We start from the raw sequence: 72,089 nt of genomic DNA, 5'->3' as shown, positions 1-72,089 counted from the left end.
TTTAAGGTTAATATTCTTATGTGTGAATTTGATCCTGTCATTATGATGTTAGCTGGTTATTTTGCCCATTAATTGATGCAGTTTCTTAATAGCATCAATGGTCTTTACAATTTGGCATGTTTTTGCAGTGGCTGGTACCGATTGTTCCTTTCCATGTTTAGTGCTTCCTTCAGGAGCTCTTGTAAGGCAGGCCTGGTGATGACAAAATCTCTCAGCATTTGCTTGTCTGTAAAGGATTTTATTTCTCCTTCACTTATAAAGCTTAGTTTGGCTGGATATGAAATTCAGGGTTGAAAATTCTTTTCTTTAAGAATGTTGAATATTGATCCCCACTTTCTTCTGCTTCTAAGGCTTCTGCCGAGAGATCCACTGTTAGTCTGATAGGCTTTCCTTTGTGGGTGACCCTACCTTTCTCTCTGGCTGCTCTTAACATTTTTTCCTTAATTTCAACCTTGGTAAATCTGACAATTATGTGCTTTGGATTGCTCTTCTCAAGGAGTATCTTTGTGGTATTCTCTGCAGTTCCTGAATTTGTATGTTGGCCTGTCTTGCTAGATTGGGGAAGTTCTCCTGCATAGTATCCTGCAGAGTGTTTTCCAACTTGGTTCTATTCTCCCCATCACTTTCAGGTACACCAATCAAACATAGATTTGGTCTTCTTACATCATCCGTACTTCTTCTAGGCTTTGTTCATTTCTTTTTACTCTAAACTTCTTTCTTTATTTCATTAATTTGATCTTCAGTCACTGATATCCTTTCTTCCACTTGATCAAATCGGCTATTGAAGCTTGTGCATGCATCACAAAGTTCTAGTGCCATGGTTTTCAGCTCCATCAGGTCATTTTAGGTCTTCTCTACACTGTTTATTCTAGTTAGCCATTCGTCTGACCTTTTTTCAAGATTTTTAGCTTCCTCACGATGGGTTAGAACATGCTCCTTTGGCTTGGAGAAGTTTGTTATTACCAACCTTCTGAAGCCTACCTCTGTGAACTTGTCAAAGTCAGTCTCCTTCCAGCTTTGTTCCATTGTTGCTGAGGAGCGGTGATCCTTCAGAGGAGAAGAGGTGCTCTGGTTTTTAGAATTTTCCACTTTTCTGCTCTGGTTTCTCCCCACCTTTGTGGTTTTATCTACCTTTGGTCTTTGATTTTGGTCACCTACAGATGGGGTTTTGGTGTGGATGTCCTTTTTGTTGATGTTGATGCTATTCCTTTCTATTTGTTAGTTTTCCTTCTAACAGTCAGGTCCCTCAGCTGCAGGTCTGTTGGAGTTTGCTGGAGGTCCACTTCAGACCGCGTTTGCCTGGGTATCACCAGCAGAGGCTGCAGAACAGCAAATATTGCAGAACAGCAAATATTGCTGCCTTATCTTTCCTCTGTAAGCTTTGTCCCAGAGGGGCACCCACCTGTATGAGGTGTCTGTCAGCCCCTACTGGGAGTTGTCTCCCAGTTAGCCTACACGGAGATCAGGGACCCACTTGAGGAGGCAGTCCGTCCATTCTCAGAGCTCAAACACCGTGCTGGGAGAACCACTGCTCTCTTCAGAGCTGTCAGGCAGGGACATGTAAGTCTGCAGAAGTTCCTGCTGCCTTTTGTTCAGCTCTGCCCTGCCAACAGAGGTGGAGTCTATTAGAGGCAGAAGGCCTTTCTGAGCTGTTGGGGGTTCCTCCCAGTTTGAGCTTCCTGGCTGCTTTGTTTATCTACTGAAGCCTCAGCAGTGGTGGACACCCCTCCCCCCACCAGACTGCTGCCTCGCAGGTCTATCTCAGACTGCTGTGCTAGCAGTGAGCAAGGCTCTGTGGGCATGGGACCTACTGAAGCAGGCATGGGAGAGAATCTCCTGGCCTGCTGGTTGCTAAGATTATGGGAAAAGTGCAGTATTTGGGCGAGAGTGTCCTGTTTTTTCCAGGTACGGTTTGTCATGGCTTCCCTTCACTAGGAAAGGGAAATCCCCCAACCCCCTGCACCTCCTGGGTGAGGTGACACCCCACTGTGCTTTGGCTCACCCTCTGTGGGCTGGACCCACTGTCCAACCAGTCCCAATAATATGAACCAAATACCTCAGCTGGAAATGCAAAAATCACCCATCTTCTGCATTGATCATGCTGGGAGCTGCAGACCAGAGCTATTCCTATTCAGCCATCTTGGAACAGATCCCGTTATTCCAACTTTCAATTGTGTGTTTCTGGTATATACAAATTCAATTAATTGTTGTACATTGATCTTTCATATTGTGATATTGCTAAACTTACTCAATAGTTATAGTAGCTTTTGGGTGGATCCCTCTACATTTTCTTTATATTATCTGTAAATTATATTATCTATAATTATCTATAAATCATATTATATGTAAATATTTATTTCAGATTTAATTCTGTCTTTCGTAGCTGAATACCTCTTATATCCTTTACGTTCCTTACTGCATTGGCTAGAAATTCCACTATGGACATCCTTTTCTTCTTCCTGATTGTTGGAGGGAAGCATTCAGTCTTTTAATGTTAAGTGTGCTGTTAGTTGTAGGTTTCTGTGTAGATGCCTTTTGTCAGGATTAGGAAGTCTTTTTTTTCACTACTTTTCTTGGAGATTTTATCAGGAATGAATGGTAAGTTTTGTCAAATGATTTTTCTAGTGAGATAATAACATTGTTTTGGAAATCCAGGATTCCTTGCAATTCCATTTTAATTTTAGAATCAGCTTTTCCATTTCAGTAAAAGAGGTCATTCTGATTTTGATAGGGATTCTATTCTCTGTGTAGATCACTTTGGGTAGTATTGCCATCTTAACATTAGTCTTCCAGGTGAACATGGATGTCATTCCATTTATTTAGGTCCTCTTAATTTCTTTCAGCAATATTTTATAGTTTTCTGTGTACAAATCTCTTCTTTATTTAATTTGTTCATTCTTTTGGATACTGATATAGTTCGGCTATTTGTTCCCTTCAAATTTTATGTTGAAATTTGATCCTTGGTATTGGAGTTAGGGCCCCATAGGAGATGTTTGGGTCATAGGGGCCGGTCTCTCATGAATGGCTTGGTGCTGTTCCTGAGGTAGTGAGTGAGTTTTTGTTCTATCTGTTCCCACGAGAACTGATTGTTAAAAAGAGCCTGTCACCTCCCTGCCTTCTTTTGCTTCCTTCCTTTTGTTATGTGATACCTGCTACTCCTTCACCTTCCACCCTGAACAGAAGCAGGTGTTGTTGCCACTCTTCTTGTATAGCCTACAGATATGTGAGGCAAATAAACTTCTTTTCTCTATATAAATTACCCAGCCTCAGATATTTCTTTATGGCAACATGAATGGACTAACTCAGATGTTATTGTTTTGTCAAATGCATTTTCTATACTAATTGAGATGATCATGTGGTTTTTTCTTTCTTCATTTATGTGGTATATCACATTGATTGATTTTCATTTTTAACCACTCTTGAAATCCTGAGATAAATCCCGCTTGATCATTGTATATGTTCCTTTTAGTATGCTGTTGTGTTGAGGTTGCTAGCATTTTGTTGAATTTTTTATCATCTATATTAATAATGGATATTGGTGTGTAATTCTCTTTTCTTGTGATGTCTTTATCTGACTTTCAGGTTTAAGTAGTGATGGCCTCATAAGATGAGTTAGGGAATATTCCCTTTTATTTTCTGGAAGAGTTTGAAAATGATTGGTATTAATTCAAAGAATAATATTGGGTATATTTGGTGGAATTTGCCATTGAAACCTTCAGGCCCTGGGCTTTTCTTTGATAGGAGGATTCTTGTTACTGTTCAATTTCTTTCTTTCTGATAGGTCTATCTAGATTTTCTGTTTCTTCTTGAATGCATTTTGGCCGTTTTTGTGTTTCTAAGAATTTGTGCATTTCACCTAGGTTATCTCACTTATTGCCATACAATTGTTCATAGTATTCACTTATTGTCTTTTTTATTTCTGTACAGTCAGTAGTAATGGGCCCATTTCCACTAAAATCATCTGATTTTAGTTATTTGCATCTGCTGTCATTTTTTTTTTTTTTTTTTTTGAGATGGAATCTCACTCTGTCACCCAGGCTGGAGTGCAGTGGCATGATCTCGGCTCAATGCAACCTCCACCTCCCAGGTTCAAGCGATTCTCCTGCCTCAGCCTCATGAGTAGCTGGGATTACAGGTGCGTGCCACCATGCCCACCTAATTTTTGTATTTCAGTAGAGACAGGGTTTCACCATTTTGGTCAGGCTGGTCTCGAACTCCTGACCTCTTGATCCACCTGCCTCAGCCTCCCAAAGTGCTGGAATTACAGATGTGAGCCACTGTGCCTGGCTTTGTCATTTTTTTCCTAATTAGTCCAGCGTATTTTTTGGTAACTTTGTTTGTATCTGTGCTTATGTAATAAGTATTTAACTTAAGAATAAACTATTAGTTTCATTGATTTTTCCTATTGGTTTCCTATTCTCTGTATTATGTCTGCTTTAAAATGCAGAATGTTCCTGTTTTCTATATTATGTCTGCTTTAATTCTTCCTTCTGTTAGCTTTGGGTTTAGTTTGCTTTTCTTTTTCTAGTTCCTATAGTTTTAAAATTACACTGTGGATTTGAGATCTTCTTTTTTTTTTTTTTTTTTCTTTTAAGAGACGGAGTCTTGCTCTGTTGCTGGAGTGCAGTGGCGTGATAATCTCAGCTCACTGCAACCTCTACCTCCTGGGTTCAAGCAATTCTCCTGCCTCAGCCTCCCGAGTAACTGGGACTACAGGTGCATGCCGCCACGTCTAGCTAATTTCTTTTGTATTTTAGTAGAGATGTGGTTTCACCATGTTGCCCAGGCTGGTCTCGAACTCCTGAGCTCAGGCAATCCACCCGCCTCGGCCTCCCAAAGTGCTAGGATTACAGGCATGAGCCAACATGCCCAGCTGAGATCTTCTTTTTACATGGAGGCATTTATAGCTATAATTTTCTCTATATGCACTGTTTTCTATGCATCTCACAAAGTTTGGTATATTGTATTTTCATATTCATTGATCTCAAAGTACTTTTTAATTTCCCGTATATTTTTTCTTTGACACATTGTTTAAAATGTGTTGTTTAATTTTCACATATTTGTAAATATTCTAGTTTTCTGTCAGTTATTGATTTCTAGTTTCATTTTAGTATGATTGGAGAAGATACTTACACAATTTCAATCTTTTTATGTGATTGAAAAGATTTATGTGGAGACTTGTTTTGTGGCTTAACATATGGTTTATCTTAGAGAATGTCTTTTGTGCACTTGAGGAAAATGTGAAGTTTTCTGATGTTAGAGTGTTGTATAATAATTATGAATGTTAGGTCTAGTTGGTTTATAGTATGGTTCAAGTCACCACCTATTTCCTTAGTGATCTTCTACCTCGATGTTTTATTCTGTATTAAAAGTGGATTAATACTGAAGTATCCAACTATTATTGTAGAGCTGCCTCCTTCTTTGAATTCTGCCAGTTGTTGCATTTTGCTGTATCATTTACTGAGAGAGGGGTATTGAAGTACCCAACTACAATTGTGTATTTGTCTGCTTCTTTTTTTTTAGTGTTTTCTTTATGTATTTTGAAATTGTACATAAAGGTGCTTGAATATTTAGATTTATTATTTATTCTTAGATAACTGACTTGTTATCATATGATGTTTCTCTTTCTTTGATAATATTCCTTGTTCTAAATTCTACTTTGCCCAGTATTAGTATAAGTCTTTCAGCTACTTGGCCCAATATTAGTATTAATCTTTCAGCTTTGTTTCGATTCATGTTTGCATGGTATGAATTGGTATGTATTTTTTCATTCTCTTCCTGGTAATGTATGTTTTTAAGAAGGTAGGTACTTATGTCTTAGTTTTTATCTCATTTAATAATCTCTATATTTACCTGATATATTTAGACTGTTTACATTTAATGTAATTATAGATATGGCTGAATTAAAATTTACCATCTTGTTAATTGTTTTCTCTTTATTGCCTCTGTTTTGTTTCTTTTTTCTCTCTTTTTATGACTTTTTTTGGTATATTTATTTTTTATTACAACAGCAAGCTCATCCTTAATTTCTGACTTATTTTTGTTAATTTTGTATCTTTAGGATTCCTTTTTATCTTCACTGTTGCCTTACTATTCATGCCAGGTTTAAAAAATTTTTCGGTGGTTGCCTCATACTTTATAATATTTATTTTTAACTAATCAGATTATATCTTTAAATACTAACATATTGCCTCATATGTTGTGTAAGGAACTTAACAACAGTATTCTATTTCCTCTTTCCATCCTTAATAATATTTCGTCATGCATTTTACTTTTACCTACTTGAAATATACACATACAATACCCTTGCTACTATTTTTGTTTCATACATCCAGTTTTTTAAAGCAATTTAAAATAAGGGGAAAAGTCATATTTATTTATATTTATTTATTTTCCTGTACTTTTCATTTTTTAATGTAGATCCAAATTTCTACCTGCTATCATACTCCTCAAAAATTTATTTCAACGTTTCTTATAGTACATGTCTGCTGATAATAGATTTCTCAATTTTTTTACATGAGAAAGTACATCTTCTTCAGTTTTAAAGATATTTTTGCTGGGTATAGACTCTTGGTTTAGTAGTTTTATTTCTTTCAGCACTTTGATGGCATCACTCCATTGTCTTTTGGCTTGTGTGGTTTCTTCAATGCACAATATATTACTTTATTTTTAGTAATAGTAGTAAATAATAATGAGGATAATTCATTTTATATACAATTCTAAAAGCATCCAAATATTACTTATTTTATATATTTAAGTTTTGGTTTTTAACTCATATAATTCTTGAAGGAGTGTATATACATACATACATATATATACACATTTTAAAAAGAAGAGAGAGATAAATAAATGTTGTCAATACAGTAAAAAGATCTTCTGTAAACATTATACATTGTCCCATTATTTAAAAAATAAGAGATTGTTGATGTTCTCAGTAAAAGTATTTTTTGTAAAATCTTTATGGGGATGAAATCAAACTACAGTAAAATGCAAATTTAAAGGGAATTGAAGAAAAATAAAGTGATATAAAGTTTGCCTTTTAAAAAAATTATATAGGGAAATGGAAAAGTGTGGAAAATGGTAATGAGAATAATTTTAAAACTGATTATGATAATATTATGAACATGGAATACCAACTTCAAGCATTTGTTATTTGCTTACTGTGCTGAGAACTTTACAATATTATTTCAGTTAAGTTATTTCAGTCTTTATAACAATATTGTGAGGGAGACTGTATTAATCTAAATGTCCATAAATTAGAGACTGCTTGAACAATGTTAGAATATTCATACTATAAAATACTCTGCTATAGTTAAAAAGAACAAAATATAACTACATGGAAAGTTATTTAATTTATACTGTTGATAAAGACAGCAAGGTACAGAGGGAACGTAACACTTATGTAAAACACATAACACATATACCCCAAATAATATACTTTTTCTGTGGAAATATAAAAGTGAAAAATTATCTGATACATTGCACACTAATCTAATTTGTAAATAAAGTTAGAATAGTATTTTAAATTCAAACTCATATGAGTTAACCAGGAAGAGGAAGATGTTATTAAGAGGCCTGTTCTGTCCCAGTTATTGGGCTAGGGGTCTCCTTGATATTATTTTATATATTTCTCACAATATTCTATGAAGCATATATTATTACCATGCTTTTATAGAAGAGAAACTAGAGTAAGAGCACTTAATCAGTGGAGTAGAAACTCGTCATAGTTGGCTAAGTATATAATTTTCCCTCGAGAGCCTAATTTCTCTCTACTTAGTCTACGTGAGCCCTTTTAGAGGTAGATACTGCTTTTGTAATGTACATTTGGTTATGTAATTTACTAAACACACCTAGCCTTAGTTTTCTCATGTGCAATACCACAGGGTTAACTAGTTACGTTATATGATTACTATAACTCTGAAATTCTGAAGCAAATTTTGGTATAATCAAACTAAATAGACATAACGTATTGATCTCAGGTTATTTGTTGCTTCTTTTATTTCAATTGATATTTCTATTGCATCAATCTCTGGGCACATTCAAATCAAAGATATTCAGATTTCATTTTTCTTTGAGGATTACAGAGAATGACGCAGAAATGCTTTTATTCTCAAAAGTGTTAAATACTACTTGTATAAAGCTTGTTTTATTTATTGATACCAACTCCACAAGTATGTATGACGGGGTCATTTAGCAAAGTGTAAGCAGAGTTTGAATATGGCTTACTTGAAACTACATTTCCATTGTGAGGAAACTGGACCTTCCTATATGATGGCTCTATCACAACTGATACACACACAAATACACACACACACACACACACACATACACAAATTCTAAACCTTGTTTCTACCACATGGCTATGCTTGGGTTCTATGAAAAGTGGCCATGTCATATGTGGCATCCACATTTTGGCTTAAGTTTGTACCAGTTTATTTCATTGTAAACCAAATATTTCTGAGAACGAAGATCTGTACTGGGCCTATATTAGTAGAACAAAGAGTAAAGGAAACAAGAAAGTTTTGAGTAGACGGTACTAGAAGAACAAAATGCTAGTGATGTGTACAAGTATGAAGTAGTCAAGAAACTGTCAGAAGTCAAGTTTGTAGGTTACAAGTATGTGCTCATGTGTGTATATTGTGCATGTTGCACACATACAAATACAAAACCAAGGAATGCGAAGGGGAGTGAGGAGGGAAATTAGCAGTGAGTGATGAGATTATCTCTTAGGCCGGGGACCAGGTAATGTAAGCCTAAGGCATTAACTTTGTTATATTCATATGATGTGTTGGTTCTCTTTAATTCTCAACTGCACTTTTCTTAAACGGATACAATTTAAATTATCATGAGCGTTCAGGTACTCCAGTTTATCATCTTATGTCAATGCTATCCATCTTATGTGTATAGTGCTGTGCTTTGTCACTTGGCCATTATCCTACCCATTAGTTTCCTTGAACATATTCTTTTCTATAATAATGAGTCAGTGTCAAGACATGTTGTGGCAAGATCTTGATATATTTTTAACTGGAGCACTCTGTTAAAAAATGAGTCAATGATGAAGGATTATCTTGTACTAAAGAAAAAAAAGCAGAAATGTAATGAATCTGGACTTTGACATGTCGTATATCTTATGCAGGGACACCCAAGAATTGTTGGAGAATGTTGGAAATATGCCAGAAATCATCGTGGTGGGATGGTGGCCAGGTTGACAGAGATGCATTGTCATTTTACTTTTGGAAAATCCTGCGAGGCTCGCTATGGAGTCTGGCAATAGCAATTACAATTACTGTGCTTCATTTTATTCACTTGGGCAAAATAATGTCATTCCACTTAAAACATACAAAATCACAAACTAATAATAAAGCTCTCTTAGCCCTTAGAGTGAGGAGTTAACCTGGATAATAAAGTGATGTAAGGCTTAATAAACCTTGTTTCTGGCCAAATCCCAGGGAGAATGAATTTCATGTGACTCAGCTCTATGGAATCAATAATAACTGACTCCTGTTTGGCACTAGTTGAATATGAGGTGCAGACAAGTACTCGTTCAGGTATGTGGATTACCCAGGCTTTCTTTCCCTGCTACCCTCACAATACTTACTTTTGGTTTTTTCTTGGCGTCAGATGACTCTCCTTTCGGAGGTGAGCCTTGACTGCTCTGATGTGTGAATATACCTCCTTAACAAGGAAGTCTCACTTATAGATATAAACTAAGCACAATGAAATATTTTAGATATTTATATGACAAATAGCAATAAATCTTGGGCTAATATTTATAAACAGCCAATAACAAGCTTTTTAGTAAATTCTCCACCGACATTGTATTTAGAGATCTTTTATAAAAGAAAATTGTGGAGCAGCTCTGCTTAAGGCTATCACTTGAAACATGTCATGCCTGTAATCCCAGCACTTTGGGAGGCCGAGGCGGGTGGATCATGAGGTCAGGAGTTCAAGACCAGCCTGGGCAACATGGTGAAACCCCGTCTCTACTAAAAATACAAAAATTAGCCGGGCTTGGTGGCGGGTACCTGTGATCTCAGCTACTCGGGAGGCTGAGGCAGAGAATTGCTTGAACCCGGGAGGCGGAGGTTGCAGTGAGCTGAGATTGCACCTCTGCACTCCAGCCTGGGCAACAGAGTGAGACTCTGTCTCAAAAAAACAAAAAACAAAACAAAATAAAACAATCATGTAAAAAGCCTTTACATTAGTAGGATATTATAGACCTGGAAAATTCATATAGTAGAATTTTGAGGAAAGAACATTGAGACAAAGATTCCACAGAAGACAGCAGTTGCCTAACTAAATTCACCACTTTTTTCAGTCTTGTGAACCCAGTGGTGGCAGGAGGGCAGGTACTTTCTTGTGAGTATCCTGGCATAAACCAGAACTGAGAATATGAACTTATGTAAATAAAACTCTTTAGAGGATGATGTATAAAATTATGCTGATATATTCATGTACAATAAAATGTATGAGAGTTCACCAGTATATTTCCTGTATCATTTGGGAAGCTAGCTTGCCAGAGGGTTATTTAAGTAAGTCTAAAATAAGCATAGGGATAATTAGTTACATGATCCAAATGTGTAATGGCCTCATGCTGTAATATTTGAAGCAGATGAGATTCTTGATTTAGCTTGACAGGTATGCATTCCTCTGGCCAGTGCTGGGCAACTCCTTCACTTTGGAGGCTGACCTGTTGGCACTCTCATTGCCCACTGATTCTTTGGTTGATCAATGTGATACATTATTTTATTAGATATGTTCTGTTTTACATAAATAAGTATATTTACTACATAAATAATGACAACTGTTGCAATGTAATATAATCTAAGAACCAGTTTAACTGCTTACAATTTATAAATATTTCTAGTGCTGGTGGGCATATAGTGAGAGTCTCCAAAGGGGGGCGCTATGTTCACTTTTCTAGGCTGAACTCCAGGAATATGATAAAACTAGGTAATTCTGCAGATTGTGAGAATAGAAGGGTCATGTGATCTACTTCCTATATGAAACAGTGCAAAACAGTAAACAAGGGACTTTTTCATTACCCATAACTGGGGAATAATATAATATTTACAGAATGTGAGAGAGCATGTGAGTGAGCTAGTCAGGGCCCTAGAAAGTATCAGGTTGGACTATTTAATTGAAGGCTCGTTGCTATGGTCTTACTGTTTGTGTCCCCTCAAATTCCTAGGTTAAAATTCCAACCCCCAAGGTGATAGTGTTAGGAGATGGGGCCTTTGGAAAGCCACTAGGAATGGATTAGCGTCCTTGTAAAAGAGGCCAGAGAGAGAGACCCTTTGCCCCTTCCAACATGTGAGAACACAGTGAGAAGGTCCCACCTATGAACCAAAAAGTGGGCCCTCACCAGACACTGAATCTGCCAGTACCTTCGTCTTGGACTGCCTAGCCACCAGAACTGTGAGAAATAAGTTCCTGTTACTTATCAGCTACCCAGTCTATGTTATATTGGTAAAACATTCATAATGAACTAAGACACTGCTTGATATTATCAGTATAGAGGAGCTAAGAAGTAGAGATGTGTTTACAACCCAAAAAGGCTGTCATGAACAGAAACCAACTCCTTCTCTTGAGGTCACGGTTAATTAAAGCCTGGATACCTAAACTGTCCAGCCCATGGAGAAGGCAGGGAAAAGAAAGAAATCTTATCTGGCTGAGTTCGAACTTGAAATGGCTAAGAAAAATACTAGAGTATCCAGTTTATCTGATGTTAACTAGATTGTTTTTTCTGCCACTAGTCAGAAAAGAATCTCAAAGTAAAGATGAAATTATTTTAAAAATCAAGTTATATTTTTGCCAGTCAGAATTTATGGCTTGAAAATCAACATTTGCTTTTTGTTTGCATATACATAGTTTTGGAGTTTATACTGGGATATGTTTATACTGAGATATGCATTTAGAACATTATTAAAATATGGATTATTGAGGGTTTTTGTGGCATAGAAACTTGAGTATCTATAATTCAAATTTATAAAAGAACTGTTCACAAATATTTCAATATTATTGGTTTAATAAAAGATATACTGTCTTGATACAATTTTATGATGAGATTTATAATCAAGAGTTAATGTTATCAACTTTGCTGTTAGATTTCTTTAAAAATTCTGTTTATTAAGTGTGTAATGTTTTAATGATACCATGTGGAGAAGAGGAATTGGGACATTCCTGACCAAAATTTGAGCTATAGTGGCCTCAAGATAGCTTTAACTTCTTTATTTCTCTTATACTGCAATTTATACTAATTACAGCAATTCATTTTAGCTAACACATGTGGAAACAAATAAAAATGTGGAACCATACATAATGAAATCTAAACTGATCATAAAATTTTAAAATACATTTTAACATGAGAGGTTCCATGCAGCTGCATATTTAGAATTTACTTCTTCTTATTTAGTGCTCCAAATATTTCTATAGGTTTTTTTTTATTCCATGAACAATGTGAATGCCATAGCCCAAACAATTCTAAGCAATAAATAAAATAGGAAAATTCATTATCATATAAACTTATTAGAAACAGTATTGAGTTTCAAATCATTGGAAATAGTAATAACCAAATTAGATGTTATCAAGACTTTACTAATACAAAATGTATGTTTCAGCATTCTATTACTTGAATATTTGAGCAATTAGATGCCACCGGCAATGTTAGATTTGATTAGGGGTTTTCGGCATACTGCTTAACAAGCTTAGCTATGAATATTAGCTAACTATCTTTTAGATCTAGTAAAAAACAAAGTCAGAGTGTTACAAATGGGTTGGATTCCTTTTTATCATATTTGATTTTAAGAGACCAGAAATCACAGGATAATGAAAGTACAAATAGTGCCAGAAATGGACAATTTAGCTTAATCCGATAAGTAAGTGAAATATACGCTTATTTGCTTCCTACCTCGCGTCAGGTACCATTCTGAGAAAATACCATTATCAAGCCACTATTGGCTCTCACAATTAATTAACAGTCTATTTGGAAGGCAAACATAAGAAAAAGAATATAGCCTGCAATTTAATACAATACATACTATGAAAGAGGTGAAGTAAAAGGAGCAGTAAGGCAGAGAGGCCTAGCTGACCACTCATATAGAGTTATTGGTGAAGATGTGTTCCCAGAAAAGGACCATATCTTCCAGACCTTGTTATATCAATGTGCCTTCCCAACTCTTTCCCCTTCCCCTGCCCCAAAAAGGAAAGTGGCACCTCAAGATAGAAGGAGTTTGGGTTCCTAAATCATTACTGATCAGGAACGTTATAATTGGACTGATGTGTCCACATATCAGCCCACTGACATTTGGGGATAATTTATTGCAGCAGCAAATGCTCCTGTAACTAATCTACTGATCTACCAATCTGCCCAAAGGAAATAGGAAATGCTTAAAATGGACTCCTTAATTGTATATATGAGTTTTTTTTTTTCAGGTGGTATATATAGAAGAGATGGGGGTGGGGTTTGGTGGATCAATTACACACAGGAAATAACAAGAGCAAAGGCATAGAGAAATGAAAAACTTTATATGCAATGTTTCCTATCATTCAGTATTTTTGTCATGTCAGGTAAGTGGAGGAGAGAGGTATGGAGAGGGGTGGGGAAGTAAGTATACAGAGCCATATTATAGAAATCCTTATACTCCCATGCATAGACTTAGGACTTAATCCTTATGCTGCTCAATTCTAACGTACCTTTCACAGGGCCAGAGGGCTGTCTTAAACATGCTGACTGTCATTTTATCAAGGAAGAAGAAGAAATAAAGAATATTCAGGTTGATTATGGATCTTGAAAGGAATATTGTCCATTAATAATAGTCAATAAGGAAAATGGTAAAATGTATGACCAGTGACCAGGATCAGTATTCTAAAGGGACTCTGAGTTTTAACTAAGATTGTGAATCAAAATGTTGTTATAATGCCTATATGTAGTTTTATTAAACTGGACTAAATATGGCATGGGAATAGAAATGCTGAAAAAGAAAACTAATTAAAATTGTTATGATATAGAATAACTTCACATAATATAGAATAAGTTTAGAACAGAGGGTATCCTGTGGTACTGTACCTCATATATAAATATATATATAGTATATTCTATATTATAAAATGCAGAAAAATTATATCAAATGAAAACTAAATTTTTGCTCACGTGTCTAATGCAGATTGGGTGGTGTTACAGGTTGTATTGTGTCTTCCAAAAAATAGATATTGATGTCCTAACACCTAGTACCTCAGAATATAACCTTACTTAGAAACAGAGTCTGTGCAGATCCAGGCATGTTAAGATGGGATCATTAGCATGGGCCCTAATACAATATGATAGGTGTTCTTATAAAAAGGGATAAATGTGGACATAGAAACAGATACACCCAGAGCAAAGACCATGTGAAGAGACACAGGGAGAAGATGGCTATTTGCAAGGCAAGGAATGCCTGAAGCTACCAGAACCTGCGAGAGAGACTTGGAACAAATACTTCCCTAGAGTCTTCAGAGAGATCAGGGCTCTGCTGACATCTCGATTTTAGAGTTTTGGCCTCCATAATTGTGAGGTAATAAATTTTTGTTGTTTAGGTCACCTAGTTTATGGTGCTTTGTTACAGGAGCCCTAGGAAACTAGTAATACAAGAGGACATTTTCCTTTTTGTAATTTTACCATCTGGAAGATGCCTCTAAAGAAGGCTTAACAGAAAGAAGCATCGAGATTGTACACTGTTTCTTATCCATCTTGGTGGGAAGTGACACACATTACTTCCATTTAAAGTTCGTTAACTAGAAATAGACACATGACCTCAATATAATAGCAAAATAGCCTGAGACAGGTAGAAAAGTGTTGATAATATTTGGTGTACAAGCACTGTTTTCATCACAACTGCCACTGAAGTACACACATCTGGCCTCTTAATTCAGTTTCTGCCTTTTAATAACAGTGGGAAAATTGTTCATATCTCAAATCTTAATTTCTAGATACATTAAATAAGGGTAATCATGCCTAATGGATATGCAGCACTTAGTAGAATACCTGACACAGAGAAAATGTTCAATGAACTATTACTGTTTTGTGAATTAGTAGTATGTAGAGTGAATTCTGCAGAAGAATATGGAGACTAATACATGGGTCCTAATGATACTTCATTTTAACATATTGAATATTTTTTGAAATGTTTCAGTTCTTGCATATTACCAAAACATTGCAGCATTTCAAAAGAACTGAACAATTTTGGGAGCACCTACCTGACCACTCTACCTCTTTCCTTTCCTTAACTCTTTTCACCATCCATTTATGAAATGATGTAATATTACATAGGACAACTTGCTAATAATTAATCACCAACAAAAACAAATTTAGGCAGAAACTTAAGCATATGGAGAGAACATACAGGCAAATAATGATTTAGCTTGGATAAAAGACATTTTACTTGACATCTTCTTTAGATTGAAGGCTTCTTATATTGTCCAGACATATTTTTGAGATAAAGATAAAATAAGTTTTCAGATTCTATTTGTCTACTCATTATAAATAATATTTTAGAAATTTATGTTTCCATACACTTTGTACTTAAAACAAAGCCAATGCTCAATTAGTTTATGGCACTGAAAAGGAGACACTGTTCTACAAGCTCTGTTCATTTACCATATATTCATTTGTATATTTAAATAATTTTAAATATAAGAATGGTGCCAGAAAGCAGCTATAATGGGTAGCATTTGGTATTTTTTAACTCATTCTCAATTACCCCTGTCTTAATAAAATTTACACATAATAAACTGAGTGGTGCGACCTATACTAATGAAGCCAGATAAATAAGATGTTAATCAGTATGGAAAGAACACAACAAAAGGGATTCCATTTGCAAAGTATTATAATTTGCAAAAGATTCTAAGACTAGATGAAAATTTAGTATAAATAATTTCAAAAGAGAGTGAAAAAGAGACAGAGAAAATTAAAAGTGTGCATGATTGTTTGGCAGTTAAAAAACACAGTCACAACAATAGTGATTTCTTAAAATTACAATAGAAGTAGGGTTTTTTTTGTTAAGTTAAGGAAAAGTTTCATTCCCTATGCTGTCATTGAAAGTGGACAGGACACAAGTCTTTGCCACTCCAGTCTTTGCCATCTGTTCATACAGATGTTCTCTGTATGAACATCACAGAGAATAGTAATGGAAATAAAATGATTAAGGATAAAGACCTATTAAAGAATACAGCAAATGAATATTTGATATTACAGTGTAATTAATTAATGTAACCTCAGAAAGTCCTTGATTCTACACTGTACTACCTATTATGAGTTGATAAAGGAAGATCAGTGGTAGGTATGACAAACTATGGTCTAAGTCATCTGTTGTCTTAGTCCATTTTTTGTTTCCATAATTGAATACCACAGACTGGGTAATTTATTTTTTTTAAAAAAGGAGAGAGAGAAATGTATTTCTTACAGTTCTAGAGGCTGGAATGTCGAAGATCAAAGGGCTGGATCTCATGAAGGCCTTCTTATTGCTTCATAACATGGTGGAAAGCACCACAGGATGAGAATGGCACATGAGAGAAAGCCAAACTGGCTTTTATAACAGACCCACTATACCCGCTAGTTCTATAACTAACCTAGTCCTGTGATAACTCATTAACCCATTAATTATGAATGGATTAATCCATTAATGAGGGCTCTGCCCTCAGGCCCAATCATCTGTTAAAGGCCTGATTTCTTAATACTCTTACACTGGGGATGAAGTTGCAACATGAGTTTCAGAGTGGACAAACATTTAAACCATAGCACATGTAGACTGTAATTTATTACACTGTAGCTACAGTAAGTCTCCTCTGCTTATGAGCCTCTCCAGTTGTCTCCTACCATTGCAGAAAACAGCTTGTAACTCAGTGCACCTTCTATGGCTCAATTTTGACAGTTAGAGCTTTCTACTCCCTCTGAGAATATTCGGTGGTGTTGTTCATTCCTGCTCCTCTCCATAGCAGACCCAGACTTCAAGTAGAAGATAGCAGAAGTCATAATTCATGAGACTGCAATTTGACTATTTCCTACATGCCTGGAGTTTTGCCCTAAAAGAAGATTAACAGCAACAGGCCACAGAAAATGTCACATCTTAAAGCCATGATCATGTTGCCCTAACAGAGGCCAGCGTTTCAGAATAACCAGATATATCAGAGAAAGTTAAAACATAAATAATTACTAGATTAAGACTGGAGCGTTGTGCCTTTTAAGTGATATGTAGTAGTGATCTGAATCATGAAGTCATTCCAGTTTTGTTTTGTTTCATTTGTTTTTGTAAATCAGGAATTTGACAAGCTTAATTAAAGAATGGTAATTATTTCCTTTTTAATTTTCATGGATTCTCAACTATACAGCAAGAGTAAAACATGATTTTCAAGTGGACCTTTTTGAAGCTTTAAAACGTTATTTAAGGCATAATATTGGAACTACCCACGTTACTTCAAGTCACTATCCTTTCCAAGTCATTTTTACTTCCACAGAAATATTCTGCAACCTTGGGTAAAAGAGTATTGCTAATAGCTAGTATTTATAGGGTGCTTACTACATGCTAGGTGCTGATCTAAGCCTTTTACATCTATTAACTAATTGATTTTCTCAGTAATGCTATGAAAGTAAGTACTGTTCTTATCCCCATTTTATCAGTGTGAAAACTGAGGCAAAGAAATAGTAAATAAATTCCCCTGGGTCATACAGATAGTGCGCTAGAAACTTAGACACATTTTAAGCAGGGTGGTTCCAGAGTCATCCTCTCAATAACTACCTTATGCTGGCCAACTGTAGAAGTGTCCTCCTGCCATATCTACCTTGGAACTTTTCACAGGTAAGAAATAACAAAATAGAGGGAGCCTTATACAGTTAGTGCTTCCTAAATTTTGTATACATCAGGATTATCTAGAGACTTGCTAAAATTGTTTCCTGAGGCCCACCCCCAGAGATTCAGATTTAGCAGGTTGGGATCTACACAGTTGTATTATAACAAGTTCCCAGGTAATGCTGGAGCTGCTGGTCTATAAATTACACTTTGAGTGCCACTGCATTAGGCTATATTTAATTAAGCTATCATCTATTTCCTATTTACAAAACATCCTAACTGTATATCTTTAAGAACCTAAAGATATGGCTGTTTGTTTGTTTGTTTGCTTTTACCAGTTCTAAAGTTAGTAAGGACCTAAAAGCAGGGCCCTGTATGGAAATCAAAGTTTGTTCACTTACACCCAGTGATGGTACTTTAGAATTTTTTTTAGTTATGGGAAAATCATTCCTATGAATATGTGGCAGCAAGAAATATTTAGGTTAGAGTTCAGTAGAAGGTTTTTAAGAAAAAATTTTCATGACATGAGTAGAAATTATGAGAGAAATTAAAGTTGATTCACTTTTTGGCCCACAAATGCTGAACCTTCTATTTAGCTTAATCCAACATTTGGATTAAGAATAAACTTGAATCAATTTTTTGTTGAATCATTTTCTGTTTGCTTTCTGATGTGTGTGGTTCATTATGCAAAAATTATCAGCCACCTGAGCTAGTAATGGAAGCCAACAAGAAGATTGGCGAAACATCTGCCGGAAGAGTAGAGTAGTGCTTTAAGAGGAATTATTGTTTCTTATTTTAATATTGTCATTTTCTCCATAGCATTTTTGCCCAATACATTGCTTTTTAAATATTCTCTTAAAGTATTGAGTTAGCAATGAACCAGTTAAAGAAAAAAAAAATACTTTCACTGTCTCACTCCACTCAGGCCTAAATAATATTTTTCACCCCTTTGGAAAGAGACATTTTAATATGTCACATTTCAGTTCCAGCTCAATAAACAACCATTTATTTACAATTTTAGAGCAATCTTCAGCCTAGTCAGGTAAGAATTATTTCAAAAGAATAAAAACATTTTCATTTCCCATCACTGCCAAAAAAGAAAAGAACATGAGTTATGAGTCTTGCTATGTTGTCTTAAGTTGATTACTATGGAATGATTAAAAAACTAGCTGTGCTGTCAGTGCAGAGGAGTACATTATAAGTGTAATAACAGCTTAGGGATACAATCCATCAATGCCGCACTTGGAGGAAGAAAAAAAGTTGATCTATTTCTTTGGTCATCATTTTCAGCATATTAGATGACAAATAATTGTACATTCATCAATAACAATAGATTAAAGTTGAAATGATTTATTGCTATTACACTGCTGTTATGATGGAGCACCGGGTCAGTCAAGCATCAGCAGGGTCTGTATTTAATTTTCACGGGTCTCTTAACAGAAATAATAGACAGAGAGTAAACCACCTGAAACAAGGTAGATCAAAGTTGCTGACAAGTGATTTGTAGGTTGGTTCTTCATGAGTGGTGGAAGAGAGGCAATAGGACCTCTTTGGCGGGCTTGTTGAACCACTAAATCAAGGAGACCTTGCTGGCACTCAGGCTGACATCCAGCCAGGCAGCACATGGAAATATGAAAACTATGCAAGTATGAAGTTAGTTTAATATTACCCGAAGGTAATGGAACATGGTACACATTCCTGGGACCAAACTGTGATTTCAATCTTCTGCAAATCTCCAGCAGGCTAATGAGAGTCTGCTTTTCAGCAAGTAGTAGTTTAATTATTCTCACATCCACTGACTGTCAATAGATTGGTATGATCCGTGGAAAAATATGTAATATGTTTATCTTAGTATATTATATTTCTTCCTGCTTAAGCAAGGTGAGAATTATTTATAGTCAACTTGTTTGAACATTTAAATTTCAATTCAACAATAATTGATTAAGTACTAAATTGACTAGGTTTTCTGAAAGTTCTGTCTGTGGACTGTCTATATCAGATTTTTTTAACCGGGATTTTTGCAGAAACATATGTAACTTGTTTGGCTTGAGATTTCTTGGGGCTTTTTGAAGCTAGAAATTTATATTTCTACAAAACTTCTTGGGTGATTCTGATGAAATCTAAACTTTAAGAATCCATGTGTTAGGCTCAGATACTATGGGAAACAAAAACAACTACACTGTGTCAGCGAGTTTCAGGAATGTCTACCCATCTTGAGGTTTGGCTATTTTCCTAACAAATGTAGTTTACAAGATTCAAATGTACAAGGAGCTTCATTAAGCCTTACCTTGGGCTTCTGAGGCTTTTTAAAAATTATTTTACATTTTAAAGAGATTATTTAGATTTCCCGCATGAAACACAATAACATTAATCACCTAAACACTTTTATAATAGGTATGTATTTTGTTACAGCCTCCTCTCAAAGTATTCTGGTTAGTCTATAAAATAATATTGTGCATTATGTCATCCAAAATGCATTATTGTATTGATTTATATTTACTAATTTATGTGAGTTTTAAAATGTTTTATTTTAGCATACTATTAAATATATCATTTATAATAATTATAAAGGTGTTTAACGAAAACCAATAAATAGCATAATTCATTAAAGGGAAATGTCTGATGATTTGAATTTTGAAATAACTGTCTCTAGTTAGGGTATCCAGCTATTTTAAAAATAATAGGTACCAGTTTTGGAATTCAAGAATAAGTGATTTTTCTTCAATTAAAAGTAATGGGAAATTTGTCCTTCTGGTAAATTACCCTCTGAGGAATATTTTCAGTAAAAACTTGTCCATAAAAAGCAAGAGATGCTTGTTTGTAAGGTATCTACCTAATTTATAAGTATAGTAGCTTGACTTTGCCAAACTAAACAAAGAGTCTCAAAATAATTTGGTCTTGTAATTAATTTTACAGAAATGACTGTGACAGAGTGGGAGGAAATAAAATAATAAATCAATATTCGGTCTATTACTGCTTCAGTAGAAGTCAGATTATAGTATTGCCAATACCCACTGCTGCATTGACAGAGAATTCTCATCTTGTAGGCAGCTATGGTGATTGGTAATACCTGCCCAGAATTCTGTGTTGAGAAGCTGCCACAGAAGTAGACCCAGAAACAAATAGCGTATTTGGCAGATGAAGTAGGAAAGGGAAGGGAGGTAAGCAAATAAGGGCTCAGTTAATGTGAAGTTATTGCTCTGGGCAATTGGGGCTCAATCCCACTAGAGACCCCTTAAAACACTCTAAGGAATACAACTCAGACAAGTTGCTGTGAGAGGTGTAGAGTCTGGGTAGTAATACCAGCCCTCATTTCTCAGTGTGGAAGGGTGGTCTCTCTGGCATGCTCTTGGGATTGCCACACCTTGGCACTATGGCCTACTCTGTGCCCTGGTCAAACAATCTTCTTAGAAGCAGTTGCTTGACACAGAAACCTCTGACAAATACTGGAACTGACCACAGAAGTGCCATCTAACCTCTGAAATGGGCCAGGGAAATATGGGCAAGGCACAAACACTATGCAGTGCTCCAAAAAGATTCGTAAGTCAAATCTGGACTTAATGAGTGAAAGTCTGTCAACAGATATTGTAGGTGTGTTTGGCAGCATTTGCCATTCCTTAGTTTATTATAAACCCCATGAATATAATTTAGGAAAACTAAACCTTTTCAGATTTCTGTGGTATATTTGTTTCCCCTGCATGGTTGATAGACGTAAAAAGAAGTACAGAAGCGCCATTGCATTACCATAATGTCTTTAATTAGCAGTATCACTGGAAACATGTAGAGATGACTTGCACAGTAGAGAAATAAAGCCAACGATGTTCCAATTGTTTGATGATGCTATTTGGGATGGTGAAGGCTGAGTTCTCAGATTTAATTTGGTAAATGTAATTTTGTCTAAGGTGGTTGTCACAATACTGCATATATTAGAAATCATGTCATTACATTCCCTAAATTAGGCCTTTTTAAAGAGATGTATTTAATACTCTTAGCTGTGAAGGCAACAATGTCTAACAAGAAATCTGTCTACTGATGTTTGTAATTTGTAACAGTATCCCTGTACAGAGCAGTGTACTAACAATCCCAGTTAGTATTAATTACTCCTTTCAGTTTAAGAAGAAAATGAGAAGTGCTTAATAATCATTCTCAAGTTTATTAGGAGCTAAATTCCATTGGAGGTGAGAGGCAGTTTTGCAGTAAGAATGCCAGAGGAACACATTCACTGGCCCAGAGCATTGCTGAAATTAAAATCATTAGATAACAAGCAACGTATGTGGACTTAGCCAACTAGATGACTAACTGGCTGAAATCAGCTTAAAAAAAAAAAAAATTCCACACCTGTCAATAGTTATCACCACTAAAATAGTACATATAGTGAAGAAAAAAAGCTTTAACTTTCTGTCCAGTCAAATCTAAGTGTATCACACTCAATTTTCCTTCCTTAGTAATCTACATAATTTCCCACCTTGCTCATGATGAATGTCTTGCCAGCTCCTACTCAGTTCCTCCACTTTACACGACCTAATTAAAGAAAACATTTCATGATTGCCTATTTTTTCTCATGCATGACAACCTATTATTTTTCCTACCACCTGATTAGGGCTTTATTATCCTTGGATTTAGATTGATTTGCTGAGCACTTTAATAAAACACTACTTAGTTTGATTTAAAGGACTACAGGTTTCCTTCATTCATACAATTATTTATATAACCATCGTACATTCTAAATACAGTCCCTCCGAAAAGCAGTTTTAGATTGCCACCAAACAAGCTTATAAAATAAGAATCACAGGTGACTTTCCTGTTGAATATGGGAATGTGAGTTCCATTGTGGGCAGTCATGAGAGGACATTTTGCAATATAATTTGTCAAGAGTGATAAATCTATTTCATCATATCTGTCAGGGATGGCTCCTGTGTATTAAAACTACTATAAAGTTTGCTCAAGATAAACTAAAAGTTTCATATGATTAAATAATCATAAATTTATGATGACAAATTACATTTACTGTGTTATCTATAACCCGAGCCAAAATTAGATAGGGTTCAAATGAATGATGATGCATTTTGATTTCCTATCTAGTGAATTTTTATTAAATAAATGAGATGTGCAACAGTTATAAAACTGTCTTTTATTTTGGACCTTTTACTAGAAAGTTGTATCTTGTCAAAAATAAAGGAGCACACATATACACATTGAATTACTAATTAAATGAGTTGGCCAGTAGAAAAGTAAAGAAAGTTATTTAAATATTAACTGGAGAACACGTGATGCTTGGTAGACGCTGAGCCATCACAGATGAGAAGAAATTCCAGTCCTAAGAAAGAAGCATAAGTCTCACCCTTCAGTGGTGAGAGACAGGTGGTGTTCAGTGGTAGATAGCCCAGTGAGCCCCACTGGAGTCCAGGGATTAAAGAAATATCGACAGAAGGTTCAGTTATACATAATCTAATCAGACATTCATTATTTATTTATTTATTAAGTGCATGCTATGTGCAAGGTTTAGAACAAAATTCTTTCCATGATTTTAAAGAATCTCAAGGGATTTGAAAGCTCACTGGGGTGACTGAGTTCATCTGTTAAAAAGAATTTAAAGGGTCCAAGCTTGGAATATGCCTATTGGTTTTCAGGCACCTCAATAATACCAACTCTTTGACTTTAGGATTCTTATCTGAGGGAAATCAAAGAATGTGGATGTAAAGTGGCATTTGGTCAAATGGGAATTTCTGTGAATTTCAACATCACTCAAAAACACACACACACACACGTTGTCCATAATCTTGTTAGAATTGAGAGTTGTTCCAATGTGGTAGCATTTGTTCATCACATCAGGACATTTCTTAAAGTTTACTTATTTTGATTGACAAAAATGGTGTATATATTTATGAAATAAAACATGTTTTGAAATATGTATAGAAATGGCTTACATCAAACTAATTAACATGTGCATTATCTCACATACATCATTTTTTTGTGGTGAGAACAAAATGTCCTCAGTGATTTTCAATACTAAATATATTATAATTAACTAACATCTCTTGAATTTTATTCCTCCTATTGAACTGAAATTTTGTATATGTTAACCAATGTCCCCTGACACACCATCAGTCCCTGGAAACCACTACTCTACTCTATGCTTCTTTCAGTTGGACTTTTTTAGATTCCACATATAAGTGAGATAATGGGATAGGTATCATTCTGTGACTGGCTTAATTCACTTAACATAATGTCCTCCAGGTTCATTTATGCTGTCACAAATGACAAGATTTCCTTCATTTTAAGGCTGACTAGTATTCCATTGTGAATATACGCCACATTTTCTTTATCCATTTATCCATTGATAGCCACTTAGGTTGATTGCATATCTTGGCTATTATAAATAACGCTGCAATGAATGTGGGAGTGCAGATATCTCTTTGACATTGTGATTTCATATTCTTTGGTTATGTGATTGCAGTGGGATTGCTGGGTCATTAGGCAGTGCTATTTTTAATTTTATGAGGAAACTCCACATTGTTTCCATAATGGCTGTACTAATTTACATTGCTGCCAGGAGTGTACATCCTTGCCAACACTTGTTAGCTTTCATCCTTTATATTTTTATTTTTATTTCTTTTTTTAATTTTACTTCAAGTTCTAGAATACATGTATAGAATGTGCAGGTTTGTTACATAGGTATACACATGCCATGATGGTTTGTTGCACCCATCAACCCATCATCTACATTAGGTATTTCTACTAGTACTATCCCTCACCTAGCCCCTTACCCCCTGACGGGCCCCAGTGTGTGATGTTCCCTTCTCTGTGTTCATGTGTTCTCATTGTTCAACTTATGAATGAGAACATGAGGTGTTTGGTTTTCTGTTCCTGTGTAAGTTTGCTGAGAATGATGGCTTCCAGCTTCATCTATGTCCCTGCAAAGGACATGAACTCATCCTTTTTTATTGCTGCATAGTATTCCATGGTGTACATGTGCCACATTTTCTTTATCCATTCTATCATTGATGGGCATTTGGGTTGGTTCCAAGTCTTTGCTATTGATACCAGTGCTGCAATAAACATATGTGTGCATGTGTCTTTATGGCAGAATGATTTATAATCCTCTGGGTATATACCCAGCAATGGGATTGCTGGGTCAAATGGTATTTCTGGTTCTAGATCCTTGAGGAATTGCCACACTGTCTTCCAAAATGGTTGAACTAATTTATACTCCCACCAAAAGTATAAAAGCATTCCCGTTTCTCCACATCCTCTCCAGCATCTGTTGTTTCCTGACTTTTTAATGATAGCCATTCTAACTGGCATGAGATGGTATCTCATTGTGGTTTTGATTTACATTTCTCTAATAACCAGTGATGATGAGCTTCTTTTCATATGTTTGCTAGTGCATAAATGTCTTTTTTTGAGAAGTGTCTGTTCATATCCTTCACCCACTTTTGGATGGGGTTGTTTGTATTTTTCTTGTAAATTTGTTTAAGTTCTTTGTACATTCTGGATATTAGCTCTTTGTCAGCTGGATAAATTGCAAAAATTTTCTCCCATTCTGTAGGTTGCCTTTTCACTCTGATGATAGTTTCTTTTGATGTGCAGAAGTGCTTTAGTTTAATTAGATCCTATTTGTCAATTTTGGCTATTGTCGTCATTGCTTTTCGTGTTTTAGTTGTGAAGACTTTGCCCATGCCTATGTCCTGAATGGTATTGCCTAGGTTTTCTTCTAGGGTTTTTATGGTTTTAGGTCTTAGTTTAAGTCTTTAACCCATCTTGAGTTAATTTTTGTATACGGTGTAAGGAAGGGGTCAAGTTTCTGTTTTCCGCATATGGCTAGCCATTTTTCCCAACACCATTTATTAAATAGGGAGTCCTTTCCCCATTGCTTGTTTTTGTCGGGTTTGTCACAGATCAGATGGTCATAGATGTGTGGCATTATTTCTGAGGCCTCTGTTCTGTTCCATTGGTCTAGATATCTGCTTTGGTACCAGTATCAAGCTGTTTTGGTTACTGTAGCCTTGTAGTATAGTTTGAAGTCAGGTAGCGTGATGCCTCCAGCTTTGTTCTTTTTGCTTAGGATTGTCTTGGCTATACAGGCTCTTCTTTGGTTCCACATGAAATTTAAAGTAGTTTTTCCTAATTCTGTGAAGAAAGTCAGTGGTAGCTTGATGGGGATAGCATTGAATCTGCAAATAACTTTGGGCAGTGTTGCCATTTTCATGATATTCATTCTTCCTATACATGAGCATGGAATGTTTTTCCATTTGTACCCTCTCTTATTTCCTTGAGCAGTGGTTTATGGTTCTCCTTGAAGAGGTCCTTCACTTCCCTTGTAAGTTGCATTCCTAGGTATTTTATTCTCTTTGTAGCAATTGTGAATGGGAGTTCACTCATGATTTCACTCTCTATTTGTCTGTTACTGGTGTATAGGAATGCTTCTGATATTTGCACATTGATTTTGAATCCTGAGACTGTTGGAGTTGCTTATCAGCTTCAGGAGATTTGGGGCTGAGATGATGGGGTTTTCTAAATATACAATCATGTCAATCCAAGCAGAGACACTTTGACTTCCTCCCTTCCTATTTGAATACCCTTTATTTCTTTCTCTTGCCTGAATGCCCTGGCCAGAACTTCCAGTAATGTGTTGAATATGAGTGGTGAAAGAGGGCATCCTTGTCTTGTGCTGGTTTTCAAAGACAATGCTTCCAGCTTTTGCCCATTTTGTATGATATTGGCTGTGTGTTTGTCATACGTAGCTCTTATTATTTTGAGATACGGTCCACCAATACCTAGTTTATTGAGAGGTTTTAACATGAAGGGCTGTTGAATTTTGTTGAAGGCCTTTTCTGCATCTGTTGAGATAATCGTGTGGTTTTTGTCGTTGGTCCTGTTTATGTGATGGATTATGTTTATTGATTTGCATATGTTGAACCAGACTTACATCCCAGGGATGAAGCTGACTTGATCGTGGTGGTTAAGCTTTTTGATGTGCTGCTGGATTCTGTTTGTCAGTATTTTATTGGGGATTTTTGGATTGATGTTCATAAGGGATATTGACCTGAAATTTTCTTTTTTGTTGTGTGTCTGCCAGGTTTTGGTATCAGGATGATGCTGGCCTCATAAAATGTGTTAGGGAGGAGTTCCTCTTTTTCTGTCATTTGTAATAGTTTAAGAAGGAATGGTACCAGCTCCTCTTTATACCTCTTGAAGAATTCAGCTATGAATCTATCTGCTCCTAGGCTTTTTTTGGTTGGTAGGCTATCAATTACTGCCTCAATTTCAGAACTTGTTATTGCTCTATTCAGGGATTTGACTTCTTCCTGGTTTAGTCTTGGCAGGGTGTATGTGTCTAGGAATTTATCCATTTCTTCTAGATTTTCTAGTTTATTTGCATAGAGGTGTTTATAGTATTCTCTGATGGCAATTTGTATTTCTGTGGGATCAGTCGTGATATCCCCTTTATCGTTTTTAATTGTGTCTATTTGATTCTTCTTTCTTTTCTTCTTTATTAGTCTTACTAGTGGTTTATCTGTTTTGTTAATTTTTTCTAAAACCAGCTCCTGGATTCATTTTTGAAGGGTTTTTCGTATGTCTATCTCCTTCAGTTTCACTCTGATCTTAGTTATTTCTTGTCTTCTGCTAGTTTTTGGATTTGTTTGCTCTTGCTTCTCTAGTTCTTTTAATTGTGATGTTAGGGTGTCATTTTTAGATCTTTCCTACTTTCTCCTGTGGGAATTTAGTGCTATAAATTTCCCTCTAAACACTGCTTTAGCTGTGTCACAGAGATTCTGGTATATTTTGTCTTTGTTCTCTTTGGTTTTAAAGAACTAATTTATTTCTACCTTCATTTCGTTATTTACCTCCTCAAGTGCATATACCTTATTTAGTAGATGGCCACTCAACCTTGAAGGTGTTGTTATTGAGCTGGTACCTTAGCTCACCTCCCAACAAGCAATTTCCCCATTATATCAGGGCAGCTGTGTACACAGAACAATAAATTTCATGATTATTATGTTATAATATACTTTTGTGGTTATAGGAGTCCTACAGTGATATATATGACACCATGACAATGGATTGGGCCCTTGAATGGTGCTGGCAGAGACATTTGAGCAAGGAAGATTGAACCTTAAACAGGCCACTCTGTATTATATTACTCTCTGTTCTATCAGGCAGCTGCTTCTGGTTATGAAATACATACTCAGGAGAGAGGGAAATAACTACAGGGTGTGTCTGAGAACCCTATAAATCAGTAAGATATGAACTCCATCCAACACTCATGTAGACTGCCGTAACAGGAAGACTCTAACAGTGTTTCAGTCCCTCTTGTATTAATTTCATCTCAGATCCCACATCTAACAGTCCTTAAAAGACTAGATATCCCCTTTTCTATAGTGCATGGCTACACTTGTAAATAGGCTCAGATTCCTTGGGAAAGTGTCAAAGTGCTGTACTTACCCTATATCCTGCATTTGCTTTGCAGAATCACCTCAGTGGGAATCCGAACTTCTTTTTAATTAGTGAGCTCAGAATCTGAGACCTGTCTTAAATTTGGAAACTTGATAAAGTGAGACTTCTCTTTATCAGCTCTTCTATTATTATTATTAAGCAAATTCTGGTTAACTGTCCATCTATCTTTCCCTTCATAACACGATGATATATTAGTAATTATCATAGATCTCTGTAGGTCAAACTCTGCTGATTGCTTTATGCAATTGTTGTCTTCTAAGATTTTTTATCTACCTCTGATTGTTGTTTAAATTTTTCTATCTGATCTCCACTCTTCTGAAATTCTATATTCCAATTTGATGGTGACATTTTCTGCTATCATCTCTGGACTGGGGATAAATGATAGCCATCATCAAATTTCTCAAACATGTCAGTGTTTCTCCTCATACATACAATTTTTTGGTGCCCAAAATAAGGCAGTGTTCTCTGGATCCCTGGGAAGAAATAGTAAGGTTGTGAATTATCAGGGCCTTACTTAATAAGTGGCTTTTCATCTTTCACCTCTTGGCTCACAAATTGCATATTTGCTGCCTCACAGCAGTCTTCTCTGACAAACTGTATATGAAGAATGCTTTTCTATTGCTTCTTTATTATATTGACCTATTTATTCTTTCAACATGGCTAATGAGACTCAGGAAATTATATTTTGTTGATTATTTGAATACTTAGCCACTAGATTGTGAACATTTCAGTGACAGGAACAGTTCCTATCTTCTATTCTGCCACATCTTTGGCTCTTAGAAACTCAAAAACATTCTTATTGCAGAAAAAATGTTTTGTTTTTCCATTTAATGGTCTCTAGAAAGCTGTTACACCTTCTTATGTGTAGCAAGTGCTTTGATAGTAGTAGGTATGAAAATGTCTGGGAGGGGCTTAGTAAATGATACCAATTCTTCTGAATCACAGATTATTACCCAACAAAACATCACATTTATGTATAGTAATAAAAGGTATTTTTAAGAGTGGAGAAATTCTACAAGAATTTTGGGAACATTTAACAAAGCAAAATATACATTTTGGGTGTACCAGAAGGAGCAGAGAAAGATAAATGGGCACAAATAAATATTTTTTAAACAAATAATGGCAGAAAACTTTTCATCTCTGGAGAGAGGGAAATGAACATTCAGATCCATAAAGAAAAAAGAACCCCAAATGAATTAAATATAAAGAGATCTTTATCAAGACATAATCAATTTCTCAAAATTCAATAGAGAATTTTGTAATAAGAAAGGAAAAGCAACTTGTCACATACAAAGAAATTTTTATAAGACTATCAGTAAATTTCTCAGCAGGAACCTTGTAGGCCAGGAGACAGTAGGATAATATGTTCAAAGTACTGAAAGATAAAAAAAAACTGCCAACCAAGAATATTATACCTGGCAAGGTTGTCCTACAGAAATTAAGAAAAGATAAGGGCTTCCCCAGACATACAACAGCTGTGGGAGTTCATTGCCACTAGTCCTGCCTTACAAGAAATGCTAAAGAAATTTCTTCAATTGAAATAAAAAGATGCTAAGAACATGAAAACCTGACCCAAAGTATAAAATTCAGTGTGCAGGTAAAAATATAGAGAAATTCAGAATATTCTAATTTTTAATTCTAACAAGACAGTTAAAAGGTAAAAGTATATGAATAAAGTGAAGCTACATGATTTGGTAATGAACACTCAAAATTTGATAATGGATGTAAGTTGTGGCATTAGTAACATAAAATGTGGGGAGAAGGGAAGTTGAAATGTAGTTTTTAAAAATTTGGTTGAAGTTAAGTTGTTATCAGCTAAAAAATAGACTGTTATAAATATAGGATACTCTATGTAAGCCTCACAGTAACCACAAAGAAAAAACCTGTAATAGATACACAAAAGATAAAGAAAAAGGAATTAAAGCATATGACTACAAAAATTATCAAAACACAAAGGAAGAAAACAAGACAGGAAGAGTTAAAGGACATATGAAACAGGTAACAACAAAATAACTGTAGTAAGTCCTTATCTATCAATAATTACTTTAAATGTAAATAAATTATATTCTCCAATCAAACAACACAGAGTGGCTGAATAGATAAAGAAACAATTTCTAACTATATGCTGCCTCAAGGAACTTTCTTTAGCTTTAAGGACACACATAGGCAGAATGTGAATTGTGATGATTGGAAAGGATACTTGATATAATTTCAGTCTTCTTAGATTTGCTAAGACTTGTTTTGTAGCCTAACATATAATCTATTCTGAAGAATGTGGTTGAGAAAAAAGTATATTCTGTTGCTGTTTGATGGAATGTTCTAGATCCTTTTAGTGTATAGCATTGTTCAAATGACAAATATGTGGATATACACAACATGCTCTTGAAAAACCAATGTGTCAAAGAAAAAATCAAAAAAGAAATTTTAAAAAATAGTGTCAGTTAAACAAAAATGGAAATACAGCATACCAAAATTTATGGGATGCAGCAAAAGCAGTTCTAGAAAAGAAGTTTATATCAACAAGTGCCTATCAAAAAAGAAGAAAGATCTTAAATAACTTAATGTTATACCACAATGAACTAGAAAAGTAACAAACTAAGTCTATTGTTAATAGAAGAAAGAAATTAGTAAGTATCAGAGCATAGACAATGAAATAGAGACTAGAAAACCAAGAGAAAATATCAACAAAATAAAGAATTGTGTTTTTTTGACAAGATAAACAAAAATCAACAAACTTTAGCTAGACTAAGAAAAACAGAGAAGAAAGACTCAAAGAAAGAAAATCAGGAATAAAAGGGGAAACATTACAACTGATACCACAGAAATACAAATAATTATGTAAGACTACTATAAATAATTTTTTACCAACAAATTGGATAACCTAGAAGAAATGAATAAATTCCTAGAAACATAAAACTTACCAAGACCAAATTATGAAGAAATAAAAAATCTGGACAGGCCAATAATGAGTAAGGAGATTGCATCAGTTTAAAACAGTTTCTTATTAAAGAAAAGCCCAGATCTATGGCTTCACTGCTGTATTCCTACAAACATTTAAGAGGAACAAATAAATATTAATCCTTTAAAAAGTTTTTTTTTAAATATTAAAGAGGAGAGCATACTTCCAAATCCATTTAATGCAGATAGTATTATCCTGATACCAAAGTCAAACAAGAAAACTACAAGAAAAGAGCATCACAAGCCAATATCCCTGAAAAACATAGATGTAAAAATCTGCAGCAAAATACTAACAAATAAAATTCAACAGCACATGAAAAGGACCATTCAACATCATGAAGTGGAATTTAGTCCTGGTATGCAATGACAGTTCAATGTATGCAAATTAATAAATGTGATACACCATGTTAAAGAATGAAAAACAAAAACCATGTGCTCATCTCAACAGATGCAGAAAAAGCACTGGGCAAAATTAAACATCCTTTAATGATAAAAAACTCTCAGCAAATTAGGTATAGAAGAAATGTAGTTCAACACCATAAAGCCATATATAACAATCCTTCAGCTAACTTGATACTCAGTAAAACAAATTGAAAGCTTTTTCTCTAAGATCAGGAACAAGACAAGTTTGTCTACTTTCACAACTTCTATTAAATATAGTACTAGACGTCTTAGCCAGAACAATTAGGCAAAACAAAACAAAACAAAAAAAAAAGAAATGAAAGGCATTTAAATTGGAAAAGAAGTTAAATTATCCCTGTTTGCAAAGAAATAATTTTATATGTAGAAAACCCAAAAGACTCCACCAAAAAAAAAAAAAAAACTATTAGAACTAATAAATTCAGTAAAGGTTCAGAATACAAAACTAACATACAAAAATCAGTAGCATTCTTATACACTAACCATGACAAATCCGAAAAGGAAATTAAAAAAAAAAAAAACTCACTTACAATTGCTATTTAAAAAGCAGCCAAAAAACTTAGGAATCAATTTAACAAAAGGGGTGAAAGATCTGTACAATGAAATTTATAAAATATTGATAAAAGAAATTGAAGGCACAAATAAATGGAAAGATATCCTGTGTTCATGGATTTAAAAAATCAATATTGTTAAAATGTCCATACTACCCAAGTGATCTACAGATTCAATGTAATCCCTATCAAAATGCCAATGACATTTTTTACTGAAATAGAAAAATAAAATCCTGCAAGTTGTATGGTATTATGAAAGAATTCAAATAGCCAAAGCAATATTGGGGTATGGGGGATGGTCATGGAAACAAAGCTAGAGGTATTACACTATCTAACTTCAAAATCTTCTACAAAGTAATTGTAATCAAACACCATAATAGTGGACTAAAAACAGGCACATAAACCAATGGAACAGAATGGAGAGCCTGAAATATATCCACATTTATGGTCAATTGATTTTTCACAAAGCTGCCAAGAGCATGCAATGGGGAAAAGAGTTTCTTCAATAAATGTATTGGAAATACTGGATGTCCATATACAGAAAAATTAGATTTTTATTTCATACCAAATAAAAATATCACCTCAATATTGATTAAAGATTTAAACATAAGACCTGAACTATAAAAGTACTAGAAGAAAACATAAGGGAAAAGCCCCATGACATGGATCTGGGAAATTACTTTTTGAATATGACCTCAAAAGCACAACAACAGCAAAAATAGGCAAGAAGAATTATAACAAACTATAAAGCTTCTGCACAGCAAAGGAAATCATCAACAGAGCGAAGAGACAGTCTATTAAATGTGGAAAAATATTTGTAAAAAATGCATCTGATAAGAGGTTAATATCCAATATATACATTAAACAACTCGATAGCAAGGAAACAAATAATCCTATTGAAAAATGAGCAAAGGACTGGAATAGAGATACAAAATGGCCAACAGGTATATGAAAAAATGTGCATATTACTAATCATCAGGGAAATGCAAATAAAAACCACAGTGAAATATCACTTTATACCTTTTAAAATGGCTATTATAAAAAAGACAAAAGCTAATAATTTTCGTTGAGGATGTGGAGAAAAGGGAACTCATGCCCATGTTGGCAAGAATGTAAACTAGCATAGCCATTATGGAAAACAATATGTAAGTTCCTCAAAAAATTAAAAATAAAGCTGTCATATGATCCAGCAATCCCACTACTGGGTACATATCCACAGTATATGAAATCACTATGTCAAAGAGATAACTACACTCCTATGTTCATTGAAACATTATTCACCATAGCCCTGATATACAAGCAACCTAATTGTCCAACAATAGATGAATGAATAAAGAAAACGTGGTATATATACACAATGGAATACTAGTCAGCCTTAAAATGAAGGAAATCTTGTCATTTGGATGAACCTAGAGGTCATTATGTTAAGTAAAATAAGCCAGGCACAGAAAGATAAACACTACCTTATCTCATGTATATGGGGTATCTAAAAAATCCATCTGAGAGAAGCCGAGTAGAATGGTGGTTGCCAGGACACAGGGTAGAGGAAAGTGAGGGATTTGGGGAAATGTTGGCTAAAGGGTACAAGGTTTTAGTTAGGATGAATACATTCTAGAAGTCTATTGAACTACATTGTCACTATTGTTAATAATATTGTATTACTATTGATTAAAGATTAAATCTCAAATGTTCTTACCACAAAAAATGTCATGTGTGTGATGTGCTGAATATGTTAATTAGCCCAATTTAATCCTTTCACATGAATATTTATATCAAAACATCACCTTGAGCATTACATATATACAATGTTATTTGTCAGTTATACCTTAATACAGCTGAAAAAAAAATGTTTAAAATGTTCTGTCTTCGAACATTATAGAAATGCTTGCAAAGTTACAGATAAATAAAATTTATTATTTAATAAAATAAAATCAATTTTATTTCTCATTTATATTTGAGTTTTTATTGTTACTAAATTGAACACATTTTATGATGTTAAAAAGCAGGGGCTGAATTGACTATCTTTTATTCTAAATACTTCTATGGTACATATCATGGTATACAATTAAAGAAAACATCCACATCTAAATTTTGTGAAGGAATCAAATAGCAATATTTGATGACATCAAATATTTTATGTGTTGGCCTTAGACAGCATTAAAAATTTGTGTTTCTTTTAAAATTTGTTTATCGACTATATGGTCTCTTTTTTGTTAATTGCTTTAATCCTTTCAGATGAATATTTCATATCATACTTATATTATGATGCATATATATCATATATGCAAACATTTATATAATGTTTGCAAGATAGAACATTAAAGAAAACTTTTTCCAGCTTTATTAAGGTATAATTGACAAATAAAATTGTATATATGTAATGCTCAAAGTGACGTTTTGACATAAATATTCATGTAAAAGGATTCAATAGTCTTTTCTCAATTCAAACTTACAAAAAATGTATGCTCTTAAAGGGGGATGAGGAAAGAAGAAGAGATCATAACCCAATAAAAGTTCTGAAGTGAGAATTCTGACATTGTATGCTATTCAGAAAACTTGTATTGATCCACTTGACACACTCAAGTTCATCCTAGAAATTCAATTCTTACACAAGAAAGCCCATTGTCTAGGAGACATCCCAATGGAATAGGAACTTTTAGAAAAGATTTAACAAAATGCTTTCTTTTCCTATAGCAGAAATAACAATCTCCCTAGAGGAATAAGCTTGTTGTAATTTAGAACTATTTTTAAATCTTATCCAATATTCAAATAGTTTTCATCTTTCCCCCTCCCTGCCTAGGAATTCCATTGCTAAGAAGGTGAGTCAATACATATATATATTCCTCACTTTGAATGGAAAATGTTAAATTACTAATTTTCAATAAATATTTTATGTTTTATAATCCTTTGATGAACACCTTCCCCCTTTACCATATGAAGGCATGCTTTGTGAAAGGTAAGTGAATTACAACATAAACTTCTATTTAAGTTAGCTTCAAAATGAAGAATCTGGAAATTCACAGCATGTTTTAAACTGGCCCACATGAGATCTTTCTACTCATATACTTAGGTAGATTAATCAGAAATTTTTATTGCTTTCTTAAATTCCAGAAACCATAAACAAACAAATTCTACGAAAGCCAAGTTTTATAGCCCTGAACAAGATAAGGAGTTATAGTATTTATAGTATCACAGCAGAAAGTTCTGTTAGTATGGAAATTACACTTATTATTTTTAATCATAGTTCACTTGTTAACACTAGAGATTAAGCAAAATAAATGGTTTTAAAAAAATAAGCCTACAGATTTTTTTTTGTAATTCAATCTCATATTTGTTTAATTCTTGGGAAAGTTGCTTTGTATAGATCTATGTTACTGCACTCAGCAGAACCTTTGACATTTGTGTTACTATAAAAAAGATGTATATTATTTTTACTTTGGATATTCTAGAACTGGGATACAGCAAGATTTCATATATTCATTTTACTTTCAAGGTATTAGATGAGGTGTGTTACAACAGATGAGTAGGAGATCACTGGGCAATAGGCAGTCAATAGAAGAGCCTCGGGTAGCTCGTAAAGTAGGTACAAGGGCTTTGTTGCTGAATGGCACGACTTTGGTCTGTTTAAATTAATCCAATTGCCTCAGTTTGTAAATTTAATTTCCACATTCTGGAAACCTTGTTTACAGTTTTTGTTAATAGAAGATGCTTACTGCAAACTTCCAGAACTCAAAGAATAGAGTGATCTTGCAGGGCATGGTGGCTCACACCTGTAATCCCAGCACTTCAGGAGGCCGAGGCAGGAGGATCACTGGAGGCCAGGAGTGTGAGACCAGGCTGGTCAACATTGTGAGACCTTCTCTCTACCAAAAAAATAAATAATGATAATAATAAATTAATTAATTTAATTTAAACATTGTTTTAAAAAAGAAGAGAGTGTTAAAACCCCATCGTCTCAGCCCAAAAACACCTTAAGCTGATAAACAACTTCAGCAAAGACTCAGGATAAAAAAATCAATGGACAAAAATCACAAGCATTCCTATACACCAATAATAGACAGCAGAGAGCCAAATCATGAGTGAATTCTCATTCACAATTGCTACAAAGAAAATAAAATACCTAGTAATAAAACTTACAAGGGACATGAAGGACCTCTTCAATGAGAACTACAAAACACTGCTCAAGGAAATAAAAGAGAACACAAACAAATGGAAAAAAATTCCATGCTCATGGATGCAAAGAATCAATATTGTAAAAATGGCCATACTGCCCAAAGTAATTTATATATTCAATGCTATTCCCATCAAGCTGTCATTGCCTTTCTTCACAGAACTGGAAAAAAACGACTTTAAATTTCATATGAAACTAAAAAAGAGCCTGTATAGCCAAGACAATCCTAAGCAAAAACAACAAAGCTGGAGGCATCATGCTACCTGACTTCAAACTATATTACAAGGCTACAGTAACCAAAACAGCATAGTACTGGTACCAAAACAGATATATAGACCAATGGAACAGAACAAGGGCGTCAGAAATAACACCACACATCTACAACTATCTGATCTTCAACAAACCTGACAAAAGCAAGCAATAGGGAAAGGATTCCCTATTTAATAAATGTCGCTGGGGAAACTGGCTAGCCATATGCAGAAAACAGAAACTGGACCCCTTCCTTACACCTTATACAAAAATTAATTCAAGATGGATTAAAGACTTAAACGTAAAATCTAAAGCCATAAAAACTTTGAGAAAACCTAGGCAGTATCATTCAGGACATAGGCATGAGCAAAGACTTCATGACCAAAACATCAAAAGCAATAGCAACAAAAGCCAAAATTGACCAATGGGATCTAATTAAACTAAAGAGCTGCTCAGCAAAAGAAAGTATCACCAGATTAAACAGGCAACCTACAGAATGGAAGAAAATTTTTGCAATCTACCCATCTGACAAAGATCTCGTATCCAGAATCTACAAGGAACTTAAACAAATTTACAAGAAAAATACAACCCCATCAAAAAGTGGGCAAAGAATATGAACAGACACTTCTCAAAAGAAGACATTTATGCAGGCAACAAACGTGGAAAAAAAAGCTCATCATCACTGGTCATTAGAGAATGCAAATCAAAACCACAATGAGATACCATCTCATGCCAGTTAGAATGGTGATCATTAAAAAGTCTGGAAACAACAGATGCTGAAGAGGTTGTGGAGAAATAGGAATGCTTTTACACTGTTGGTGGAGTGTAAATTAGTTCAACCACTGTGGAAGATAGTGTGGCGATTCCTCAACGATCTAGAACCAGAAATACCATTTGACCCAGCAATCCCATTACTGGGTGTATATCCAAAGGATTATAAGTCATTCTACTATAAAGACACATGTACATGTATGTTTATTGCAGCACTATTTACAATAGCAAAGACTTGGAATCAACCTAAATGCCCATCAATGATAGACTGGATAAAGAAAACGTGGCACATATACACCATGCACTACTCTGCAGCCATAAAAAAGGATGAGTTCATGTACTTTACAGGGACATGGATGAAGCTGGAAACCATCATCCTCAGCAAACTAACACAGGAACAGAAAACCAAACACCTCATGTTCTCACTCATAAGTGGGAGTTGAACAATGAGAACACATGGACACAGGAAGGGGAACATCACACACTGGGGCCTGTTGGGGGATCCGGAGAAAGCAGAGGAACAGCATTAGGACAAATACCTAATGCATGCAGGGCTTAAAACCTAGATGACTGGGTTGATAGGTGCAGCAAAGCACCATGGCACATGCATACCTATGTAGCAAATCTGCATGTTCAGCACCTGTATCCCAGAACTTAAAGTAAAATAAAAAATAAATAAAATAAATAAACAGTGATCTGAAATCAGGGTAGAGGAAAGGAGGAGCGGCAAGGGCAAGGAATATGTTTCAGGCTGTGTTCCTCTCCCCATATAAATCGGAATCAGTGGGGGTAGCGGGATCTACCTACCTTAAAAATCTACCATACTGAAGGTCTCCAAGGTTGTCAGACCCACTGGATGAAGAAAACTAATTTACAAACATAAACTCTAAAATAAAGACAAAGGAAACATACAATAAAATAATAGATTCAGTGGCACAAGAAGCAACCAGAGTTTCTTTTTTTTAAAATCTATTTTAGCTTATCTTAGTTTATTTTAATTTATCTATTTATTGATAACTCTACCTTCTAATAAGGTTGTTCTCTGCATGGCACTGTAGTGCAGACAATTCAGTCCTCAGAAAGGAGCAGGGACAATTTCACACATGTTGAACGCTCAAGTATAGCATATAAATAAGTGGATATTGTTATTCATTGCAATATTATTTTAGTAGCAGTAAATGGTTCTTATTTTATGAAATAAATAAATCCATGAGCATTAGACAAAAGTTGAGTATCTTAGTAAACAATATGTACAAACATTTTACTGATTTTTTTATTCCTAATGAATTGTGCTCAACAAAACTTTTATGGGTAAATGACAAGAAGTAGGGCTATTGTCCACTGCATTTCAATTTCCAACATAATATTTGGAAGTATATAAGTTTGACGGCAAAAGAAACTTTCAAGGAAGAACTGTTCAGTAATGAGACTGTAGTTTTTCATGATTCTGTTGATGACTTAAGGGGATATTTACTTGTATACTACCCAGTTTGTGATATATTCATCAAGAATAATAAAGAAACTGACATGAGGGAATTTCAGTTTTCAACACCCTGACGTATTTTAAAGCTTAATAGATGAGGTTATTCAAATGCAAAACAACTACATTCAAGTCAGTAGATAAAAACATGTTGAAATTTTCCTTTTATCAAAATATGAGGCATCGCTTGCCCAAATTCAAAACAATTACTATTTTTGGGAGATAAACAGCAAAATAATTTTCTGCTTTTGTTGGTGTTAGAATTAGGTGCTATATCAGTGTAATAGCCGAGAGTGATATGGTCTAGTAGTATTTTGATGAATTACATGATTATAGTAAAAATGAGCAATTTCATCATGCTTGAATTAATAATGGTACTATGATTTGGCAAGTACTCTTGCAACATTCTCTAACTCATCACTTCAGAAGACAGACTTATATAGTCCATCCATTGTTTTAGAAAATACAGGCTGTAATCGAGTTTAAAAAGCAGAAGGGCCCGGAGAAACATGTCAGCTTTAGAAAGTAATGCATGTACCGGTTCTCATAACAGTATTGCTTGATTATATTACCTCTTACTGGTTATTTTAATCTCTTGCACAACTAACAGTAAATCAGAAAATATAAATAAATTTTGGAACATTAAAATGTTTACCAAATTTAATTAAAAGTGCTACACACCCCACGGTACTCCTGAGACATTGTACATGTATGTGTGTTATTTTACATTTAGATTTAAGATAATTAAGAAGGATAATATATAATCAATGCAGCATTCATTTGGGTATCAATCAAGTAAAACACACATACAGAACTGAACATTACATAATTTCAGTCATAAAGAGTACAAATTATGAATTTATTTAATATATTCATAACTAAGTACTCTTCTTTAATGTAACTCACAGTTTGTTTCACAAAATTATTCTTTTCTTTTTCTTTAAAATCTTACATGCCCGGATACATTTCTTAAAAGATACATATTAAGGCACTCTTTTAAGGATTTATACTTAAAGCCTACATTGTAGATCAGAAATAGTCAAAATTAACAGTTTAACATCTTATTTACAGAGATATTTTAACATAAAGCTAAATTACAGATTATCCTTCCTTCTTGAAACAACTTGTAAATATTTTAATAAATACCACTAATGTAAGTATAAAATGAGCATTGAAAACCAATCTACAGTAAATTATGTTTCTTGCAAATTTTAAACTGATGTCTTATCTGATATATAGGTTTTATTTCTTTTTGAACTTTTAAATAGCATAAAATTGTGTATCCATTATTTTAATGCTACTTTTTTTAAGCAATCTCAAAATGTACACTCATTCTGTAATATTTTATCTATAATTGTTTGGTATCAATAAGACAAAACCTCTTATACTTACTAGAGTAGATTATTTCAAAACAGGTATATCTTATTAAAATTTGTGTTACCTTTTTCTCTTTGTGAATGGTCTTTAAAATATGGATGTTTTGAATTTGAGTTGTAAAATAAAACTGAAAAATATTTATGTTTCATTTTTATCAAAGACTTTCACAAATGAAGGCTGTATTTTTATGCCATCCTATGCAAAACTAGGCAATGGTTCTGGTCTCCATCATTATAAGGTTATTCAGACATGGTGAAAACAGAAGGAAGGTTTGATACGAACTTAGCTTATTTGATTACCTTAAGCAAATCATATGCTTCAAACTTTGGAATTATATGCAGTGTCCTAGAATGCAGTAGTTGACAATCGCCAGAGCCTTGCCTCCCAAAATAGAATAAAACTATTTTGAAGATAGAGAAAAAAACAAAACAGCTTCATGTTTTCCCGAATCATTTGTTTTAATCAAAGGAAAAACATATTTGTGTTCTTAAAAGTTGTTTTTATCCATAAAGATAAGCAAATGTTATCAACTGAGTTCTTTTCTATGAAGCCAACCTTGTGTAATTCAAGAGCTAAGAGAACAAGCCATAATTAATGTCAATGAATGACTGAAAATGGTGTGTGTGTGTGTCTGTGTGTGTGTGTGTCTGTGTGTGTGTGTGTCTTTAGAGCTTGATGGTATAAACAAGGCATTCCCATTTCTAGCCATGCAGTATTACCTTGGCAGGAAGGATAGTGTTTGTATTAGTGCCTCACAGACGGTGCACATTTGTAAGTCCTCAGAGGCCTGCAGAGTTAGCTTTCTAAAAAAAAATCACTTGTTTGATTTTTTTTTTTTAATATTTCATCACGAAAAGCCAAATGACTTTCACCAATTAGGTCAAATTCCTCCAGACTATGTTTTTTTATAACCCCTGGATTGTTCTTAGCTGTGTTTCCTCCACTTTGAACTACTTGTAAAGTATATGTCCTTAACATTCTGTATGGAGACTTCCTCTTCTTAAAATTGCAAATTAGAAAATAACTGAGTAACCTTCTCATTGAGAAAACTAGAAATTAGGAGGTGGGAGCAGTTACTCAAAATAGCTGCTTGAAGGCATCAGAAAGCTAAAAGTTATGAAATGTTTCTAGCTCAATTTCCAAGAGAAGATTGAAATCCACAGAAGTGAGTCACCTTTGGGACCTCTGCAGATTCTCAGAGAGGTGGCTGCAAGTCTGAATAGCTCTTCTGAAATTCTTTCATGGCTTGCAGTCACAATTTAGAGTAAAGGGTTCACAAGGACAGTGACCCTGGTATAATCCCCTTATCTCTGAATTGGGACAGAAGGTGAAGTGGACACAAATCAGTCCTCATACAGACCAAACCATAGTCCAGCCTCTAGTCATTTGAATGGCCTTGGAAATATTCGTTGCTCAAATTTCTTTACGGTATTCTGGAAAGCTACTTCTCCCAGGTGCCACACCAGTGGAAAACAATATCCTAAACTTCAAACTATATCTACAAATAAATTATCGGTTATCGTGTCAAGCATCAAATTATACACAACCAAGGAGACAAAAAATATATAAATCAGAGTAAACTGGAAAAAAGGGAAACTGAAAGACATCCACTGGGGCTCCTGATATTGGAAATATAAAATGCAGACTTTCAATAAAAACAATGCTTACTACACTTCAGGTCATTTTAAAGACAAGAATAACAATCTGGAGAAATAATTTGAAATGATAAAATATTAGAAGACAAATATGACTTCTAGAACTGGAAATTGTAAGAAACAAGATAAAAAAGTTTATGAATAGTTTTAATGCAGAATAGATGTGAATAAAAGAGAATTAGAGAGGTATGAGAGAGACCAGTAGAAGATACCAGGAATGGATCATGAGAGACAGCAAGATTTTAAAAACTTTTGGAAGAAAGGATAAGAAGCAGAGTGTACAGATATTAGATCTAGTGAACTTTTATTTGGAGTGCATATTTCAAGTGATGCCTTCTCTGTAGTATATAAGAATATCCCAGGACAGGTCTGGACCCTCAGTCCTGATGAAATGTTACCTCCTTATGGAAGACTCCCTTGAACCCACATTTTAAAACTTCATTTATTTACCTTTATAGGACTTTATATTCTATCCTTACATTATTATAATCTACTTTACACAGATCAATTTATTTATTCAGTAAGTCCCAAAATTGTTTGTTTTGCAAAGACATTTACGTGCTCAGAAGAAAAAAAAAAAGATGAATGTCATAGATCTTGCATAAAAGTTTGGGTCCTCTTACTTACTAAACTGTCTATTCTCTTTGATTCATATTACACAGAGCTGTTTAAATAAAGATTGCTATCTTTTTTGTGAGCAGAAAATTCATGTCTTTCTGTTTGTTTTATTTCAGATATAATACAGGTCCTGTAGTTTCAACCATAGATCAACTGTGTGAACCATCTGTGGATACCTTTTGTCAGTGTACCTCAATTAAAAGATCAAGTTATGAGACCTTAATTAATCTCTTGAAAGTAATGTTTGTAGTTTTTCATATTCAAAGTAACTGAAAACAACTTACTCTTGTTAATGGTAGAGGCATGATGAAAAGCCAAATCTTCCATACTGATTCTTTTAACAAATGAATAAAAACAATCTGCAAACTATATTAACTACTGAGTTATAAACTGCTTGGTCTCATAATCTTCAGGCATATTTCTTAAATTTATAGGTTAATTTTTCCAGTATCTGAGGTAAATAATTGTGATTAGATTACCCATTGCTTTAATTCTACATGCTTATTTAATTTTTTTTTCAGAATACTAATACATGTTCACAGTGGAGATAAATAGAAAATATTCTAAAGCAAATGGAGGTTAATTTAAAAGTACTGGTTATCCCACCAAATCAGAGATAAATTTAATATTTTTCCTATAAATATATGTGTGACTGTATTTATGAAAATGGGATTATATTGTAATGGAGGTAATACCTTGTAGGGCTGCCAGTAAGATAAAATGAGAGCATGTTGCAGAGTGCCTGGTATGCCACAAGTGCTCAATAATCTAGCTATTAAAAGATAGTATTTACAGTTTTAAAACCTATTTTTATCACTAGACTGCATATAATGAACATTTGTTGTGGGTACATACTCATTTACAATTCCTGTTTCTCTAAAATTATAGAACCATATTTAGTTGTGTGGATAAATCCAATTTTCTTCCTATTGCTAGAAAAAATATTTCTAATTCTTTATAATGGAAAAAGCAAGACAGATATCCTTGCTGATGATCTTTTTTTAAAAAATTCTTTTTAGTGAGATCTCTTTGGTTAGTTTTTAGTATGATATACATCTGTATGTTGAAACTACTTTATTTTTTATGTCCCAAACAAAACAAGTATCTCACATTGATTTAACTGTTTACCCTCCTCTCACTCTTTGTGCTAGCATAGTCACATATTTTACAATTACACATGTTATATATCCTACAAGATATTATGTTAAACACCAGTTGTAAGTTTATTGCCTCTCAGCTGTGATCTGCCCTACATTACTTGCTCATGATACTAGAATTGCACCCCATAATCCAGGGGTGTCCAAGCTTTTGGTTTCCCTGGGCCACATTGGAAGAATTGTCTTGGGCCACACATAAAATACGCTAACAGCAACGATAGCTGATAAGCTGAAAAAAAAAAGCTCCGTGCATAAATCTCATAATGTTTTAAGAAATTTCATGAATTTGTGTTGGGCTGCATTCAAAATCGTCTGAGCAGCCCATGGACCACGGGCTGGACAAGCTTGCTGCAATCAGTTCTCCTTCATCAGTTGGCTCAATAGTAAGCTTTGCGTTGGGGCGGGGGGTGCTGTTGGGACACTGCAGGGCAAAGCAAGGGAAGAAGCTTGTCTTCTGGGTTCTGCTGGCCTTTCTTTCTGCTTCCTATGGCAGTGCTTCCAGCAGCACATGAAACAATGTTCAGTGACTCTCAAGTTTCAGATTTTCACCAAAAATCAAGCAACTTCCTGCTCACCATTCCCAGTCTACTGGCTGTGGAACAGCTCTGTGCCATGGCACCCAGTGAGTGTCTTCACCCTCCAGTAGGCCACAGACTTATCCTCTTTAGCAAGAACTGAATCTCAGGCTAGTAGTAGTGTTGGGAAGCAAAGGGTCACCCAGGTTTATTTCATCTTTGGGTGCTCTTCCTTAGCCTTGGAGATAGAAGGCTATTTGCTATTCCTGTATTACTTGGCATTTTCTTATATTCTTTTGTTATATTTGTTAACCACCTTTTACTAAATAATTCTTTTTTTTTTTTTTTTTTGGAGTCTTGCTCTGTAACCCAGGCTGGAATGCAATGGCATGATCTTGGCTCCCTGCAACCTCTGCCTCCTGGGGTTCAAGTGATTCTCCTGCCTCAGCCTCCGAGTAGAGGGGATTACAGGCCCCCGCCACCATGTCAGGCTAATTTTTGTATTTTTAGTAGAGACAGGGTTTCACCACATTGGCCAGGCTGGTCTCAAACTCCTGACCTCAGGTGATTCACCCGCCTCAGCCTCCCAAAGTGCTGGGATTATAGGTGTGAGCCTCCGAGCCCAGCCTATTTAATAATTCTTTTGTATTAATATTTTTCTGCTCAAATTATTACTGTGCTTCCTGTTTCTTGGTTAGAACCTGGTTTTTTTAATAACTTTAAGTCATTAATATTCATTTTCATTTACTTACACATTTATCGTTTCTGGTCATTTCATTCCAACTTGAAGCTTTGAGTTTGCATCTGAGATCATGTTTCTTCACAGTGATGAAATCTGTTCAGCAATATTTGAAGTGCAAGTGTGAGGAATGCAAGGAGTCAGGGTTTTTGGTTATTTTGATCTGAAACCTTTATTTCACCTTCATCTTAAAAGCACATATTCAGTGGATATACACTTTAGTAGCTTTTTTATTCTTTTCAGTACTTTAAATATTTCAATCTATCGTTTTCTAGCTCCCCAAATTTGGTTGACATGTATGTCATTAGTATATGGCTCCCGTGAATGTAATATCAGATCTTGCTTTGGCTGCTTGTGGAATTTTATGTTTGTATTTGATTTTTAGCAATTTGACAATGATTGCCTATGATTAGTTTTCTATGTATGTATCCTATGGGATTTTCTGAGATTCTTTCTTCTGTGGGTTGATGTTGTTCTTTGGATTATTACTTCAAAAAATTTTTTTTGCATCATTCTCTTACCCCTTGCATTCTAGGAGTCTAATTAAAGCTTATTTGACCTTTCGGTTGAGTCCCACCTATTCTCATATATTCTGACTTTTTTTTTAGAATTCATTTTTCTGTCTGTACTTCAGTTTGAATATTTTCTATTGACATATTTTCTGAGTTCACTCATCTGGTTCTCTGCTGTGTTCAGTATGTTAAGCCCATCCAGTGAGACATCTACCACCAAACTAGTAAGGGGGTTTTTAGTATTTTTTTTAATTATTAAGATAGAATCTACATAGGTGTATATATGGTGTTCGTCAATTACTATCAACAAATGTTTATATCTAAGTACAAAAACCATAGTCAACATATAAATCATTCATTCTCATCATCTCAGAAATTTTCTTCATATCCATTTGCAGTCAATTCACAGACCTTGTAAGTACGTATTCTTCACATTTCTGTAACCATAGATGAGCCCTTCCTATTCTTGAACTTCATATAAATGAAATCACACAGCATGTACTCCTTTGTATCCACATACTTTTATTTAACATCATGTTTTTGAGATTTACCGATGTAGTTGCAGGGACTGGTAAGTTATTATTACTATTATTCTTATTACAACTACTACTATATACACATATACATATATACATGTATGTGTATTCTACATGTATTCTTATTACAACTACTATATATACTTACATGTATATATGTATATGTGATATTACATTCACGGGAGCCATATACTAATGACATACACTTCAACCAAATACACACATACATGTATATATGTATATGTGTATATAGTAGTTGTAATAAGAACAATAGTAATAATAAATGAATTTTTATTTATCTAGACAGTTCCTAGGAATGGAATATTGGACCATATGATAAGTTTAAGTGTATAAGAAACTTTTGGTTTTCCAAAGTGGTTGAACCATTTCATACTTTGACAGCAATTAATGGGAGTTCCAGTGGCTCTGCAGTTTCATCAACATTTGGTGTTGCAGTAATTTTCTTTTTTGTTGTTCTTTTTTTTTTTTTCTAACCAGTCTAGGTGTGTATAGTAGTGTCTTCTTGTCATTTGAACTGTATTTCCCTGATGACTAAGATGTTGAGCAATTTTTATGTGCTTATTAGCTAATCATGTATCTTCCTTTTAGAAGTTCCTAAAGAAATTTGCCCATTTTTGCTGTAGTTTTTATTTTTACTTATCATTAAAAGTTGCTTATGTAGTCTAAATATAAGTCCTTCTTCAGTTATGTGTATTGCAAATATTTCCTCTCAGTGTGTGATCTGCTTTATTTTCTTAACAGTATTGGTTAAGAGAAGTCTTTAATTTTGATAGAGTCCAGTTTATTTGTATTTTTTCTTTTGTGGAATCTATATTTTTATATTTTTTCCAAAACACTTTATAGCTTTTGGTTTTATGTTTAGTCTATGATCTATTTCAAATTAAATTTTTTGGTATGGAGTGGGGTATGTGTCAAAGTTTTTTTCTTGTTTTGATTTTCTTTTACATTTATCTAGTTTTTCTGGAACCATGTTTTTCAAAAATTTTTTTCTCCATTTGTTGCCTTGGCCCTTTGTTGAAAACCAATTGATAATATGTGTCTATTTCTGCAATCTATTATGATTCTTCAATCTATTTATCTATCACTACACATGAGATTTTGATCTGGATTACAGCATTTAGGGAAAGTAAACATCTTAATATTGGGTCTTCTAATTCACATAGTCTATCTACTCTCTTAAGATGTGGCTTAGGTGTTATTATATCTTAGAGGAATTCCAGGTCCTGTATCTCTCTCCATGTTGGCTTAGGGGACCTTCATTTGTGTCCTCATATGTGAAAATTACATATTTATACAGTTTATCAATTTATGCAAGTAAGTTATACTTAGTCATGGACCATACATTATTTGTTTCTTTACTTTCTAGCAGAAAAAAAAAAATGGGACCAAAGAAAGTATTCTTTATATAATTACAGTAATAATTCATCTAAGATGCTGGTTTAGGAGGACATTTAGTTAATTATACATCTATTTTAAATACTAAAGGCCAGCCAGTCATTATTTTTTGGATGGAAAACATAAATACATGAACCTTATCATCAAAAAAATGTTATAGGTAGCATTGCTAACCCCGTTTTGTTTGTTTGTTTGTTTGAGACATAGTCCCACTCTGTTGCCCAGACTGGAGAGCAGTGACACAATCTCAGCTCATTGCAACCTCCACCTCGAGTTCAAACAATTCTCCTGCTTCAGCCTCCCAAGTAGCTGGGACTACAGGTGTGCACCACCATGCCTATCTAATTTTTGTATTTTTAGTAGAGACTGCATTTCACCATGTTGGCCAGGCTGGTCTCTAACTCCTGACCTCAAGTGATCTGCTTGCCTCAACCTCCCAGAGTGCTAGGATTACAGGCGTGAGCCACTGCACCTGGCCACTAACTCTGTTTAAATAGATTTTGCACATTTTTAAACACTGAGTTGTAAGTGTATCACCGCATATAAATTTGCTTCCATTTTTCATTGGTTTCCTTGATTCTTATACATCAGTCATAACTATTATAAATATATATTCATATTCACATATTTTTCCTTTTTTAAATTTTGGCTATGGACTACAGATACTATATTTTGAGTGTTTTAGATATTTATCAGTTTTTTCTGAAGAATTCATAGTAAAATTGAGTCCAGCTATTGTTCCTCAGAATATAATTTAGATAATAAATAAGAAAATGATTAAATGTGGGTGAGAGTATTTATTTCAAATTTTGACCTTTTTTATACAGGAAATTTTGCTAGGGAAATTACTATTCCATTTGATTCTGAATGATTTTGATGTTTGTTAGTTGTCCCTTGTATAAATTGTTCATCAATGTTTCTGTTCATTTTCCCATTAAGTTTCATCAATTTTCCTAGTTGATTTGCAAAAGTACTTGAATTGCAGGCATTAATTCTTTGTCTGCTTTTGTCTCTGAATACATTACTCACATATTAACCTTATCTGCAGTATCTACTGTTCAACACAGATGTTCCTATGGCATTCAACTTTATCTATTGTTTGTAACTTTGGGGTCTTACTCAGAAGTCCTTCTTTACCTAACTTTGACATTTTAGCTATCATAATTCACCATTGTGTACAGTGTAACTGTGATATATCTTAATTGTATCCAAATAGTAAACCATTTTCTCAACATTTTCTATCTAAGTTGTGCATACTACTTCTGCTGGTTTATTGTGCCACTTCTCTCATATGCCAAGCGCCCATGTATGTATGTGTGTCCCTTACCTTTCCATTCTATTCTAATTTAAATGTTTATTACTGAACCAATTTTACACTGTTTTTAATTCTATAAATTTGGAGTATGTGTTCATATGTGGAAGTATGAGTTTTATAGTTAGCTGTTGTTTTTTAAATAGACTTAGCCAATTATAGTGTTCTAATAAAAATGGAGCCACTGTATTGCACAGCTCCAGAAGGTGCCCTTTACATAAACTACGAAGTGAAGGACGGTCCCTGTTATTACAATATATTCCATGTGAATGGTGCTCACTAGAGTTCGATGACACAGCAGTTCTGGAGTTCTGAATTTTCACTCTGAATTGTTTTATGTATGTGTTTGTGTGTGTGTGTAAGTGTGTGTATGTGTATTGTTTGTAGCAAGTATGAATGCAAGCTCTGGAGCTAAACTACTGGGTTCAAATCCTGGCATTTTTATTTCCTATGTGTGTGAAATTTATTTGCTTCAATTTTGTATTCCATAAAATAGAGACAATGATAAGACCAACTTCAGGGGATTTACATGTTTGATATTTATTATTTATCATAGTTTTTAATACTCTCTTTTCTGCTGATAGAAACCACCTAAATATATTTATCTTTTTATACCCAATGGTACTATCAAAGAGGTTTTTTGTGTAATGAAACTTATCAAGAAATGTGCTTGAGAATATCTTTATTGGGCTTTGCTCATTTAAACGGTAGTTTAACTATATATATGACTATATAGTTTGAATTTCTTTTTCTTTATGATGCTGAAAATATTACTGCTCTGCTACTTAGTACATTTTCTGTAGATGTTGAGAAGCAAGACTGTTTCTCAGTTTATTATAGAAGATCTATTTTTTTTTTCTCCTTGGTGGCCTTTACAATTGTCTTTATGTTTTTGTAATTCTTAGATTTCACTGCATTTCTAGGTATCAGTCGTTTTTATTATTTGTCCTGCTTGACTTGCCATAAATCCTTTGTATCTGAGTTCTCATAATTTTATTTGTTAAACTCCGCATCAGTAATTCATTAAATTTTTCCAGTCATTTCTTTTTTAATCTGTTTGAATTTTTTGGATATGTAACTTAACCCTTCCCCTTCATTCTGCATTCCTTTATTAGCATTCTCCCTTTGTAATCCTTCTCAATAAACTGCGTCATCTTATTTTCCATTTCTCTTGCTAATTCTTCAGCTGTGTGTATGTGAACCATATACTGAGTTCTCTTTTCTGTGATGTTTTCACACCCAGAACTACTAGTTGTCATTGTTGCTATATTTTACTATTGTTTCTGTTTCAATAAACAAAGTGTACAATACTTTCTTTTGCTTATTTGAAGATATTTAGCATACTCATTTTAAAGTTAATTTGTAGGTTTGCAGTTTGTTGTCTTCAGCCTATAGGTTTGCAGATTGGTGTCTTTGTCTTATATTTGTCTTTTTATTTTCCCTTGTGAGTTTGTATTGTCTTTGGGAGTTAGTCACCTTTACTGGGTTGTACACTTGGGGATGGGATGATAATTTTTGTCCTGGCCTTTGTCTTTCTTGGTGACTTTAGGGGACAGGAGACATGCCATAGCATAAAGAGCTTTTATGAGATAATCTGTACATTTACTCAGACACTGTCTTTTAAAGAGATATTTCTTTTCTCCCTGTCTCCTAGGCCGACTATTCCTGCAAGGGTACAAAATAGAGGAAGGGAAAAGGCACTTTTCCACCAAAATGTATGACTACCTAAATTGACATGACCTAGACTGTTTCTACTCCAAGTTCTTCTGCCTTGCATTCCTTCCACCTCGACCTCCACCTCCCAACACTCTCCCATTCACATACAGCCCTAACCATCTTCTTTTGCCCCCACACATCCACCAACATTTCTATGATATCTGCTGGCTGAGAAATTCATCAACATCTCTTTCTGAAATATCTTCATGTTTGGGTTAGAAGAAGGAGCCAAAATAGCATATTATTACACCAACTTCTCAGGAACTAAAACTTGGAAAAGTTCCTCAAAATATAAATATACAGGCATATAAATTATTCACACCTTAAATTATTCTCACCACTGTAGAATCTCAGAAGCTAAATAGCATCCCAAAATTAGATAAGTAAACCTATTTGCAGAGAACTTTGAGGATGGGTAATGCCATATAGCCTTTTCTTGTATTTCCCTATATCAGAATTTTGCACTGAGTAGGGCATCTATAAAACATTACTAAGTTACCAGTGTTTAAATTTCCATGTTACATTGTTGCTAAATCTGTGAGATAATTATGACCAAACTGATTGTAATACCTAGAAAAAGAAAAACAAAACAACACAACAGTATCTTAAGGCTTAATTCCAGAATAACTCAAGTCAATAAAAAGTTGTTAATATACAATCAGCCTATGACTATCTACATTATACATCTTTCACTGATACATTTAGCATATAAATAAGACTTTAATATGTATTACCACACACACAAACACATTTTAGTGTTTCTAAAATACTGATATTTGTATTAATCTGATCTGATTCTTTAAGTCCTTTGAAATTAATACTAAACCAATATGTAAGAAGGAAGAGAGGTGAGGATTTCCATAAACTTGGTCAACAGTTTCAAAAAGAAATACAATCCGATCGGGATTTTATTTGATTTCCTCCAGTTCCATAAGGTGAAAAAAAAGATTCAATGAGAGGAGATGGCATTCACCCATCCATTTAAAGTCAGTGCTGTATTTCCAAGGGCTAAAACAGTTACAGTTGCACTGTTCATTACTTTGGAACTGTCACATTTTCTAGTATGACAAGATGTATTATGGATGGGGGGTTTTATAGATGTGGAGAAATCTCTCTCAAAGTTGTTTATTTGATTTTCTCCCCTTCTGCCTCTTTGTACTTCAGCGGCCAACCTTGGGATAATGGGATTACTTTATGCCTTCCACATCAGGCTCTGGATGAGTGCGCAGAGGCCAGTGGCAAGAGAAATAAGATGGTTGTAAAAATGCAAACGTTGGAAGTTAAAAAAGGTGCACCCAATAACTTGCCCTTAAATTTAAAAGGAACTAAATGAGGAACTTCTGGACAATTTATCTTACTGTTTACTGATAACAAGTCACTTTGTTTTTATGTGCTCAGTCTAGTATTCCATAATTTATTTGAAAGAAGATGAGAAATAATGTAGATAAATGATGAAGTGTCAGGGTCTGACACTCTTAAATGAAGCTATTATGGTCAAAGAGAAAACGTAAAACCTGCGGCTCATTATGAGAGTGTTCTACTTGTCAGTTAAGTGAAAAGGCCTGGAATGATTTCCAGTTTATTTGTCATTGCAGTTATTAAAGCTGTCTTTTTGGTGCCATGAAAATGAATTGAAGACTTTATTCGAAGTAAATTTGTACTAAAGCTTTCAGATGTATCTTATGTGAGCTCAGTGAGGCAAGGAAGCAGCTTAAAAGCTGAAATACTACAAGGAGACAACTACCAAAGTCTTTGAAACACACAGAACACATAAGTGCTGATAAATGAAACGCTTTTTTGACTAGGAAACAAACTTTTGACTGTCATAATGGAATAAGATTGGTAATGGGATATAATACTTACTAATTGTTGGAAGATATTTTATCCCTATGAGGAATGAATTGCCTACATATTTTAGTAACAGTTCTACCAGCCTATCTTTCCAAATATTGATTTATAAGAAAGGTTAAAGAATGCATCATTTTTGATAATACATACTTAATACTTAGTAAAAATTAATAGAATAAATACATCATAGAAACAAAAAAAAGTTTAGTATTTTTTGAGTAATAATAACTGCTAGGCTAGAACGATAACCTCTTAAAAACTTGGAAAGAAGTTCAAAAAACCAGAGTAGCATATTCCATTTTCCTAACTGAATTATTGGACTGCAAAACGCTGCATCTTACTGCAAAAAATAAATATATTATTGACATTTTTATCTTACAGGACTCGTCTTCAAATACCTTACATCCTTACCGAGGTGTGAGAATAACCTGTACTTTAGCTTAAGTTAGAAGAAAATCACATCAGATGGACTACTGACATGGTTGAGATGGATTTTTTTTAAGCATTGAAAAAATTAACCCATTTGTTTCCTTCTTTCATGGCTGAGAGGTCTTTGCTGTTCCCTTGTGCTACTCTGGCAATCACAAATATTTTTTGCATTGTTTAGTTATGCTTTTTGAAAGTTTAGAAGTGGATATTAATAGGGATACCTAAAGAAAAATGGATAGACTATATCAGTTTTTCACCTCACCACATTAAATAAGAAGAATCACTAAAATGAATATTGTATTTCAGGCCCAAGAAATCTTCCAGTCATGCCGTTGACTCTTTATTGTGGATATTACAAATGTTTTGACACATCTTCAGGGTCAGTTTACAAAGAAAACGGATTCTGCATCCTCCTCAAAGGTAATTTTTCAGTGTTTCCATCATATTTTATAGCCATTTTCAGTGATATTGTCAGAGTAAACAGTCTACCAGGCTCTTTATTATATGCCTTATTTTCAGGCATTTAAATGTGTAAAACCTCCCTTTGAAATCAAATTCGTTTTTATATTTGGGATATTTGAAATATTCCTATAGCTTTGATGTTCTAATAGCTACAAATCCCAATGAGGTAAAAATATATGCTTTACAAAATCATAGCTGTGATGTGACAGTGAAGAAAGCTATACAACATAGCACTTGCTAGATAAAGGTGTAGAGAGTTTAGATTTAACCTGTTTGAGAGTTAGATTGTGTTTATATTCCTATTAAGGTTTGAAACAAACAAAATGGTTGAATAGGTTAAATAAGCAATTACTTTGGAAAAAATTAGAGTAATCCTTTGATTCACATATTAGTATTAATGCATACACATCTCTCTTTTTTTGTTGTTTGTTTTTGAGACAGAGTCTCGCACTGTTGCCCAGGTTGGAGTGCAATGGCGTGATCTCAGCTCACTGCAACCTCTGCCTCCCGGGTAGCTGGCTCAGCCTCCTGAATAGCTGGGATTACAGGCACCTGCCACCATGCCCTGCTAATTTTTTGTATTTTTAGTAGAGATGGGGTTTCACTATGTTGGCCAGGCTGGTCTTGAACTCCTGACCTCGTGATCCGCCCACCTCAGCCTCCCAAAGTGACGGGATGACAGGCATGAGCCACCACACCCAGCCACATCTTCCTTTGATGTGTACATACACTACATAATCACCTTATGTTTTTGAGCCTATTCAGGTTTTTTAAAACCATTTAAAGAATTTTTATTAAACCAAGAATTTCATAATCCAAGTTATATTTCCTTGTTTAGTTATCAATTCTGTTATTTAAAACATAACTGACATTCTGAGCTTTTCCACAGTTAAGAGTTAAAAAATTAAAGGAATGCTTTAAATTTTCATACTTTGCTGAAAATTATTTTTCCCAGGATCTATAAAACATTAATTTGTTTTTAATTGTTTTTTTTTTTTTTTGAGATGGAGTTTTTTTGCTCTTGTTGCCCAGGCTGGAGTGCAATGGCGCGATCTTGGCTCACTGCAACCTCTGCCTCCCGGGTTCAAGCAATTCTCCTGCCTCAGCCTCCCTAGTAGCTGGGATTACAGGTACCCACCACCACGCCCAGCTAATTTTTTGCATTTTTAGTAGAGATGAGGTTTCACTATGTTGGCCAGGCTGGTCTCGAACTCCTGACCTCAGGCGATCCACCCCAGCCTCCCAAAGTGCTGGGATTACATGTGTGAGCCACCACACCCAGCTTGTTTTTAAATTTTCCTATTTTTTTGTTTTCTTTTTTCTGTTATTTTCAAATCAATAAGTAATCTAGGACTAGTAAGTTTGCTAGACTTGGTATTTCCTCAGTACATAAGGTTCAAAGTTTGCTTTCCTTTTTTGTTTATATTTTGTAATTTTTTTCCATAATATTTTAGTTTTTTGATGTTTAGATATTTTTCTTTGTTGAAACACAAGTTTTTTTTGTTTTATTGTTTTTTTGTTTTTTGGTGGTCCCTGATCAATTTTAAGCAGTTGGCACAACAGTAGCACTGTTAATTGCTTTCTGGAGCCTCTTTCACATGGTAGGCTTGTAGTACAACTACAGCTTCAGAGACTCTGGAGACACAAGCATATGAAGAAGTTTTAAATTATCAAGCTCCAATAACATGCCAGTGATTTTACCAGCAAGAGTAGGGTGCGTGGCTTGAATAAGAGGAAAGAGTCTTTCACCCAATATCTGCTTCTGCTGCTGAAGAGGGGCAGATGCTAACATGGAAGCAGTCAAAAGTTTTTGACCTTGGACATGAACAGCAAGCTGCTTCCTGGTAACCTGTGGATGTGCTTTAAGATGCTGCTGAGGAATGAGAATTCCTGAAGCATATTTGTACTGTGGAATGATGTAGACCGCAGGAGTGGAGCCAGCAGCAGCAGCTACAGGACATGGACTAATTGTCTGTATTGATGAGTTAGCAACATACTGTGTGGACATGACTGGTGGAACCTGTGAAGAAGCTGGTCTCAGAGTGGTGGTTACGAGCAGCTGAGCGGATAGCACAGGTCATATTTGGAATGGATAAGGTCTGACACTCTGAGCAGCCCAGGGAGGACTTGGTCTTAGTTGAGCAATTTGGCCAGGAGGATAGTATGCAGCACGGTTCTGGGTCTGTGGGATAGCTGCCACGAAGTAACATGTAGAAGGTGCTGGCTGGTAGGGGTTGATTACAGGGTGGGGCACAACTCGTACACTTGCCATCTTCTGCATATATTGGTTAGTGAAGTGAGCCAGGCGCTGTTCTTTGCACTGAGCTAAAGCTACATGCAATGGCTTGCTGGCCACAATTTTACCGTTCATTGCTGTAACTGCTTTAGCTACTTCTTCTGGGGAGGAGAAACATACAAAGCCAAACCTTTTGCTGCAACCACCCTCCATCATAACATTTGCACTATTGATTATACCAAATGGAGAAAATTCTTTCTGGAGACGTTCATCATCAATACTCTCATCAAGATTTTTCACACAAACGTTAGCACCCTGGTATCTGGTGATTCTATCTTGCTTCATCTGTTCAAATTTGCACTTAAGTTCTGTCTGCCCTTCCACTTTTTTCGGAGCTAGACGAATGTAAGTTTGATTTCCACTGAACTCCTTTCCATTCATCTCATCCATAGCTGTCTGTGGATCTTCATGCCTTTCAAAGCTTACAAATCCAAATCCTTTGGATTTTCCACCTTCATCAGTTATTACTTTTACACTTGAGGCAGGTCCAACTTTGGACTCTTTTGCCCTAGCTCCAAGTTCTGCTTCTTGTTCTTTAGGAGACCTAAACCGTCCAACAAATACATTGAGACCATTCAGGAGCATCCCACCCATTTTTTTCAATAGCTCCTTCAGCTGCTTCCTGTGTCTCAAAGTGTACAGATCCACAGCCCTTAGAACCATTTTCATCACAAACTACCTTACACGAAAGGAAGTTACCAAAAGCAGCAAATGCATCACACAGTGCTTTCTCAACGGATTTGTCCTGGTTTTTAACGAATACGTTGCCCACTCCACTTTTGCGCAGCGATAGATTGCGCTGAGACCACAGGACTTATACTGGCTTGCCCTTTATAACATCAAAGTTCATGGTGGCCAGAGCACGCTCCGCGTCGGCCGGCTGCAGGAAGTTCACGGACACGTAGCCCACGAAGAGGTGGGTGAGCCAGTCCCTAAAGACCCGGATGGTGAGGGTGGACCTGTCGAGCTAAACTTGGAACATCAATTCAGTCACGTCGGGGTGCAGGTCCCCCACATACAGCGAGGCCATGTGGTAGCTGGGGGCGCTGGGGTTCATCGCGGCACGGCTGCCCACAGGGCTACAGGCCGCGACCCTTTCGTGACAGGAGGAGAGCGAGTGCCGGGCCGGGGGTCTCGCAGCCGGGGGCGGGGAGCAAGGGCACGCTCATCATCCGATGAGCCGAGGGACAAACATCATCCGAATCAGAAACAACTCACTGGCCACAGAGCGAGGTCGCTTGTCCGCCGCTGTCTGCTGGCTGCCGGTGTCCGGTTCGGGCGGCGGGAAGGCCTGGGTCTCGTGGTTCCTCCTTACGGCTGCTGCAGGGCCGCGGGTGGGGTCGGTTTTGGCTGCTGACAGGGTTATTTAATAAAAGGGGAAGAAAAAATATTATAGTAACTCTCTGGAGGAGTAGATGCCGATTTGAGGGGATATTTTTAAAAGATTTTTTTAGACTTTTCTTGAATTTTTAGTAAATGCATGTTGTCCTCAGCCTCAGCACTAACCGCCAGGGAGAAAGGCTATATTCAAGTTTTTATGTCAAGCTAATTAGTTCCTCTGATCAAATATATTTTATCCTGGTTTATTTACTTAGTATGTAGATGTCAAACACTAAATTAGTTGGATGACAAACATTGCAGTTTTTCTTTTTATTGAGCTTATGGAATAAAGAAGGAGGCAGTATCATAAAACATACGAAATACATGTTAAGTGCAATTAAAGGACGGCATAGGAGTTCAGAGGTGTCTAATTTAGCTAATGTTTGTAGGCAAGGAAGACTTCCCAATGGAAAAAGATTCCTGACCTTGAATATTGAAGAAACAGAAGAATTGACCCAGTAAGACTATATCAAAAGGATCCTACCTGCATTTAGGTTTCCATAAACCAACAATCCTAGTTCCTTTCCGTTCAGGACACTAGGCCAGATTTCTTTGGGAGAAAAACCATTGAGCTTCTTCTTCCCCAACAAAACACTTAGAGTCAATGTGGGACTCTAGCTATATTAGTAATAGGGAGTTCAAAGCCCATGAGGTTAGAGATGATTTGCTTTATTATAAATAGCCATAGATTAAAATCATACTAATTTCCCTTCTTTCTCTTTATAAATATGTATTCACAATGCCTACATACAGAATTAACATGTGGTTATTAAACGACAATGGGAAACAAGAAATTTAGAAATTTACCTATTCTTTTACTATATGTTTACATAAACATAAAAATAACAGAAAAATTTTTTTTAATGTTCCAGGTGCTTTTCTTAAAGTTTTAATTTTCCATTTTTCCCTAAAAGCATGACAAGTAATTTTAAAATTAAACTATAAATCATTTGGTATTATAGTCTCTATTAATGATTCAATTTCCAGATTAGATTGTTTATTATAATATGCCAACCTAAGGTATTAATCAATGAATATGTGTTTATTGGTTATGCTTAAGAATTATTTTCAGGAGGGTAAATCTGTGCCTCTGAGGCAAATATTAAATAGACGTGTCAAATATTTTATTTAACCTGTTAATTAATGAATGGACCAGGAAAGTTAAAATCAGTTCAAAGAACATTTGATGAGGTAGGTATAGAGGTAATTTTAAGAAAACATATTAGGGTGAGATTCTTGGGTTAGATATAAAACTAGTTAATGTCTTTCTGGGCAATAAATTGTAACTTTCACAGTTATCTCTTCATTGGAGAGAAATGATTTGCGTATTTACCTGAGAAAAATCTGTACATTAGGTTGTGTTCCTAAAGAGTTGTAAATTTTGAACAGTAAATAGAAAAGTAATAAAAGAGCACCTAGTAATCTATTGCTTGTTTCCAAACTTCAGGTGATTTTTCCAATAGTTATATGTAGGCACTTCTTTAAAGACATTATTCTAAAATTCTGTCACTACACTAGCACCTAAGTGTGGTTTGATTAAATTGGTGAGTCGCTTCAATACTATACCAAAGTAGACAGTGTTCTTGGTTTTTATGCTAAATTGGCTGCTTACAATTTTTGGTTTGGTCAAGATCTTATTTGATATGAAATTTTTTAAAATACGCTTCCTAAAAATGGTCTGATAGATCTAGGTGCATTATTCTCATTAAAAGAGAAGGTAAAACTTAAGTCATAGTAATAACTGTTTTAAAGAGATGGATGAATAAGGAAGGAGTCTCTTTATAATAAGGAAATGCATTTAAAAATTGTATAGTTATCGCATGCTGGATATAAACTGAATTGTGTCCTCCTAAAATTCATGTGTTGAAACCCTAACCCTCAATGTGACTGTATGTGAAGACAGAATCTTTAGAGAGGTAATTAAGGATAAATGAGGTCCTAAGAGTGGAGCCCTAATCCAATATACCTGGTGTCTTTATAAAAAGAGGGAGAGACACCAGGAATGCACCCACACAGAGAGGAAAGGCCATGGGAGGACATAACAACAAGGTGACCTTGAGTACACAAAGGAGACTGATCTCAAGAAAAACCAACCTTGCTGGCCTCTTGATGTTGGAATCCCAGGCTCCATGACTGTGAGAAAACAAATTTCTGTTGTTTAAGCCATGCAGTCTGTGGCATTTTGTTATGATTTTCCTAGCCGACTAATACAATCTTTATTCACTAGAACATGTTTTTGGTGAGAATTAAAGCTTGTAATTTACAATGTATATAAAGGCACATTAGTCATAATTATTAAATAAATTGGCTACATTAACTAAATTGGCTATTAGACACATTAGTGATAATCACTTTATTCCTAAAAGTGCATAGGTTAGAAAAAACTGAGAAACCAAAGAAAACTACATAATAAAATCCACCAAAATATTTCTTATAAAATGTCTTAAATTATCAGCTCATTCTTTTGCCCTTACCAGCATGTCTCTTCCATTTTTTAAAAAACTAATTCATCCTATTTTCTCACTTCTCAAAATGCATATTCTCCATTCTCTGAACTGAAACAACGATAAATATCTTGTTTAATTACTTCTAAGAGAACATGCCACTAGTTTCATAGAACCTGACTCCATTGGACAGCTGGTCATGTTTCTTAATCCCAGTCTGCATTGCTCCTGGCTAGTTCTACTCACCAGAAGGTGTTGAATGAAAAGGGCAATTTGAATCACAGTCCTGCCTTGCTAAGGCTTTGTTCAGCAATATCTGTTTTTATTTTTACATAGACTTAGAACTATGTAGTAGACTAAATGTGACAAGCATGCGACCATTTTCCAAGGTCGAATACTCTTCAGAAAGCCAGATTTGGGGTTTTATTCAGTGATATTTTATTTTTCCTTTAAGAATCATAGACAAATGTTGAGGAAAAATAATACGATAAAAAAGTTACTCATTTAATCCTATTTGTATTCTAAGAAAAAAAATTTAATTAAAAAAGTCTGATTGAATCCCTGATAGTTTTGACATGCTAAGTAGTACTGGGAACCCTATTACTTCCTCTTGGCTTTGCTTTCTTTACCTATATTCTTCCTTATTTTCCTTTCCAACTTTCCATAGTCTTTTTTAAAAGGGAAGATCTTTTTTTTTTCTTCTACTCATTGATAGTTTGAGATTTCAGACCTCTTCTGGCAGCTTTACCAAATGATAAAAACATGAAGCCTGGTTGTTTAAATCTCTTACACAAACAGTATGAACTCCTTTTTGTGGTCCAGAAAAAAAGAGTCAGCCACCACCATAGTGAGTGCTGGTTACATGAAATAAAACATGGGCAAATTCTTATTCACTTGGCTTGTTTCTTTGAGCCCCGTTTTCAAGCATTAAGAGCAAACACCATGTAAAATGAATTATATATTCCAAGAGAAAGGAGTGGCAATTTCTTTGGTATGTTTGCCTTTTCTTTTGAAAAGATAAAATCAGCCTTCAGTTTTAGTAGACATTCCTTTTCGAATTGAATCACTGAGTTAGTGAATAATACAGAGTTTGCATGGCCATATGTTGGATGCAAACACCGAGCCTAGGGTAATTGAAATGACTTCCTCAAGATCACCCAAGAGCCACTGGAGGAGTTTTGCTCCCAGAACAATAATTTTTTTTTTTTTATGTTGTCACATGGCTGTAAGAAACCTATACCTGATGTCCAGGATATTTCTCTAAATAAAAGGTAATCAGTGGTCAGACATGTGGCGAATATATTAGACTGCTGCTCTTACCCTGGTGTGCTATTATTTGAGGCTTATGAATAGAAAATGTAATCTCAGAAGGAATTTTATTCTAATGTTCTTTCAAATAATAAAACCTTTTGTTTGAAAGGAATTAGGATGACAAAAACCTAAGATTATGAGAAACCTGGTAGCAGATCTTTCCTTTGCAAGATTAGAGTGAGTTACAACCAGTCAGTGGTAAACAAGGTTCATTCATTTTCCATTTCTAAGTTGAACTTCAGAGGAACGGTTGCCAAAGGCACTATGGCCGATCATTTAGTCACAATGCATTGTTTTGAAGACATATGGTACTGTTTTAACCTATCCATCTAGTATTCTACAACCAGTCCTACTACCCAGACTGAACATTAGGTGTTCCGATTGTTAAAATTTTAACATAGCCACATGTTGATGGGGGAATTTAAGGCGTTTTATTTTCATCACTACACTGGATGGTAAGTTGTTTTCCAGGAAACTACGAGGCGTTAAAATGCCTCTTCTATTTATATCATCAACATTCTAAATATATAACTTACACATACACGTCAAATGTTTTCTTCCATAGAGTGATAACCTTAGTGACTGTGTATTAAATATTTTTTTATTTCTTAATACCAATTTCAGTAACTTGATTTAAGAAACAAAAACAAGCATTCAAGAAATAGATTTACAAATAAGTGGTTTCCACCTTTGGGCTTCCTTATGAGTCAATAATTTTTCTACTAAGTAAATTCTGTGTTCCTCTCAAAAAAAGGAACAGTCTTTGTCATGAAAGATGTTCTCTCAAAGTGTCTTTGTCCCCCAAATCCCAAAATCATATGACTTCTTAATGATTGCTTTATTTTTTTTCTCACTCACTAATGGAAAAATTGTCTTTACTTTTTAAGATATTATGGAGGTGTATATAATGTCTTATGGGATGTTGACTCTTCCTAATCACAAATACATTTCATGATATAGAGAATGCAATGAAGAATTTAGGAACGATAAATTATTTTCAAAAGACAGCTTTATTTTGATGTTGATTTGAGAATTCTACTTAGGAACAAACAAGCAACAACAACAAAAAACAACAAAAAAAACTTACATAGCTACCTCAAGGTAAATAAAGCTTGGCACAAATGTAACTGGGATTCTTCAAATATATTTTAATCAGATTGAATATTTTGATTAAATGCATGTAATAAAATTTCCCACAACTCATAGAGATGTTTTATTAATAATGGGTTTGCTCATAGGATATATACATATAGAGGCGGGTGTTTTTATTCATTTATCAAAGGGGTCTTATAAGAAATCAGTACTTTTTCTCTTAAAATTTGTTGTAGAGACTATATTTCTTTTCTTTTCTTTTCTTTTCTTTTTTTTTTTTTTTTGAGACAGAGTCTTACTCTGTCACCCAGGCTGGAGTGCAGTGGCGCAATCTTGGCTCACTGCAACCTCCACCTCCTAGGTTCAAATGATTCTCCTGCCTCAGCCTCCTGAGTAGCTGGGACTACAGGTATGTGCTGCCACGCTCAGCTGATTTTTTATATTTTTAGTAGAGATGGGGTTTCACCATATTGGCCAGTCTGGTCTCAAACTCCTGACCTCGTGATCTGCCCACCTCGGCCTCCCAAAGTGCTGGGATTACAGGCATGAGCCACCACGACCAGCATAAAGACTGTATTTCTTTGAAACTCCTTCATGATGCTAATTCTAGTGAATATGTATTTATTAGTTAAGTTTCCTACAATTATAACTGAAAACGCAAATAAAGGGAAAGCAACTCCAGCCACCTTCCCAAAAGGAAAAATTACGGAATTATATTGAGCCATGGTGAGGAATCCAAGAAGCAGGTAAACAACCAAGAATGAAAATCTAGGAATCTCACAGACTTTTTATCTAAAATACTGTAGTTAAACTGACTTAGTTCTAAAGATTTTCAGAAACCGACTCCTCGGTTACAAATGTCCAACTTCTGAGGGCAAAATATCTGATTTTTGTAGCTTAAGTGCCCACTTCAGTATGAGAGACAGGTTTCTGCATTACAGTTGTATGCACTAGTGGAAGTGAGGGGCAGATTTTAACAAGTGAAATTTCCGGATAACAAGGGTCAGTGTTAAGGTTGGAAGACCTTCCCAAAGTGGGGTAAATCGAATGCAGACAAGTCATATTGGGAATTGTAGTGAATACCAAGCTGTATGAGGTCATATGAGCTTGAGAACATGTCCTTGAAGAGTTTACAATCCAATTTGTCAACATAATAATAAGACTGATGGAAAGATAAATACAAACAAATAATTCAAATAATAGTTGAAGGAAATAAAACCATAGATATCCCAAAGCACAGTGTGCTTATTGATCTATACATTGTGCAGAGAATAGCAGGTAGCAGGCCAGAAAGATCACTTAAAGTAGAATGGCTAATGTAGGTTTTGTCCTTCATAAACATCTCTTTTTTAAAACGAAGTTTTTCTAATGTTTGCTCAGAAAGCATTTTAGGTGAAGAAATTCACTGGCAGATGAGGTATAATTCCTTTTCTTTGATTAAAATAATAGAATTCTGGAAAGAAGCTATCAGGCTGAGACTTTGTACTACACCCACTTATGAATAGCTGCACAGATTTTATTGTGTATGATCTTCCAAGTGGGATAAAGCTGTGTATGTGTTTGATTTATGAAACCATAATATTAAAAAATGGATTCAGGAGAATTGTTTTATTGCCTTAAGATTTGGGAAAGAAATGTCTTCTAGGTTTTATTTATGAGATATTTCTTTATGGACAAAATAAAATGGAGATTGAATGTTGATGATAGGAATTTGATCATTTTTTAAAATGCTGGTTTTAATTTTGTTTAAATTATGTTTATTTTGTTGTATAGATTTTTTTCTTAACTTTTGACACTTGCCTAAGTATCTACATGATGCTTGCTTGCTTTGTATATTTGCGTGTATTTTTCTGTATATCGGGAGTTTCTTTAAATTTGAATGTTGTTGCCTGTTGATGCGTGGTTGTATCCTGAAATATTAACTTACAAATAAGATGATAAAAGAAGCAGCTAACATTTTGCCAGGCAACGCCATCATGCTTAGACAAGGGCCAATAATTCTTCCCTGGTAAAACAGCAGCTTGATCTGTGTCAGTCACTGTTCTAAGCTGGCACCCACAAAGCCATAAAGCTTTCATGTGATTCTGAAATTACATATAGACGTAGAAACACATTCCCGATGGAAAAAAATATTATGTGCTCCTTGATAAAATGTTTTAACTACTCTGACAAGGACCTTATGAGACTCAAATCAATTATGAATATTAAAGGTATAAAGTCATCTTCATAAATGATAAACTCATGAAGTGTTTTAGAAACTTGTATTTCATTCTAAAATTTAGAAAACAGTATCTATTTTAACAATTTTTAGGCATGTCCTACTAAAGGGTTTATGAAAACTATTTTTTGTAGAACAAAGCCTATTGAATTCTCAAAGAAGTATTTGATAACATGTTTACACTTTGTGAAATTTTTGGTATGATAGGAATTCCAACTAGTTACAAATGCTTGTGGAATGGGCATATTTCCAAGTCTAGCTAGTATAGCTGGTAAATAGTAGAGATAACCCATGAAGGGTGGGACAAATGAACACCATATGGTAGCATTCTGGAATTTTTGCATTGATTTTATCAATCAAGTAAACAGACACCATGACATATCACCTTTTCCATCCTAATAAAAAAGTTCCTATTCTGCATATTAGCTGGCCATTTAAAGAGCTTACAGAAAGATTATTTACTATATCTAAATATACTTTCATAGCTATAAATTCCTCCCTTTGGGAAAAAATATTTGAAAATTGTTTATTGTGATAAGAGTAAGTGAATGTCAGTTCTGCTTCATCCCCTGAGAAACACTCTCTACTTTCATCAGGTTTGTATCATTAGGTTTCATCAGTCTTGCTACTAAGATATTCTCTATAAAGTCCAATGTACAGTCTCTTCCTGGCAATGAGTCACCAAATACTTAAACTATTGAGTTACTGCATGATCTTTTTTCCCCAGAATAAATTACTTAGGTTCTTTATCATGTTTCAAAAGCAACTCAGGCCCTGAGCACAGTTCTGAGCTAGGCAAGGTTTACCCTGTCACTCAGCCTTCTGATACTGTAACCTTCTTCACTTTGAGACTCTTCTTTCCATCTATAATCACACCAGTGTCCTCCTGGCACCCTTTGTGGATACTATTATCAAGGAAAACTCAAAATCTATTTCCAGGGACAGTAAAGGACGGTTAGCAGTTTTAAATATTGCCTTCCTGACAATGCATATATTTCCACTAAAAATGAGATCAAAGACTTGAATTTAAACTTGAGTCTTAACATCTTTGAAAATATAATGTAAAAATGTAATCAGGTTGGCTGGGCCGGTGGCTCACGCCTGTAATCCCAGCACTCTGGGAGGCCAAGGTAGGCAGATCACCTGAGGTCAGGAGTTCAAGACCAGCCTGGCCAACATGGTGAAACCCCACTCTACTAAAAATACAAAAATTAGCCAGGTGCAGTGCATGCCTGTAATCCCAGCTACTTGGGAGGCTGAGACAGGAGAATCGCTTGAACTCAGGAGGCGGAGATTGCGGTGAGCTGAGATTATGCCACTGCACTCTAGCCTGGGTGATACAGCAAGACTTCGTCTCAAAAAAAAAAAAAAATGAAAATAAAAAAATATACATATAATCAGGCATTTCTCCAGAAGAAAAAAGTACACACAAAATCTTAGGAAAGATAATATCTGGGAAAGCTATCCAAGGAATATGTGTTTTAAAATCACTGTAAAATTAGCTGGGCACGGTGGCTCATGCCCGCAATCCCAGCACTTTAGGAGGCTGAGGTGGGCGGATCAGCTGAGGTCAGGAGTTTGAGACCAGCCTGGTCAACATGGTGAAACCCCGTCTCTACTAAAAATACAAAATTAGCCGGGCATGGTGGTGCAGGCCTGTAATTCTAGCTACTCAGGAGGCTGAGTAAGGAGAACTGCTTGAACCCGGGAGACGGAGGTTGCAGTGAGCCGAGATCAAGCCATTGCACTCCAGCCTGGGTGACAAGAGCTAGATTTTGTCTCAAGAAAAAAATAAATAAATAAAATAAAATCACTGTAAAATGAATAAACATGTTAGGATATAATTTTGAATATCAATGAAAAAATTTTCTTAAGTCTGGAGTTTTCCCTTCATCCATCTGCGTATTGGTAGCCTGGTATAAAGAATAATATTTTTCCAAATATTCAATATTTTAAAAAACATTAAAATTTTTTTCATTTTCTTATAATCTCTCATTAAAAGCAGTATTTTATAGTGGTTGCAACGCTGTAGAAAGTGTTAGCTGATCCACAGCCGGGCACGGTGGCTCACACCTGTAATCCCAGCACTTTGGGAGGCCGAGGTGGGCAGATCACAAGGTCAGGAGTTCGAGACCAGCCTGGCCAATATGGTGAAACCCTGTCTCTACTAAAAATACAAAAATTAGCTGAGCGTGGTGGTGGGTGCCTGTAGTCCCAGCTACTTGGGAGGCTGAGGCAGGAGAATCGCTTGAACCCGGGAGGCAGAGGAGACAGTGAGCAAAGATCGTGCCACTGCACTCCAACCTAGGCGACAGAGCGAGACACTGTTACAAAAAAAAAAAAAAAGTGTTAACTGATCCAAATTAGAATGCTGTAAAACAATTCCTCTCGGTTTTTCTATGCTATATTCTTTCTAAATACAAACTTAGGTAAATTAAATAGAAAGCTTAGATAAATAAAGTGTTGCACGTATCCTACAAACTTTCATGCAAATGTGGCTTTTTATTATTTAAGCAACAAAAGTAAATGTGTCTGTCTAATTAGGTGGCATACATTAATTAGCAGTATTTGGGACGTTACATGTAGAAACTGATGTTATATCTTTATAGCCAGTTATTGAACTATAACATCTACAAATCAATGGATAAAGCTAAAAGCCCAAGCTTTGCGTTTTTATTTTTTAATCACTTTGTATCAAGATTATTTCAGCATATTTACTAGTATGTCAACAGTAAGATTTTAAGATATTTCTATGTATAGTTAATAATATCAGTAAAAACTATATTACAGGAAAACTCATAGTTGTGAAGTTACATATGTATTAAAGGTAAAATCTGTGACATCTTACTACCATTTTTTCCAGTGTGATCTATCTATAATTCACATTGCCTAACCAATCTTAAATATAGATACTAGAGTTAGGGTATTTGCAAAGTACCAAGCTGACAAATAGAGTGTTGGCTATTATTTCTGTTTGGAAGTCGGAGTTTTGGGGTATTCATTTTGTAGTCTGACAGTCATCACTACAATTCCTTGAATTCCCAAAGCTTTTCATATGGCTTCCTCAAGGACGGCTATCGTGTCTTAGCTACTGCAATGACAGATGGGATATAACGTGTCATGTGATTGATAACTCTGGAGCCATAGTACTTAATCCTTCTAATACTAATAGCTGCATTATCATAGAGATTTATGAGAATGTCAGTTTCAAGTTCCCAGTTCCATTCATGGGTTTTTAAAACTTCAGCTGCAAAAAACATGCATCCATCCCATTAATTCTAATTATCATGGTTCATCTTCTCAGCAGTTTTGCACTCCGGAACCTTTCAGTGCAAATTAACGTACCAAAAAAGTGTATTAATTAATATTTGTAGCTTTTAATTTCTGCAAGAGTGTTGTCTGGAAGCAGCTGGCAGTACAGGGCCGCTGCTATTGAATCTTTGCCAAACAAGTGCAGATGTAATTTTGTTATCTCTTGCTTAGTCATTTACGCAAATTAATTTGAACAATTAGCCTTTTACTGGTCCTTCATGAATCATGCAAAAGGGATCTGCCAAAAATTGCTAGTTGACAGAAAAGAATTGGTTAATGCTGTGCATTTTGTGGGAAGGTAATGCAGAGGGAAACTCAACATTATTTTAGACTGTAGACAATTGCCTAAATATTCTATTGTAAGATCTACTTAGCACTCATAAACAAACTTGAGAATTCCCCTTAATAAAGAATAAACCTGCATTCTAGAGAAGGTGCAGTTCATAGGAGGACTCAAATCTTTCATGTAACAGCCAACTTGAATATGTCTTAATCCAGTCTATATGCAAAGTAGGAAAAAAAGTGTTCATTAAAAAGAGAAATTAATGAATTAATATTGGCTGCTTTTCAGGTCACACTCCTCACTTTTATTTACTCAGTATTTGTGTATATATGTGTTTGTGTAATTATTTATCTATTATGTAAGGTAGATATACTACACATTTGTAGCCTCATTTGATAGCTTCTAGTAACCTGAGAAATTAGTGATGGAGAGTACTTTAAAAAGTTAAATATATAGTTATTATATTTAGATGACCTGAGTAAAAAACACCGTAAGTGAAATACATGTAATTAAATCACCTCAGAAAGAGTAGAGATCTATTTTTTCTGTGTTTATAGTAAGTTACCACTGTCATAAAGGACACAAAAAAATAGTAGTTATAAAATTTGCAATTTTTTTTTTTGGAATCAGTACAAACTACCTGTGATTTTATGTTTTTACTTTAATTCCACTTATGTGGCACTTTCAATTATTGAAGCTAAGATTTTCTCTAATTTTATGTACAGGTGATTGTACACTATTAAAATATCAAATCAAAGCTCACAGAAAAGTCTTTCTTTACTTTGTATAAAATTAGAAAGTCCTCAAAAACTTTTTCATGGTGTATGCTAAAGTATATTGACACGTTTACATGTTTTAAAGACGTGTGTGTATGTTCACATATATTATACTTACAATTGGTTAAAATGTGTCATTCCATCTTCTTCTTACCATTTGATTTTGTAGAAAATTGTTAATCTCATACCATAGCTATTAGAAAAGAGAACTGAAAAAGAAATGGCTTTTTTATTTATCTATTTATCTATTTATGCTGGGAGAGGTGCCTCTCCCAGCATAAATAGATCTTAAAAGTAAGTGCGTTTGAAATAGGGTTAATGAATCATCTACTGTGGAATGTTTTTAAAATCCAAGTTACTGATTATTACATAAATAATATAAATCATTTTAATCATCAAGAATGTCTAAAACTGCAAAGTGATTGTTTTCAATCAATTTTTGGCTACATAATGAAACTTAAACTTTCCCAAATATACTTTCTGCAAATCCAGTATTAATGAAAAAATTAAATCAAATGTTTGAAATCTTATTTATAGAAAATCTCAGAATTTCAAATGTTTGAAATTCTCATTTATAGAAAATCTTATTTTATCTCTCTGATGGTATTAGTCATCTTCAAAGTAATTTGTTTTGGATAACGTCAGGTGAATAGTGTCAAATCAAGCTCAAGCTACGTCAAGAGACTGTTTAGGTAACATGAAAAGTTTTAAAACATAATTAGTTTTATCTTTTTCTGTTTAAAGAAGTGACATTTGCTCAGTGTTGAAAGTCTGAAAACTATAAGAAAGAAGAAATATTAAAACAAAAATAAACAATTCCAATATTTTTGCAAGATAACTACCATTAACATTTTGGTACATTTCATTTTCATCTTTAATCTTCATATTTTTTGAAAAACATCACCATGACAAAGTAGTAAAGCACTACATAAGATAAAAAATTATCTTGCTATTAAAACAACTTTATTATTTTAATAAATTTATAGTTTTTAAATTTAATTGCCTATTTTGATATTGCTGCATGTTAAGTTGTGTCAATTATTTTTAGTTGAACTCTTCCTCTATTTTGGTTAAGTTCTTTAGACCTAAGTCTCAGAAAGGGGATTATTTGGTTCAATGATGTGAATATTTTGAAAATTGATACTTATTGCTTCATTTCTTTTCAAAATGACTGTACTTTTTCATAGAAATAGGAGAAAACTTAGGAGGCTATATCTCTAACAACAGTAAATATTATCATCAAAATAATAAAAAATAATCTTTAATAATATTATAAATTAAAATTTAAAATAACAGATGCTTGCTTATTTACCTCTAATCATTAGCAAAGTTGAACATTTTTATATACTATCTGATACAGAATTTTCTCATCTGCAAATAATGATTAAAATATAAAATTCAGTGATTTTTTTTGAGATTTAGTTGTAATCGTTGTTTTTAAAGTGTTTTGTAAAATGCTATATAAATATGAGCTACTATCACTAACATACTAGTGAATAATTGCTATGTATAAAAACTTGATTTTGCAATTATCTTACTGTTATTTCAAATGATCATAAAAACAGTAATAAGCCCACATACCTCCAGAATTAGGAGCTATACATTTAGTTGGCTAAAACCCTCTTCAGAAAATTTATTTTTCTTCCACATTGCATGAATATTTAATCAGAAAATGTAATTTACATCATAGCAATACATAAGGTAATATATAATTAACAATTTCTAATTCAATCTACATAATTTCAATTTTTAAATTTCATCTTATCTTGCTAACACTAACAAATGCTATCATATAGTCACTTATTGTTTAGAATCATCCTGTATTTAACCTTAGATATATAGTAAAATTCCTGGTCCTTAATTATATTAAAAATTATCTTATATAAAACATTAAAAATAGAGTAAAAAATAAATCAACACAATTATTTATTTTGTACTGAATTGTCCAAAGTAATTTAGTGATTATCTTTTTATCATCCACTAAGCTGCATGCATAGTCTACATTTTTGTTGCAAACATCAATAATATAATAGCATTCCAGATTTTTTTTTAAAGAATTATGTGACTTGGTATAATAGTCATTACGGTATTAAATAAATATTGAGGGGGAAAGAAAAGGACAAAATACTTTGGTTTTTCCTTGGCTATATAGATGCCTTCTTTTGTGTGAAATGAGATGCATTTACATCATTTATCTGATTACAAAGCAATATATTTTTGATGATGAAAATGCAAATTTAAAAAATCAGAATTAAGGAAGTAAAAATAATCCCTAATCAGCAAAAGATAAGCATTGGTTATATATAGGTGATTATATTTACGGTATCACTTATCACTTGCATATATTTAACAAAATAAACCAGCTATTTTCCACTTAGGTACTTTCCATATTAGTAAAAATGTTATAAACCTATTTTTATATTATTCAGTCTTTTGAAGGAATAATTCATAATTTATATAGTCAACTTTCTATTTTGATGTAAATATTATGCAACGTAAATATGTCTATATCATATATTTGATATAAATATAATATAAATATTATATATTTTTGTAAATATATGATATGGACAGCACTGAAACTGATGATATATATTCATCACTATTTTCTTGAAATACATTTCTTAGTTGATTTTTATATCATAAAGCCTGTTTTAGCATGTGTCTTAATGAGTACACTGCAGGTTTAATAATACTAGTAACTAATTCCTGGTAATGAACACCAAGGCTTTCAGATTTTAATCATCTTACTAGTGATTAATAGTTCAAAACATCTTAGTTTGTTAGCAAATCCACAACTAGTGTCTTAGTAATGTGTATCTAACCCAAGTCTGTGGTTTATTTCATTGCTGGGTAACTTACTAATCAGAAAAAAATATCTCATACATACATACTGAGAGAGATGAAGCTAGTCTCTCTGTAATTGAAAGTATCAGTGGTAAACTTGGCTGGAGCTTGATTAATAGTATATTAAAATCAGAGTCTTGTTGGTAAGTGCTGGATGAGGAGTTTTGGGCAAATTACTTGGTTACCGGGAAGCCTTTAAATTTTAATCATGGAAGTACTTCAGTGTCATTAGAAACCGAAAGGACAATGGGGTCTCCTGGCAAGTTCTGTGAATTGTTGTGCTTTTCAGGCTCTCCTTCTGCCGTGCTATTGAGAGCCAAGCATGGGCTGCAATCGAAAATCCTTTTGCTCCCCATGACTTTGATTGCTATTATTGTAATTTAATATTACACACTGTCTTCGGATAAAATAGTCCATGGAAATTAGAAGAAATAATGCAGAGGGTTGGGGTGGGGGTGGGACAGCTGAAACAGAAATCAAAATTAGTCCTGAGTTTTAAGATGTATATCGTTCCTCAACTCACTGCAGTTGCAGTGAGAAAAACGAGGTTATCAAAGATGTTTAACTTAAAATAAGCAATAGGCCTAAAAGAAAGGAAACTTCGTTCTATGTTGAACCCATGGAAATTATATTATTTTATTAGTTGCAAGGTAAGTTTTGACATTTCACATGTAGTATTTATATATAACATGAGATACATATCGTTTATCTTAATGAAAATCCTAATGGTGATTATTAAAATTTTATATTAAGTCATGCCATGAGGTATTTGACTCCCAAAAGGCAAAAGAATATTTTCTCCTGTGTATATTAATTCCAGTTAATGTGATCCTTGATTACTTTGGAGTTTTGAAAAGGTAAACAAAGGATAGAACCACAAACATTAAAGTAGGAATAATCTTAAAAATCATTTATCCAGTAACCATATTTTGCCAATTAGTAAAAGGAGTAATAGAGC

General features: G+C 34.5%; 1 pseudogene; it reads right to left on the bottom strand.

The window, feature by feature from the left end:
• Positions 1 to 54,532: 54,532 nt before the first annotated feature.
• LOC470552 (poly(A) binding protein cytoplasmic 1 pseudogene) lies at positions 54,533 to 56,734 on the bottom strand (annotated as a pseudogene).
• Between the last annotated feature and the right edge of the window lie 15,355 nt (positions 56,735 to 72,089).

This window comes from Pan troglodytes, chromosome 13 (assembly GCF_028858775.2).
Source record: "Pan troglodytes isolate AG18354 chromosome 13, NHGRI_mPanTro3-v2.0_pri, whole genome shotgun sequence".
Classification (NCBI taxonomy): Eukaryota; Metazoa; Chordata; class Mammalia; order Primates; family Hominidae; genus Pan; species Pan troglodytes.
Note: the sequence above shows the minus strand (reverse complement) of the source record. Positions and strands in the feature narration are given on the sequence as shown.